This window comes from Macrosteles quadrilineatus, unplaced genomic scaffold (assembly GCF_028750875.1).
Source record: "Macrosteles quadrilineatus isolate MER2022 unplaced genomic scaffold, UCM_ALF_1.0 Scaffold_2__2_contigs__length_208266976, whole genome shotgun sequence".
Classification (NCBI taxonomy): Eukaryota; Metazoa; Arthropoda; class Insecta; order Hemiptera; family Cicadellidae; genus Macrosteles; species Macrosteles quadrilineatus.
In genome coordinates this window covers 191,354,396-191,426,484 of record NW_026542595.1, presented here as the reverse complement: position 1 = coordinate 191,426,484, position 72,089 = coordinate 191,354,396, and the positions used below count along the sequence as shown (strand labels likewise).

Below are 72,089 nucleotides of genomic sequence, written 5' to 3'. Positions count from 1 at the left end.
CCAAAAAATCGGTCACTTTGCCAAACATTGCAGAAGCAGATTATTAGAGACTAAAACAACGGACAACACGAAGAGACTCAACGAAATAGGACGTTTGGACAAGCCTGACAACACTGAAGCTTCAGTAGCATATTTAGGACCTGTGAATGCTTCATGCTATGACTCCAGTTCTTGGTATGTAGAAATATTTATCAATAACCAGTTAGTTAAAGCGAAACTTGATTCAGGCGCAGAAGTTACAGCCATTCCTTCAAATGTAATTCATGCAAAACTTATGAAATCTGACCGTATACTTAGGAATGCTGATCAGAGGGAACTAGATGTAAGAGGTATGTTTATAGCAGACATAGCTTACGATGGGAAAATGGTAAAAGAAAAGGTGTATGTTGTTGCAGGATTAAATGAACCTTTACTTTGAATTCCTGCGATTAAATCTTTAAATCTCATAACCCTCAGAAAAGCTGATACTGCAGGACTTAACTCAATTACCTTAGACTCTGTATTAACGAGCCACCCTGAGCTTTTCATTGGTCTGGGTAGCATTCCAGGAGAATATAAGATTGAATTGAACAAAAACGCTCAACCGCACTCGGTTCGAGCTTCAAGAAACATATCAATTCCTTTACGTTCAAAAGTGGAGACAGAATTGAACAGAATGTTGGACTTAGGAGTGATAGAAAAAGTAGAGTCTCCAACTGACTGGTGTGCACCAATAGTACCAGTACTCAAGCCCAATGGTAGTCTACGTTTGTGTGTTGATTACACTGAACTTAATAGGAATGTTAAACGGCCAAAGATAATACTACCAGATGTAGAAGAAACACTAGGGCAAATTGGGCGCTCTAAAATATTTTCAAAACTAGATGCCCAGTCAGGGTTTTGGCAGATAAAAATATCACCTGACACAGCTAAACTAACTTCTTTTATTACTCCATTCGGAAGATTTTATTTCAAGAGATTACCCTTTGGCATTACAAGCGCACCAGAGTTTTTCACTACACAGATGTTTAAACTTTTAAATGGTATCGATGGGGTATTATGTCACATGGATGACATACTTATACATGGCCGAACACAAGAGGAGCATGATTACCGGCTCACTCAAGTATTAGATCGCTTAAAAAAAGCAAAGGTTGTACTGAACAAAGAAAAATGTTCTATTTCCCAAACATCTGTGAAGTTTCTTGGAAACCTGATCGACTGTGATGGTATCAAGGTCGATCCTGATCGTATACGAGCACTCGAGGAACTTCCCCCTCCCAAAGATATTGCGGGAGTTCGACGATTAAATGGTATGTTGAATCAACTGAACAAGTTCATTCCAAACTTAGCTGATAAAACTGAATCATTCCGTGAGCTTACTAGAAAGAATAGACAATTTTGTTGGACAAGTCAACATCAAGAAGCCCTTTCAGACATTATACAGACCGTCAATGAATCAATATCTTTAACTAAGTATGATGTAAATGCTGAATCTATTGTTATAGCCGATTCATCAGCATATGGATTGGGTGCAATGTTACTTCAGGTTGAAGATAAATCTCCCAAAGTAGTGATGTTTGCTTCAAGGACCTTACAGGACTGTGAAAGACGATATGCCCAGATAGAAAAGGAAGCTCTTGCATGTGCATGGGCCGCAGAAAAGTTTTCTAAGTTTTTAGTTGGAAAAAAATTTAGAATCCTAACAGACCACAAACCATTAGTTTCACTCCTTGGAAGCAAAGACCTAGACACAATACCAGCTAGGATTCAGAGATTCAAAATGCGATTGATGAAATTTTACTACTCCATCGAACACATTCCCGGAAAAGAAATGTTTACAGCAGACACATTAAGCCGAGCGCCGATCCCAGATTCTACAGATGAGTTCACAAAAGAGGTAGAGGCACACATTAAGGTAATATCTTTAAACTTTCCAGCAACACAGTCAAGATTGGAACAAATAAAGAATGCCCAGATCCTGTGTGAAGAATGTCAGATGTTGGTGAAATACACAGAAAATGGATGGCCTAAATATAAGAAGGATGTGCCAGAGAGTATGAGAAAGTGGTATACCTTTAAAGACGACCTATCTATAATAGAAGACTTGATATGTTATAAAGAAAGAATTATTATCCCATTTGAACTTAGAAAAGATATCATTAATAAACTGCACGATGGTCATTTCGGGTCTACACGCACAGTCCTCCGAGCGAAACAATCTGTGTTTTGGCCAGGAATTACAACAGAGATAAATAGCTTGATTGAAAATTGTGACACTTGTGCTAAACACCAAAACCAAAAGTCAGAAAAAATGATTCAATCAGACACTCCTGACTATCCATGGCAAAGAATAGCAGTTGATTACTTTGACTTTGTGAAAGGCAAATACTTGGCTGTTGTGGACTATTATTCACGGTACTTGGAAATGATAAATGTGTCCACAATGACTGTAGATGAACTAATCAAGAAGATGAAAGCCTGTTTTGCTCGACATGGGATCCCTGAAATCGTAATTTCTGATTCTGGCTCACAGTTTACAAGCTCAGAATGGAGAGCCTTTGCAGCCGATTTTGGGTTTAAAACTATTTGTTGTAGTCCCTTACACCATCAGGCAAACGGTGAAGCTGAAAGAGCAGTCCAAACGCTTAAAAAGATGCTTACAAAGAACAAAGACCCCACTCTTGCATTACTGGAGTACAGGTCAACACCAGGTCCATCAGGGTACAGCCCTTCGGAATTGTTGATGGGAAGAAGACTAAGAACCCGACTACCGTCATTGACGAAAGATCTCAAGCCTAAAATGGTAGATCACAAGACATTTAGAGAATTGGACAAACTATATAGAGCAACTCAAGCAGATTACTTCAATAAACGGCATGGAGTGAGAGATGAAAAGCAATTCACTATTGGATGCAATGTGTATATTCCTGATAGGAGAGAAGATGGGAAGATTATAATAAAGTAGCTCCAAGATCATACACAGTTAAGACAAACGAAGGCATGTTACGTCGCAACGGGGTAATGCTAAGACAACTACAACCCAAAACATCTGATGACCCTGGAACTGAGCCTAATTGTTTTTCCTCATTTGGTAGACAAATAAATCCACCAAGAAGAACGTGTCTTTAAAAAAAGGGAAGAGAAGATGTCATATGTTTGTTGTTCTTTTATATTTATTTAGTTGAGCGTAGCTCTTTGGGATCAACTTCAATGCAACAAATAAAGCAACATCACTCAATAACGGCAGAACACATTTCAGCTAAACTTAACAAGATTACTTAGACTAATAGTGAGATGGTTAGTAAACAAACAAATTTCAATTAGATAATGCTAATGCAATTTAAAACGAACTTAAAATTTCCAAATTTTAACATTAGGCTTATGGGACTAAAGTAGCCATATGACAGTTTTTTGTTTACAAGAAAAATGTAAACAAGAGAACCAGTGACTACTTTCTTGGGAACCTATTTGTGTTGCCAGCTGATCAGAAACAGCCAATGTTAGAAATCAGGATTTAATAAGGGATATATTGAACCGAATTGAAATCGATATTTAATCCGATAATACATCACAGGTTATATTATGTTGAATTACATCGACGGTGCAGTAAGTTATTACACTTATTAATAAAACGCAGATTGAACACTGGTCTAATTTAGGCATGTGGGGAAGGTAGGTCGGGGTTTATAAGTATTCGTGACTACATGTTTTGAAATAAGGTTAGATTTGGGAGGTAAAGTGTAGGTTATAGCGAGTATGTTTTATCTATGGTTATAGGTAGGTGATCGAGTTGTTTATTTGTGTTGCACCAAATAAACTGATAATATTTTCCTGGTCAAAACTACTATAATGCACTTTTGGAAGAGGTATCTGAATAACAAGATGTAGTAAAAACAAGTCTGAATTATTATAATTTTAATCAATAAAACCAGCATCTATTGATTTTTTACATTTAGTTACTTTTATACAAATATCAAATCACGTTTGTTCCGCTCAACTGGCTTTCACCTCTCTGAAAGCAACCCTAGTTATTATTAAGATCATCTGGAGATTGTTGTTGTTTTGTATTTACAAATAATTCAGTTGGTAACATTTTATTCCTAAGATAAAAATTGTTAATCAATATAAAACTTCTTTATTTGACACATAGATCTATAGGAATGAAGCCTAACCAAGTGAATGTTAAGAATAGTAAATATGTGCATGAGAGGTTGACTTCTAAAGTAGTGCAAGTTAAAAAGCCAAGATATAAGGTAGGTGATAGCGTAAGGATTTCCAAGTATAAACATGTTTTTAGTAAAGGTTATACTCCAAATTGGACAGGGGAACTATTTACAATAGCAGAAGAAGAATACAAAGCCTGTGACTTATATCTTGAAAGATGAAAATGGCAATATAATCAGGGGAGGCTTTTATACAGAGGAGTTGTTAAAGACCAAGTATAAGGACATGTATTTGGTAGAGAAGGTAATTAGGAGAAAGGGTGATTCGTTGTATGTCAAATGGCTTGGGTTCCCAAGTAGCCAGAACTCATGGATTTCCACTAAGGATGTCCAAGGGAGCACATCATAAGCTGGGAGCGCGCCCGAGTTCGCGTGCAAATCTCACATGATTTTGAGAATATACATGTGAATAGATGTGGATTTGAAATGTTAATAGAGTTTGAACATTTATATAGGGGTGTATTGGACGAAAGCTGGATTTTTTAAAAAGTGGTCAAAAAAATGAGCCATATTCCAGACGTGTTTTTCAGTATTAAAAAAGTAGAAAATTTATATAGAGGTGTATAGGTCGAGAGCTGGGTCTTTAAAAAAGTGGCCAAAAAAATGAGCCACTAATTTTTCTCATTTTTCCCCTATAAAAAGTGCCCTAAAAGTGCCTCCAAAACGCCGAAAGTGGGGTATCTTTCTGGGTTCACCACTACTATTATATTTCATATTATTTATTAGTATTTCATATTTGTTAAAATATTTAATTATTGATCGCACTAACTATCAATCTCAACTCAACTCTCCTGTAAAATGGCGTTTGCCGTGTGTGTAATAAATAAATAAATAAATATCAAAGCTTGTGTTAGCTTAGCTGTACCAGTAGATGCCAATGACAGGCCTGTGGGCCTAAACTATTTGGCCTACCTAAGTTAGGCATAATACTCTAAAGTTTCAAAAGTGATTTATAATTACCATATCCCCTAACATTAGCTCTAACTTAAATCAGCTTGGGAGACTGAGATAAAATTTTTGTTTGATCATCCTTGTAACTTACCTAGTCCAACCAAAGTAAAGCCATTAGAAAAAGAAATAGGCCTAATGAGTTTTTAGATTAGAGGTTTTTCTTTCAACGGTTAGGGTGAAACTGTAGCTTCACAAGAATTTTAAACACATTGCTAATCAAGGCTTGTGTAGTTGTGTACCAACAAAAATAAAGGAAAACATCTGAATTTTCGTTATTGAACACAAAGACGTTTGTCATTAACTCTTATTAGTTTGATTTGTAAAGTGTACAAACTAAGTTACTGGCTCGGTGTCAACTCAACTAAGTAAGCTACTGGTACTGGTATAACTTATCAGAATATTTGTTTACTAGGCTACTAAGTTAGTGAGCTTTCTGGACGGCCCTGCTTTCTGTCAAGTAAATCTTGCATTTTCCTTTAAACCAAGTAGCCTACTAACCAACAGAACAGTCAGAGTTGCGAGAAGATAAATTATTTTGAACTACAAGACTAAAACCGGGCTTAACTTACCTAGTTTTGAAATGAGAATTTTTTTAGAATAGGATAGGCTAGGAGTAGGACATTGGACGGATTGGTCACTGGGCTAGTGGGTTAGGGCTATAAAAAACGACTCCTGTTTGAATGTAGAAATAGATTTTCAATTAAAATTGTTTTGGTTTAGAACACTATATGTTTTATATTAAATATTTTAATGGATTTATAATCATTAATCATACATTTAAATTTAAATAAATAATCCGTAAATTACTGAGCTGGTGTCACTTGCTTTCCATGTTATCTTATGGGACTTCCGGGGCTGGACAGCACCACTTGCAACGTTGCCAATTCTACAAGGCCGCGGCCTGTAGTTAAAGGCGGCCGTGTGTCATCTGTCTGCCATGTTATTTTATGGGACGTCTGTCACTAAACAACACCACTTGCGACGTTGCCAATTCTACCAGGCCGCGGCCTGTAGTCAGAGGTGGCCGTGGTGTCGGCCATGAGATGTTGCACAGCCACATTTAACTACATGCCGCGGCCTGGTATAATTGGCGGATGGTCTTCAAAAGTTCCAAAATCGGAAGATCCAAAGAATATATTGCCGATCGGAAGTTCCAAAATCGTAAGATCCAACGTTTATATTGCCGATCGGATCTTCCAAAATCGGAATTTCCAAAGGTTATTTAGCGGGTCGGAAGATCCAAAATCAAAAGATCCAAAGAAAATATTGCCGATCGGAAGTTCCAAAATCGTAAGATCCAAAAGTACAGTCATAACTAGAAGTACAAATTTATTTCTTAAAGTAAACTTATTAAATAGGCTGTCCTTTTCACTTTGGATCTTGCGATCGTATGTCGGTTCGGAATTTCCAAAACGCTACTAGTCAGATCGGAACATCCAAAATGCTAGAACTGTTGCGTCTCTCAGATTGAAGGCGATGAACGCCGTAACCAGCCGCGTTGCTAATGTCAGGGGGGAAGTTTAGACACTCTAGTTTAGATCTGTATAGAAAAGTAGCCAAACTACTTATTTGGTGTGTGTATTTTTTGTCCAAAAACCATTTCAACATCATATTTAAGACGTATATTCAGACAATGTTTAAAAACAACATTTTAATTCGCTCTATGTTAGATAAATATTGTCACATAAATTAGCCATTAAGTATAACGGAGTTTTTAATTAATTTTAGTTTTGTTCTAATTTATATCACGTAAAGGCAATTACTAAAATTCTGTTTGTATTTTATCAATGGAGTATCAAAATGCCCTTTGAAGCACTCTTTGTATAGTTTTACAATTCTCTTAGCGTATGTATTGGCCTTAAATATATGCTATGATAATTTTTTTTACATCTCCTTTTTTAAATTTAACCATCATGACAACAATATTATCAAACATAGATGGAATGAAATACTCCTAATAGAAGAGTTAATCTTCTGAGAATTCTCTCAGTAGGCTAACATTTTATTTTTTGCTATTAGAACATAGAATTAAGTATTATGGAACAAATAGGTAGTTTACTTTGTGGTTTATACTGTATTTATCTGAAGTAACTTAGGCCTATCTTTTTATAAAGTAAAATATGTATCTAGATAACAGCCCAATTTGTTTAGGAAATCTTAATTTTCCTCATACAGTTTCTAACTCCCGTATTTGTCAAATACTGCTTGCCTCACTGTGGTATATATAGATTGCCTTCTAACAAGGCACCATAATTGCAGACGGCGTATATCGGTTGATGCCATGTTGATGTATGTAACTAAATCATAATCCCTGAATTTAAAATCTTAGATCGAAAGACTTAATGCTAGACTTTAAAGACTTTATGATTGAAAGATACCAATTCAATAATACAAGTCTTGAATTAACTTAATAATTCACTAACTCTTGACTCTAACTCTTGTTTGTGTCTGATACTAAATACATTAAAAAGTAGTATGCAAATTATTTGATTTGCATTTTATATTTATATGAAATTTTTTATATACTCAACAAATTTTTACCCTTCGTTCATTTGGGGTCTGAGGCATATCCCTAATCATTTCATGGCTTTTGTTTGATCAATGTCAATGTAAGGGTTATTAATTACTTAGCAAGTACCTTCGGCTTCACCTGCGATGGTATAACCATAAATATCATATAGCATAAGAAATGCTTTATGATATATACTCATTTTTACGTAATTAAGTAAATTTGTTTGTGTAATCTTTTTGGATTTAGTTACTTCTTTAATTATGTTACGGTAATAATAATAATTATCCGTAATGGTTGTGCCAATGATGATGAGTAAGATATCATTATTGTGTACTGCCTCCCGTAAAATTAAAATACTCCCGCGTCAGTGAACCTGCAGAGAAACCAATTTTCTATTTACCTTGCTGTAATTCTACTAAATTCTTCCCTAGTAATTGTAAGAAATATTTCCTATATGAATATTATTAATTTCAATGAGTACCTAGGTTTGCTGTTACAGGGGGGAGATAATTTGGTGTGTATGTTATTGATAGCTTGGTATGAAGTAAACCAATTTGCCCAATCTGTTTCTCTAAGGTGTAGTTATTTCATAGGCTGTATCGTATATTTCAAATTAGTAAATCCTGTGTTGAATTATAATACAGATGTAGAAGAAACTTATGATATAAAGAAGAAGTGCTCAAATGTAATCATAGGTTGATATAGACCTTAATTGTCTTTGTTTGTAAAATACAATGTTGCAAATCCAAACTCTAACGGACAATCGAGTCGGGCGGAGCACGAAATGAGTTTTGAGAAAAAAATATGCCTATATTTTAATCGGGAAAGTGAGCTATCAGCATGCCAAATTTCAACCTAATCCGACCAGTGACTGATTGAACCCCAATAAGAAAAACAAACACACAAACTTTCACAATGTATTATGTTGTTAGTATGGTAACACTTTCTTAATGTATTTTTGTCTATGTTTTGATAACTAGCTGTTGTACCCGTGCTTTTTAACGGCAATAGCACGGGAAATGAATACCTTTTGATCTATAAATGCATTTTATTAAATGTTAACACATCAGCCAATGTTTTGGCCTATTGATTCGTCGGAAAAGAACATACCATATTGCTGATGGATGTCAGGTGCTCAATAACTCTTTGTTGAACAGACATTGGTCTTATAAATATCACCATTTATAAGATGGTGATTAGTTGCACGTTAGATGCATACTAGCTACCTGTAGGTATATATAGTCAATGATATCACGCATTTTAAGTTTTTAGTACCGGGGGACTGAGCCTTGCTAGGTTGTGGTTTAAAGTACGTATAATCGTTAAAACCATTTGATAAAAAATATTTTAAATATGATTTTCGAGAAATGATTTCATTACAATCCAAGACATTTGATTGATAAAAAAATAACGACTCTGTAATACAAGCAATGTAGGCCTATAAGGTATGTAATAAGCAATCAGAATAATCATGTGTTGATGTGTTATTTTACTTAATTTTTACATTTATTTATTTATGACAAAAATACTGTTATTTATGTAGGTTGGTGCGTGAATAATTTCTTGGCACTTAACGAAATGTTTCTTTATGTTCAAGTAAGCAACATGTGGCGCAGCTAGTGGAGCCGCCGGTGTCGGACGTGTAGAGGGCATGGAGTCTTAAGAGTCTTCCGTAGTGGAAGCCATGTTGGATTTCTTCCCCATAAGAACAATGTTAACTTTGGGTCCAAATATCTCATCAGCAAATTGTCATATAATTATGGATAAGGAGTTAAATTTGAGGAATTGCGGTCCTCTAGAGATTGACGTTTTTTATTTCACAATTTTTAATTTTTATAATGAATAATTGATTATTAATTAGCTTAAAATTAAGCTAATTATTGAAAGGAAATGAAAATGGATTTTCGAAATTCAAAAACCTCAGTCACGAGTCTATTATGTTAAAAATACAAATTATAAATTTCAAAGCTATATCTTAACAAATAAGGCCGTTACGTGTCCACAAATGATGTAATGTTTAACATTGTTCTTATGGGGAAGAAATCCAACATGGCTTCCACTAAGGAAGACTCTTAAGGGTGCCTATTAGCCGCGGGGCGTGTAGTAGCAGTTGCGCCGAGTAGCATTTGCGCCGCGGATTAAATCGTGCTTCCAGCGCCGCGGAGTTTGATTAGTTTAATGATGCAGAAGTGACGAGGGTCATAATTACTTACACATTACTTGACTGAGTTGCTTGTAAATAGTGTCGTTTTCCATACTCCTAATTAACCTTTACTAGTACTGCACTGTTACACAAAAAAAAATGATGAAACACTATACCACCACATGCAGTATTGAGTTAGTATAGATATTTTTCCTGAGCTATAATTATTATAACCAGTAGATATTTTCTACTTATCACATTACTAATTTAGGAGAAAGGGGGACTTTTGTTTTCCTATGAAATTTTTAGAAAATAGTTGCACCAGGATAGTCTGCGGTGCTATGTGGAATGCAAACAGCTCGTCATATTGGTATTAGGGGGATTTGCTAGGGGTATATATCCCCATACCTTTCGTAGTAACCCACTCCCTTATGTTACCTTTGGTCACTCAATGGTGTTGTCATTGTCAGTTTTGAGTAGAATTTAGCAGAATGAACATCGTAGAATCCACAAAGAAGGGCTCAATTTTCAATAATTTCGTCTACTACAATTCTGTAGCCTACATTATATCATCGATATGTCGCACAATTGATACGAATGCAACAATAAGCTACAATAAAACCTTTCTGAAACCTCTAACTGAATAAATGAATCGATAAATAATTTCGAACCATGCAATTGCATACAATCGACATTTACAACTGTTCACAACAGTTGACTTGTACTCCCTAGGGACTAAAAAGGCTTTTTACTATTGGTGATTAAAAACGTTATATAGTTCAGACCCATATGGTTTCGTCTTTTGTTTGCTATCAGGTTATACATCGAAGTGAAGGATCACGGGTTCATACATAAAACCCAATTATTAAAAGGTTTGTCATAATTACAGGTTCTAAAAAAGTTAACCATGTAAATAAATCAATAACTTGAGGGGGGGGGCAAGCCCAAAATGACACTTTTAGCTACCATTCGTCCCTCTGCTATATCATAAGATGTACAAGGACACCTACATCGAAAACATTGGTTAATCAAAACGGGTTAAAAGTTATTTCACAAAAAACCTTATGGTATCAGGTACACAGTTTCATTGTGTGATAACACTTAACTAAACAGACAATACCCCCGCCGCAGCAAACCTGCCAACTAAGTGAATTTCCATTTGTCTGAATTGATTTTCAATTGAATGTATGTAAATAAAATTAGGTTTAACGAGTACCTAGGTTAGCTGCTACAAGGAAACTATTAAAGTGGAGTTTTAGTAAAATATAAATAGCTTATTATAAAATAATAAATTTGCAAAGTTTGATCAAAAATATATCCATAAACAAGCAAACTAAAATTATTCAAGTTATCGCGTTCACGGACGTATATAAATCTATACAAAATGAAAAAGTAAATTGGAGTAGTGGCGAACCCAGAATATGACCTCACTTGGGGCACATTTTTCCCATGTTATTCTTATGGGGATCATTTTTTGGCCACCAATTCTAAAAATCCTGATCTCGACCTATATCCCCTATATTAATGTTCAATACCAATGTACAACTTCATTACTATTTCAAATCCACATCCATTCACATGTATATTCTCAAAATCATCAACTTGACAGTGCGAGATTTGTACGCGAACTCGGACGCGCTCGTGCTCTCTTGCTTACTATCATGCTTCTCTTCCCCATTGGCAGCTCATGTGGTGCAAAAATTGGGTATATGTATCTAGAAATATAAAAAAATTGCTTATATCTTTAAAATAATAAGAGATATATCAAAAATAATGCCTACCCATTTAAGTTTCAGATTTGATTATATAAACCCACATCTGGCCCTATAAACCCAGATCTGGTTATATCAAGCCAGATCTGTCCATATATGATTCCAGATGGCCCTATAAACCCAGATCTGGTTATTATCAAGCCAGATCTATCCATATACAATTCCAGATCTGGTTATATCAAGCCGGATCTGTCCATATATAATTCCAGATCTGGCCCTATATACCCAGATCTGGCTTTATAAACCCAGATCTGGCCATATATAATTCCAGATCTGGCCCTATATACCCAGATCTGGCTTTATTAACCCAGATCTGGCCATATATAATTCCAGATCTGGCCCTATATACCCAGATCTGGCCATATATAATTCCAGATCTGGCCCTATATACCCAGATCTGGCCATATATAATTCCAGATCTGGCCCTATATACCCAGATCTGGCCATATATAATTCCAGATCTGGCCCTATATACCCAGATCTGGCCATATATAATTCCAGATCTGGCCCTATATACCCAGATCTGGCCCTATATACCCAGATCTGGCCATATATAATTCCAGATCTGGCCCTATATACCCAGATCTGGCTTTATAAACCCAGATCTGGCCATATATAATTCCAGATCTGGCCCTATATACCCAGATCTGGCCATATATAATTCCAGATCTGGCCCTATATACCCAGATCTGGCCATATATAATTCCAGATCTGACCCTATATACCCAGATCTGGCTATATCAAGCCAGATATGGCAAAGTCCAGATCTGGCCGTATAAACCCAGATCTAGCCAATTTTACAAATTAGACGCTGTGTATAAGTATAAAAGGAGCGAGTGGAGTGGTTCCTTTCTTCAGTCATCGTCGCGCGGCCCACCCACCATGACCATCTCTTGGTAAGTTTAGCATGTAAACAATAGTTTAATTTGTATTACAATTTTTAATATTTTATTTAAAATTATTAATTTTCTAAATTAAAATTAAATTTTATAAATTAAAATTTTTACAATTAAATTTTATAAATTAAAATTTGTTAAATTAAATATTATAAATTCAAATTTGTGAAATTAAATTTTATAAATTAAAATTTATAAAATTAAATTTTATAAATTAAAATTTCAAAATAACATTTTCTAAATTAAACAGGAATAGACAGGAATAAAATTACAATTATTCAAAGATATTGACATGCATTTGTTCATAGAAAGTGCAATCAGAGGAGGAGTCAGTATGATTTCAACACGTTATGCTAAAGCAAACAATAAATATATGGGCGAACACTATGAGCCCAATCAAGAGAGTGTCTATTTAATATATTTAGATTGTAACTCGCTATACTCAACAGCGATGTGCGAGCCGCTACCCATGGATAGATTTTGTTGGACGAATGAGGTAGACTACAAAAATAATCAAAATGATGAGTTTGGATACATTTTAGAAGTTGATTTAAAATATGATAAAAGCTTACATGATTTACATAATGACTATCCATTAGCACCAGAGAAAATGAATGGCAAATTAATACCAAATTTAAATGACAAAACTAAATATATTTTACATTATAAAGCATTACAAAAATATGAGGAATTAGGTTTGGTTGTTACAAAATACCATAGAATTTTAAAATTTAGACAATCAAAATGGCTTGCACCCTATATTAATTTTAATATTGAAAAACGAAAATGGGCTAAAAATGATTTTGAAAAAGACTTTTACAAATTGCTAAATAATAGTCTCTTTGGTCGAACAATCATGAATCAACGCAAGTTTCGTGATATATATCTCAAGGATGAGTCACTATTAACAAAATATGTCACTAATCCAAGGTTTGATTGTAGCAAAAAGTTTGATAACAATTTACATGCTATACATTTAAATAAATTAGTTGTAAAGTTTAATAAACCGATATATTTGGGAATGACCATTTTAGATATTAGTAAAGTAATAATGTATGATTTCCACTATAATTATATGTCAAAATTTAAGAATAAAAGATTTCTAATGACAGATACAGATTCATTAATGTATGCTATAGTTACAGAGGACTTTTACAAGGAAATAGAATGTGACTTACACTATTTTGATACCTCTGGTATAGTAAAGACCATTTCTTATACTCTGATAAAAATAAAAAAGTCACTGGAAAGTTTAAAGACGAATTAGATGGTCATATTATGTATGAATATTGTGGTTTAAGACCAAAGTTATACTCTTATATTCCTCTAAAATGGTTATATGAAGAAGACAAGCAAGCTTTAGAGGTCAAAAAAGCTAAAGGAGCCGATGGTGCTACAGTTAAACATCTCCTTAGACATCAACATTATTTGAACTGTCTTGCAACTGGGCAAGATTACTATGAGAATGTGACAAGAATCAAATCTACAAATCATCACCTTCAAACCTTGACCATGAATAAGAAAGTACTATCCTTTGACGATGACAAGAGGTTTATTCTAGAAGATGGCATCAACACCCTTGCTCTTGGTCATTATAAAATTGATCAAACATAAATCTATATTTGCCATTATTCTTTGACCTTTCTTTGTCTATTACAAAAAAGCCATATTTAGTTTTATCCCAACATTGATGGCAGAGATTTCTAAATTGGTTAAATGAAAAATCATTACCAACATGATTGTTATATACATGTTTTAAATTTAAATCATCTTGTTTAAATAATATTATGAAATTTACATTATCACGTAAATGTTTATGTACTTTGCTGTAAGATTGACACAAGTAAAAACAGTTAATATTTTTATGTCGACCCATTGAGAAAAATTGTGTAATATTTGGACTATTTATGTCATCAAATACAACAACTGACTGTGATTTTACATCATTTGGTGTGATTTCACAGTCAGTAAACGTGTGTAATTTCACTTCATCACACAAACTAAATATTTCAATTATTTTTTTATATTTTTCTTGTTCTAAAGATTTAGATATTAAATATAAGTTTGTAAATTTTAATCCTTCCTTTCTTACAATTAAGTTATAAATTACAACCGTCTTCCCACTTCCACTTGGACCACAAATAACACATCGAATATTGGTAGGAAATAGACCCAACTTCTTTGGTATATTTTCCTTAGTATGTACTATTTTAAATTTATGTTTTTGTTGAATAAAAGACATTTTTTATATAATAAAAATGGTAAAAAATGATAATAAGAAAAAATGTAAAAAGGGCAAAGGTTTATTCCTAAAACCTTACAGGGGTCGAGGGTTATTGAATACTCTTATAAATAACCTTCCATTCCCACTTCACATACCATCATATCAGTACTGTGGACCTGGAACGAATATACGTGAGAATCTAGTTAAAAATGTACCTCCAAAAAATAAACTAGACTCTTATTGTAAAGAGCATGACATATTCTACATGAATAATCCCGATACCACTGCTCGGAACAAAGCAGACATGAGATTAGCAGACTTAGCTTGGACTAGAGTAACGGCCAAGGACGCAAGTCTTGCTGAAAGAGCTGCTGCTTATGCCGTGACAAATTTGATGAAGGCAAAAGCAAAAATGGGAATGGGATTAAAATTTAATAAAAAAGATGGACAACTACCAGCTGTTAGAGGCCGCAAAAGACGTGCCTCACTTCAGGGGGGTGTACCTAAAAACGAGCTAAAAAATCTAACACCAAGAGTAAAAGAGTGCGGAATAGTTAATTTAGATAACTCATCTGGTACACATTGGACATACACAAGATTTAAATAGTTCCATTTGTGGAATTTTATGTTTATCATTCATAAAAAATATTTCTTTATAAAAATGGATTCATTCACTATAACATTTTCGGGTACAGAGCCAGAGCTAAAGTCAGTGTTCTTTCCTCCCATAGAATTAAATGATGATTATGTAATTGGATTAGTAGATTTTCAAAGTTATAATTCTATATTTAATGTTAAAAAACCTCTAAATACTTTAACATATTACAAAGTAGAGAAAATGACATTACCAAAAGGAGAGATCTCTGTCGATGATTTAAACCAGTTATTAAATGGCAAACTTAAAGTTATAATAGATAAAAATGGAGAAGCATTAATTAATACTAAATCCAAACTTTTATTCAAAGGGCTTATTCCAAAATTAAATCAACTTAAAGGCAACAAATTAACCATTAGAGAAGGTGATGATGTTTTCTATTATGACCACAATGCTCCAGTTACAATAGAAATTTCTGAAGGAACATATGAGGTGGTTGAGCTTGCAAAGGAAATTCAAAAGCAAATCCCAGACTTTTTCCTTACAGCTAATAATAAAACTATGAAAGCGACATTACTTTCTAGCCATGTGTTTGATTTTACAAAACCATGTTTAGGGTCTATTTTATTGGGATTTAAAGGTGTTTCTACTCCTGGTGTTCAGTTTGAATCTACAAATAAAATAAACATTAATAATGTAAATGTGATTAGAGTAAAATGTAATATTGCAAACGGGTCCTATTTAAATGGCAACAAATCACACACCATACATAGTTTTTATCCAGAAGCTCCTCCTGGCTACAAAATTATTGAAGTTCCAAGAAATATTATATATTTTCCTGTAAATAAGAGAAGTTTAGATGTTGTCTGTATTACATTTGCCGATCAGCACGACAAGGCAATTGACTTTAACGGAGAAGAAACTACAATTACTTGTCATATAAAAAAGATATGAGAATTTATAACAATTTATCTATAAGTGTACAAAATGCTAGGTTCCTAAAATCAATAGGACTAAAGTTAAAATTTTCTATTAATAAAAATGGAAGATTTTCTAGACGTTACAGGGAAATCCCAATTCGACGATAGTGTGGTTAAAATTACAAATCACTCCTATGTTCCCCACAACACTTTGGCAATAAATAATTCTGATGAAATTCGAATATGTATTAATAATCAAGATTTGCTAACTCTCCCATGTAGGAGTTATCTGTATATTAAGGGAGAAATTGAAAATCATGATAAAGGTCATTTTATAAATAATGCATTTGCATTCTTATTTGATGAAATTAGATATGAAGTCGCAGGTAAAGAAATAGACATTGTAAGAAACCCAGGAATTTCTAGTCTTATGAAAATATTGAGCTCTTACAATAAAACAACTAAATTGTCAAATGTGGCATTTGATTCTGACACGAATTTAAAAGAGTTCCATAAAGGTGGCAAGTTTAGTACTTGTTTGCCATTAGAACTGTTAATGGGCGTATTTGAGGATTTTAATAAGGTATTAGTAAATGTCAAACAAGAATTGGTGTTAAAAAGATCCAAAAATGATTTGAATTGTATATTAACAACCGCTTAGAGAGACTTACTATAATACTATCCCAGATCCTATGATTAGTAGGGCTGAGTTTATGAAGAAATATCCACTAATTGTAATAGATTGTTCTAGACAGAACGAAACAGTGAAGGAAGGAATTGTTGATATTAAATTAGAGATTGAAACTGCAGAAAATATACCAGCAAATACATCTGCATATTGTTTGATAATACATGATAAAGTGTTTGAGTACAATCCTTTGTCAAATGAGATAAATAAAATGTAAATAAAAGATGAAAAACATTCAACAAGAATTGGTCGACTCTGCAAATCAAATACGAGAGAAATATAGAGCTTTAAAACGTGGCAAATTTCTAGAGGCTGAAGAGAGGTTCCAAACATTCCAACCTTTAATAGAGCCATTACAAGAATTAAAGAAAATCACATCTATTGGCAAAACAGAGAGTCCTCGAATGGAGATACTCCCAATGACTCCATCTAGAATATCAATGATACCAAGATTACAACCATTACAGCAATCCACTCCACAGAAATTAGATTTTGGTCTTTTAGCATCAGACTATTTAGGAAATTACCTCAGTAAAAGTAGTATGACAGACACTACATATGGTATTAGACGAGAAGCAAATAAATTTTTTATTGGAAATAAGGAAGTTGATATTGCCAATGATGATGTTACAGTTGCAAATAAAACCTACAAGGGGACAAAAGGCTTGTGGCAGTTGTTAACTTTAAAAGAACCTGAGGATTATACTCAGGCTGATTTGCAAAATTATAAAGACATTTTGGAAGCTACAAATGGACATTTAAAGAGTTACAAAGATGGTGCACCAATTTCAAGTAATAGACATACTAAATATCTTAATATAATTAAACCTCTTTTTAAATCTGTTGGTGAAGGTTTGAGACAAGTGAGTGGTAATAAAATAGACTATATTTATTGGGATGATCCTAATGAGCTTGTAGATAGGTTAAGACTTCTTTGGCTAAGTCGCCAAGCCGGTAACTCAGGAGTAGATAATGAAATAGATTCCATTATTGAGGAATTGAGAGAAAGTGGAATTATTTATTAAATAAAAATATGTTTATAGATAAATTTTATCGTTTATATAATCCATATAATAAGCCTGCAGAACCCAGGGCTAGTAATGAACCTACTTTAAATTTACAAGACGATAGTTGGAATTGTTTAACCGTAAAATTGGTAATGTTAAAGATGGGGAGTTTGTAGATGATGTATCAACTTTGGGTCAGACATTAACTAGAAAAGGTGATGTATTTTTACAAGGTAAAACTAAATATGAGTTTTTAGAATCTAAGAATAAAAATTGGAATGCTAAAAAACAGAAAATTACTAATGTGGAAAAGGGTGAAAGTTTAGATGATGTGCCCACTTTACAACAGACTTTAATACGTAAAGATGGTGGTACATTTGTACAAGACAATAATAATTTTGAATTTTTAGAATCAGAAAATGGTGTTTGGAATGCTAAGAAACGGAAAATTACTAATGTGGAAAAGGGTGAAAGTTTAGATGATGTGCCCACTTTACAACAGACTTTAATACGAAAAGAAGATGGTAAATTTGTACAGGACGATATTAATTATGAATTTTTAGAATCAGAGAATGGTGTTTGGAATGCTAAGAAACAGAAACTTAGCAATTTGATAGAAGGTACAGATAGTAAGGATGCTGTGAATGTTTCACAAGTTCCAAAAATGGAAGCAGGCTATTGGAGTTTTTATAATAAAAGGTTAGTACGTGTTAAGCCTGCCATTGATGAAACTGACTGTGTTATAAAAGAACAGACTATAACTTTTGATAAAAAAGAAAAATGTTGGGATGCTAAAAAACAATTTATAAGAAATCTACCAGAGGGGGAACATTTGGATGATATTTGTCTAATGTCACAATCTATGCATTACGATGGATCAAAATTTGTATATGGAGAAAAAAATTTTAATTTGATGGAATATAATCCTGATTTATTAGTTGCTGACCCCACATCTTTGAGTGGATTTAAGTATATAGATAATAGACCATATATACCAGAAAACTATGTATTTAAAAGAATGGAAGATAATCTATTGATTGGGGCTAATGGTGATGTATTTAGAGTTACAGGAAAGGATGATGTTATAAAAAATGAATGAAATTGCATACGAACTTCATAAGCCTGCAAGAAAGAATTTCATTAGAAGGTCTTTTAAAGTATTGGGTATAAACGAAACCATACAAATAGATTTAATTGATATGCAAAACTATGCTAGAGAAAATTCTGGCAATAAATATATTTTAACTTTAATAGATACATTTTCTAAAAAAGCTTATGCTGCTCCACTAAAGAATAAGACAGGGTTAGTAGTTACAGAAGCCATTAAAACCATTCTACCAAAGGGGGTTAAAAACATTCAATCTGACAATGGAAAAGAATTTTTTAATCAATATTTTAGCAAACTAATGAAAAACTTAAATATTAATCACTATCACACTTTTTCTACAACTAAGGCTGCAATTGTGGAGAGGTTTCAGAGAACTTTAAAGAATTGGTTATATAGGGAATTTAGTGCTCAGGGGAGTTATAAATGGTTGGATTTACTTCCAAAGTTAATTCGAAAATATAATAATAAGGTGCATAGATCTATAGGAATGAAGCCTAACCAAGTGAGTATTAAGAATAGTAAATATGTGCATGAGAGGTTGACTTCTAAAGTAGTGCAAGTTAAAAAGCCAAGATATAAGGTAGGTGATAGCGTAAGGATTTCCAAGTATAAACATGTTTTTAGTAAAGGTTATACTCCAAATTGGACAGGCGAACTATTTACAATAGCAGAGGTAAAGAATACAAAGCCTGTGACTTATATCTTGAAAGATGAAAATGGTAATATAATCAGGGGAGGATTCTATACAGAGGAGTTGTTAAAGACCAAGTATAAGGACATGTATTTGGTAGAAAAGGTAATTAGGAGAAAGGGTGATTTATTGTATGTCAAATGGCTTGGGTTCCCAAGTAGTCAGAATTCATGGATTTCCACTAAGGATGTCCAAGGGAGCGCGCCATGAGTTGGGAGCACGCCCGAGTTCGCGTACAAACCTCGCACTGTCAAGTTGATGATTTTGAGAATATACATGTGAATGGATGTGGATTTGAAATAGTAATGAAGTTGTACATTGGTATTGAACATTAATATAGGGGATATAGGTCGAGATCAGGATTTTTAGAATTGGTGGCCAAAAAATGATCCCCATAAGAATAACATGGGAAAAATGTGCCCCAAGTGAGGTCATATTCTGGGTTCGCCACTACTAATTGGTCATGGGCCTAGGTCTTACGGTGCCACCTACGGTAATAGCTACTTTCCTATAGGGAATTCGCTAAAAACATCCATTTTTTGCGAATTTAACATTATGGTACAGAAGACGTTAGTATCGTTAATTTATTTATATTATACCTATATGTGTAGGTAAATAACAACAAACGGGTTTCATTCCGATATCGGTGGTTCGTAAACTTAATCCAGGTGATTCAACCTTAAACATTCATGCCAAATTTAATCAAAATCGTACGAGAAGCGATAAGCATAGGCCGGGAGCGCGCCCGAGTTCACGTGCAAACCTCGCACTGTCAAGTTGATGATTTTTAAAATATTCGTGGGAATGGATGGGGATTTGTAATGTTTATTGAGTTGAATAATAGTATTGAACATTTGCATGGGCTTGTATAGGCCGAAAGCAGGGTCATTAGAAAATGGCTAAAAAACTCACCCATGTTATTCTTATGGAGAAAAAGTGCCTAAAGTGAGGTCATATTACTATATTATACCTACTGTACTTTACATTTAATGGGTCAGTAAATGAAAGAATTAGCTTTTTCGCTTGAATCCGAATATAGTATATGAGGATTATATGTAGGGATATGTAGGAAAATATCATTGGAATTAGTGGCTAAAAAATTATCTCCATGTTATTCTTATGGGAAAAAACGCCTAAAGTGAGGTATCTTTTGTGGTAATTGCCACTACATGTTTTAGAGAGTTATTTTGTAAACGTAATATGTACTTGTCTGTCTCAACTCCCAGGCTTCACGAACCGCGATGTATACAGTACTGCCAAACCTGGTACAGAAACAAACAAATTTTTTTCGTGATTTCCTCTCTTTTGAGTTATTGGTAATTAATTGGTTTTATGTAGCCTTTATACTCAAACGGCGGAGTGTACTGTGTATTGTTGTCAACCAGTGAACAATATTTGCAGATATTTTTGGTGGCATCAATTTTGCAGTTATTAGATTTAAAGTTATGTATGTGTAACCATTAGCACGGGTCACGAGGTGACTGCATGCAACCACTTTACGCTGAATGTAAAATGTGGTAGTTCCTACGTCCTCAATAATCATATTAGTGCAGTTGATTGGTTCCGCCTTTGTTAACCTGTCAAAACTGCTAACCCTCATTTAATTAGCTGGCGCGGCGCTGGTGCTACGCGGCGCAAATACTACTCGGCGCAAATACTACTCAACCGCTAGGAGACCGGTGGCGCCGCCGAAAAAGCTGCCCGAGGTGTTGCCGGGAGTGAAACTAACACTTGAATACTATAAACAAAATTGAACAAAAGACGACATCGACAGTGTACCGGACAGAACTAGACACGAAAACACAGCTTCAAAATTTACAATGTGATGGGAGGTATACTTGGTGTTGGTTAGTCAATGCCACAACCGAGCAAGGCTCGGTCCCCCAGTACTATTGTATGAAGAGGCCTTCACACTGATTCTTGTTTTCGAGTCGAACAGATAGACAGGCAGACAGTGGTCGCCTTTGTTTTCAACTAGATATAGAAAATAGTGTGGCAGAGCACAGCTGGAGCTGACGTGTCCGCCACCCATCCTCCAACACCCCCCCCCCCCCAACCAATCGACGACTCCGCAACCCTCATCACGTAATTACACTTTTCTACTACTACTCATCACGTAATTTCCATTTTTTTTTGTATATGTTCGAGTGTTTAGTGTTGAGCGTCCGAGACTACGAGTGTGTTTGTTTTAATAAAACCGGGATGTTTTATTCACTCCACGGTCGTTCAGTCCACCAGCTAATTTTTACAAATTAACGCAAGTTGTATAATTTTTAGCTCCTGGTAACAGCGCTATGATGTTTTCTGTCTACGACTATTTCGTTTCGTTAAAAAAAACCGGTTCCCTGACTGCATTAACTTAACATGCTTGGATACGATAAATAGCCGAAAACGCACGATAATTTTTTGCCGGCATGGACTACGCCGGTTGTACAATGATGATACGAACAACAAAACGTTGACCTTGGCAACTTTCGTCCTAAAAATATGGGTTACTGTCCAGCGTATTGTTTCAATATTGACAGTCAAAATAGGTATTCTTCAATTATTATTTGCAAATGCTGTCTATGTAGGTTATGTTATGCAAATATTTTTATAAATTTTCATTTGAATATATTAGACTATTTTTAGTATTTAATTTTTTTCTTTCTTTTAGAATTTGGAATCGGTATCTAGAAACGTAATATTTCAGAACCTGTATAGAGAATTCTGTTATCGGCCAATTCCTATTTTAATGTTAATGTAATTCGGCTAGGACGTAATTCAAGCCATGACCCTGAGTTTTGGCTTTGTTCTATGTAATAAGTGCTATAGTCAATCGAATAAGTGCTAACATGGAATAACCATTGAAAGGCCTCTAAAATTGTTGGTTTTTTTACTGTAGTTTGGTTGTTTGCCATCTCCATTAGATATACTTTCTTCCCTCAAAGTATTCTGCACTGCGATGCATAGCTAAATAGGTGTTTCCTCTGTAAGATACTGAGAATTAAGTATTTTTTGTCATTAGCCAGGTTCCAAGGTACATTAGAATTATATTTCACCATTTATATTTCACCTTTTTCTAATTTACTTTTTGATCTTCGTTGGAAAACCTGAGCTGGCAAAATTATTAGAACACAACTGTGTTGACTTTTTTTATAGTACCGTATTGAAATTACTTATTGTGTACTTTGTGTTCTTTCGATGATTTGAAAAGAAAACATGTATTTATGTTTAACCGTTGTTAATGTTGTTTTGTTTTTACACCAGTATTCGTGTTCATCGATGCATTTAATTAAACATCATATTGAAGCTATATTGTAGCTTATATCATCGACTACATCATAGACAAGTTACGTCATTAGCTTACTAGCGTGTTTAATTTTGTTTAATTCCATCCACAGGTTATAAGTTCCCTTTTCAAATTAATGTTATTTCAACAAAACATCTGTTGAAAGATATAAGATCTAAAATGCATTCATTTCGTATATGCATATTAATCGGATGAAAAAAATAGGTAGTCGTGTCGTGGTGTTACTGTTGGTTATTGAAGTTGGAACCAGTGAATTGAATTTTGTTGAAACAGGGTATTTTTTTCTTTTCATACGCAACTATCTAAAAAACATAATAGGCCTAATGTAAAAAATCTAACAAATGTTGACATTCATTTCAGGGGGGATATGGAGCAAATAATACAAATTGTTTTGACAAACAACCACATTGTTTGTTGAAATAGTGTTTAATGTATACACAACTAGTAAGTATATAAAATTAAAAAATATTTACAGGAAATCCACATATAAAACAAACTTAACTGAATACAATAAGATAAATCAATTTCCAACTAAATCCGAACTTTGTCATGTGAAAATAACTAATTGTACAATATAAAAGTAAAATAATACTTGTACACTTATGAAATATATACAGTATATATAAATATATTTGTTGTCAACATGATAAAAAGCAGCACGGTTTCCAAAAAAACATATTTCTGTTTCAAAAGTGTAAAAATGTTTTAAGATGGTGGTTTATGCAATTACTATTTCAGTTTTACATTTTGCGACGATGTATTTTCAGTAAAACGCAAAAACAAAGCATAATTATAATTTAACGCTATCACTGAAACACTCTGCGGTAGTTGGTGACAGTCGTGCGACATATTAGGCATCTTATAGCCCGCCTGTCACCATCTACAACTGTTACAGTTGTGCGATGTATCGCAACACATCGCCCACACAAGGCGAAGTGGTCGCATGGCTCGACCATGTAGGTCCTGATGTTCACTGCACATGCGACGCACGGCCTCTCGTTTTCTGCCGCCTCAACGTCGTTCAAATCTAGCTGGATACCGCCCAACATTTGTAATTGGCGGTCGATGGCATGATCCTGCAAAAATCGAAACTCAAGTAGTGCATCCATCATAGAACTTAATTTAAAGAGGGAAATTGTGTCTACTGCGAGAGGTGATTGTAATAGTCTAATTAACCTGGTAGTCAAACATTTTAATTTATTTCAATCGTAGATATTTCGTATGTTGTAAATTAATAAAACAAGTAAAAAATAAGTAAATGATTTATTGCTTGGTACTCTACTAAATTGTTATTGAAGTAAAAGAAAATATTTTATTGAAAGAATATTTATTTTATTATTATTTATTATTTATTATTTTATTATTTTATTTGAAGAAAATATTATTTTTATAGGTAAGGGGCATAATTTATCTCTCGGTACCGGTACCACACTAGACTTTTCGTTGATTAGTTGAAGCCGAAAACTGGTAAGTCCTATTGGAGCATAAATCTTTTACTGGAAAGATTATTATAATGAAATAATTAATTTAAATAATTATGTAACTAATTAGACCTGTCCATATTTTGTTTCAACTATAAAAAATAGTGTTTACAATTTGTACAATCTACCATTAAATACGGGTGAAACATTGAGTTGACGCCTGTGCACTCAAACGACACCAACTGGAAACACATTTATTGAAAATAATTGTTGTGCATTTGATAACAACATATCACTATTATTTAAACAAATTAAATGCTAAATTGATTCGTTTACGATAGCATACTTTTAATAAGCGGATTTAAAACAATTGTTTTTCTTTACACAATATTCGTCAATTAATAATCTGAGCCCTATCTATAATTACAGTGCCTTGTAATTCAGAACGCAACCCATATACATCACAGTTACGCAAACAGTATTTGAATAGTAAAGGGAGTTAATGTACAAATGTTGGTCAGTCGAACGCACGGGAATCGAGTAGTCAATTTTTTAAACAGTTTAATTCAGAACAGCTATTTACACATATAAAGACCAAAAAACTATGTCGTATAAGTCAATTCTCATATCTTCAACGATTAAGCGATAGTTTGCAGAACAATAAGTATTTTCAAACATGACTTAAAATTGTTACAACAAAACCTTTTACTTAGGTACACAAATTGAATCTCCAACAAAACTTGATTAGACGCAAATGTTTGATATACAGTTGAACATTTTACATTTTTTAATAAAACACATTCTTTGTAAGGAAAAAATTAAATTTCACTTGAATTAGGTTACAGCAGACATTCGCTAGTTGTGGGGAAAACTAAATATAATTTAACGTTACAATTTCAATTTAATTAAATTTGAAACTACCTGTTTGTTACAACAACCGGAAACAACTTCAAATATTTAGCGTTGGTTACTAGTACACTATTACAACTTAATAGTTCAGCTCAAATAAACCACGACAAATTCATTATCTTTTCATTTTTCAAATGATTTATTCTGGATTCTCTTACGGAGTAAACGAAAATTGTCATAAGCTATAAAAATAAGTTATTATTTGTTTAAGACGTTTGCCAGATAATTTAGTATTGTTATTGTCAAGGTTAATACTTAAACCATCTTTTAAGAATAAAAATATTTGGATGTTCCGATCTGACTAGTAGCGTTTTGGAAATTCCGACCCGGCATATGATCACAAGTTCCAAAGTGAAAAGGACAGTCTATTTCATAAGTTTACTTTAAGAAATAAATTTGTACTTCTAGTTATGACTGTACTTTTGGATCTTACGATTTTGGAACTTCCGATCGGCAATATTTTCTTTGGATCTTTTGATTTTGGATCTTCCGACCCGCTAAATAACCTTTGGAAATTCCGATTTTGGAAGATCCGATCGGCAATATAAACGTTGGATCTTACGATTTTGGAACTTCCGATCGGCAATATATTCTTTGGATCTTCCGATTTTGGAACTTTTGAAATACTCCCTAATTGGCAACGCCGCAAGTGGTGTTGTTTAGTGATAGACATGGCATAAGATAACATGGCAGACAGGTGACATCAGCTCATTAATTCGCGCTTTATTGATTTAAATTTAAACTTATGAACATACATTTATTAAAATATTGAAAATAAAACATACAGAATTGACAACCGAAACAATTAAGAATTAAAAATCTCTGTACATTTTAAGCGGAGTCAATATTGTCAATTGTCATAGTCCAAACCAAGCAGTAGTAACCAATAGTTGTCAACTAAACTAACTGTCAAAGCTCCATGTGTACACTTGATTCGCCATGCTTCAATAACAACTGGTTCAAATCAGACAGTGGAGTGAGACAGTAAAAAAAAAACAAACGTCAAAGTGGTGTTTGTTTGGTTAGGTTGACGATTAATTATTTACAATTACAACAACTATTGAATGGGAATATCAACTGTAAAAGAAGATATTAATCAGATTTTTATTATTAGTGTTAGTTTACATACAATACATCCAATATGAATGTAGTGCAAGCTGTTAAAATGTATATAACAAAGATGACTGAAGAAAGTGGCCCAGGGATGAAATTACTACTAATGGATAAACATACGGTACAGATTTTAAAGTTTGTTTGGAGTTTACTTGCTCAGAGTTGTTCCAACTCTCTAAGCCTGTTTGTAATTTATAAAATAGGCCTAGTGGCAGTAGTCCCACAGATCCTACAAGTGGGCTAGATAGGACTACATGTTTAAAAAATTTTCAATTTTTCTTCAATGTTTACAAAATTGGGTTTATTTTGGCTACCACGCCAGTGGCAACTAAAACTTGTATGAAATAATCACTTTCAAGAGAAAAGCATTCCAAATCAGATCTCTAAAATAGCCTAATATTTTTTTATGAAAATGCCAGAGGACAACCGGTTATTCTCGCGCGAGACACTAATCTTTCAAGGGTTAACGTTATATTTGGCTCAGTTTAGCTTATGATGATAACGAAAAATAACACAGAGGCTACGCGTCTGGTTACCAGACATGGATTAGGTGTCCGGCAGTGACGTCACCGGGTTGTGTGGGCCCGGAACGCCATAACCACAACGATACGATTTACAGTTATCGGTGTTATTAATTCATTCAGGTATGTTTTTTTCGTGATGGCATTATTAATGTTATTCTTAGGTTGTCGGATACTCATCACCAAAATAAATCAATCACAATTTACTAAAAAATGTGGAAGTAGTTATGTTTCAAGTTTACATCAAAACTCATCTTCAGCCTCTGGTAACAACATATGAATTATCAACTATCAATCATTAAGATGGGGACGCCACTTAGGTGCGTATTTTAACCCAAATATGAGTGAAGGATGAGTGTAGGATTGAGTGAGATGATCTGTGTAGCTTTGTTACTGACTAAGATCAGCTGTTTCATTAGCCAGGATCATTTATTTAAAGCCCAATGATCAGGAACAGCTGGGTCCAGTTTCGAACCATCAAAAAGCTACTGACTTTTCTCAGGATCGAACCGGCGACCTTTTGATTAGTAGGCGAGCACTATAATCACTCAGCTACCCAGCCAGTTCAAGTAAATAAACTATGATTTATAATGTTTGTTTATAAATTAATTAACATATGTTTGAATTATTTTAAAATTAAGTTAGGCCTAGTAAGAAAAAAAAATATATGTATGTAGATGTCACAGTTAATTTATTATTGTTTTTCCAATTTTAATTTTGTTCTCAACCTCTTCTCGAATTAAACGTATAAACATGGGGCTGATTGTAACTTCCTACTAACTTAATTTTAAAATAATTCAAACATATCTTAATTAATTTATAAACAAACTTTATAAATCATAGTTTTGATATGTTGTTACCAGAGGCTGAAGATGAGTTTTGATGTAAACTTGAAATATACCTCCACATTTTTTAGTAAATTGTGATTAATTTATTTTAGTGATGAGTATCTGACAACCTAAGAATAACAGTTATCAGTGTTTGTGGTGTAGTGGATAGAGTGCTAGGCTGATAAGCAAGAGGTCCCTGGTTCGAATCCCATCGGTATCTTTAACTTTTTGTCAAAGATTTGCTTAGAATGCCATTTTTTCTTAACTGTAGCCTACATCTTTTGTTAGAATTTTTGGCATTTATAATTTTATTTTATGAACAGAATTTAGCCTTCATTTGATTTTTTAATTATCAGCAAGTTTGGTTGGTTAGGTTACTATCCTGATAATTAGACCAATTACTATATACCAAGGAAAAGTGTGGATCAAATTCCACTATAGACTGTAGGCCCCTTAGTTGCCATTAGCTGTATGGGCTGTTAATTAACAGCTGTGTCTAAGGAATGTCGGCCTTAGTCACTAACAAGACTACAAGATCGCGCCACTCATCCTACACTCATCTCTCCATTCATACTTGGCTTAGCCATTTCATTGAACAGTATCTAACAGTAAGCTTATGACAGTAACTTTCAGACGCCTAATCCACGTTCGGTACCAGACGCATATCCACTGCGAAAAAATAAACAAGGTAAAACTTTTAAAACACGAAAGTTGATAGGGATTGTCTTTTGAAGAGATCAATTTACAAAGAAGTTTATTTGTATTTGTATCCTCTTTTTCATGAGTTTTGAAAGGTAGGCCTACTTAAGTTATTTAGTATAGGTGCCTTCAAACAAATTTTCAATTTAGATGTCTAACTGTGCAGTTTTTTACCTCCTGAATCCAAATTTACCATTATTTCACCGCTGATGAATATTTTCCAAGATATCGCCATAAAAATATACAACATTACAATAAACAATGTAGGACTGATGACATTTACAAGTGGAATGAACTGTGGGTGAAGTAGGACAACAGCTGATTGTTTTCAATCACAGTCAAGCAAATGGAAGTGACAACTTTATTACAGTAGCTAACTCTGATTCGGCAATTTAAAAATCCCCTGAATACACTCTTCACTTTCTAAGACCAATAAGTTAACACATTTATTGCAATTTGTTATTGTTACCAGTATTAAATTCGTATTAATGATTTATATTTCGCCGTTTAGAAATCTATATACAGTATATAAAAGGCAAAGCCCTCACTGACTGACTGACTGACTCACTCATCACTAATTCTCCCACTTCCCACTTACCTAGGAGGCTGAAATTTGGTACACTGATTCTTTAGGTATTAAATTGGAAAACTAAGTGGTTTTTATTCTGATCGGACTCTCGGGCTCCGCCCCAGTGGCTCTGGAGTTTCCCATATAACCTAATGAGTACTCATATTTAAATGGAATTAATGAATCATAACAGCTGTTTCAATTAAACGAGTTAGTTCTGTTCTGTGACGTTCAATAGCATTAAAGTTACAAGGATTACCAACAGAGTGCAGCAGTATTATTTTTGTAATTTATGACAACAGCTAATTTGCAACCAAATGGTGAGTGAGCGTAGCGAACGAACTTCAACCCGGAGGCGAGTTAGCGTAGCGAACGAGCTAACCTGAAGGCAAGTGAGCGCAGCGAACGAGCTCCAACCGTAAAGGTGAGCGAGCGTAGCGAACAAACTTCAAGCAGGACGTGTGAGCGCAGCGAACGAGCTCCAACCTAAAGGTGAGTGAGCGTAGCGAACGAACTTCAACAAGGACGTGATTGAGCCATGCGAACGAGCTCACATATGAAGCTAAACGGGGCAAAGCCCGCGGGTACAGCTAGTTACATAATAAAATGGTGCTGTTCTAACATAACCTAACCAAACCAAACCTCTAGAATGTTAGTAAACTCCTTTTTATGTCAGAAAAGGCATGTCAGAGTGGTTGGCCGTGCTTTATGCGAATTCGTGACTGCATTAAGTCCTCTGAGGTTAGATTGGGTAAGTTAAAGTTTAGGTTATAATCAATTGAGTCGTTAGTTTATGTCGACTGCAGACTGTCATTTTTGTTTTTTTTTTATCCTGGGAAAAACACATCAAATTACTATTTAAAAAATTCAAGCAGTTAACCTCAGTTAACCCACAGTTCATTCCACTTATAAATGTCATCAGTCCTGCCTTGTTTATTGTAATGTTGCCTATATTTGTACACGGCGATTTCTTAGGAAATTATTCACCAGTGGTGAAAAATAATGGTATATTTGGATTCAGGAGGTAAAAAACAATACAGTTAGACATAAAAATTAAAAATTTGTTTGGAGGCACCTATAGTGAATAAATACGGTACCTTTAGAAGAAGGTAAATTTTGTAAATGGTGGGCCTAGTTTGTTTTACCATTTTTATCAAACTAAACTAACCTAATTTGAATGCAACAGTATTGTAAATGAGTGGTATGCATCCCTCTTCTTGAAAAGATAACCTTCACAGGAAATCAAGATTGATATCAAATTAACAATTCATCCAAAGATAACGAATAGGCTACTGTAGGTTTTCCGCAAACCTGTATCCATCAACCATCTAAATTGAATGTGATCGTTATTACAGACCAGTATTGTGAGTATGGTGTACAGTCAGTCGGAAATCCTGCAAAAAGAAGTTTATTTGTTTCAAAGACTCGACTCTGGAGGAATATTGGAACCTATGAAGCACCTGAAGTGTATTGCGTTTCTGAGACCTACCAAAGAAAATGTGTCTTTGTTGTGTCGAGAGCTGAAGTATCCTAAATATGGAGTCTATTATATATGTGAGTTAAATTATATACGCTTGTTTATTGTCATAGCTCTTTCCATAGCTATAATACCAAAATTGTGGGTGAGTCGGTGGCTCAGACAGTAGCACTACAAACTAAAAATTCATGGCATTAGTAAATTCTTGTAAGTTTTTGTGCCAAGGACGTCAAAGTATGTAACAGTACATTCTAGTAGTTTATCGGCTCACCCATTGGTTTGCTTGATTCTTTCCACACATAGCCCTGAGGCCCATGTGGACGAGAAAGCGCAAGGTAAAAAAAGCTGCCAATCTCATTTTGTTAACAAACTAATACTATTAATGAGAAGTTGAATTATTTAACTAGACTGACTCTCAGCTATTAACTTCACTTAGTGCCATTTTTAATAAAAAAGCAACCAGTAACTTATTAAGTTTAGACTAAACTAAAACATACCTCGCTTTGCAGTTCAAATAGTGTGTTTTTAATCCATTACATATGTTTTGTCATATTTGGCATTTTCAAGTGGCTTACAGAAACACTAGGAACATTATAATATCCGAATTGGACTCGTCAATTCGTTGAATTTTACATGCTCGCTGCTATGGTGCCACGGGGCCAGGAGCTAGGAACGTTCCGGAACGTCACTGTTTATTGTTGTTTAATGTTTCAATGGATCAGCCAGCTCGTCAGGAGTGTCCTAATTTCTTTGCAGCTCGTGGGGACGTACTTTTCTGACAGTAAAAAATATAGTCTCCCAAAATCACCACGAGGGTCGTTTGGAACAGGGCTTTGTCTTTCCTGCTAGATAGCGCCACTAATTTACCGACTGCAACCTGGGTAGTGCTGCTATATATCAGAACTCTTTAGTACTATGTCCAAAGCCAGTTTTATTGCAGAGCATTGCTATCCAGTATAACTACTATTGTTTTTACTGTAATTCAGAGTATCAGCGGCAATATTACACAGCGGCGAGCACTAGTTCAGCTCCTGGCGCCGTCCCGGCATCTAGCGGTCAGCAGCGAACGTGTTAAAACATAAAAATTTACACATTTTGACACGCACAAACTAAAACATTTACATGTAGACCTACAACACTTACTGTAACCCGATCACGGCACTGACAGAGACAGAACTGGCATAAAAACTATTAGCACTTAAAAACTAAGGCAGGAAAACTAAAGCACTTAGTTTTCATGGCAGTTCTGTCTCTGTCAGTGCCGTGATCGGGTTACAGTAAGTGTTGTATGCATATATGTAAATGTTTTTGTTAGTGCGTGTCAAAATGTGTACATTTTTATGTTTTAATGTAAAATTTTATGACTTCGGATATTATAATGTTCCTAATGTTTCTGTATACCACTTGAAAATGCCAAATATGGTGAAACATATGTTGTGGATTAAAACACAATATTTGAACTGCAAGATGAGGTATGTTTTAGTTTAGTCTATACTCAGTTCAGGGGCTACACAATGGAATTTAATTTCATTACTTAAGATTATAAAATTTCCAATATAATTTATTAGATTCCTGTGACGCCCACCCATCAAGGAGTGTATTTTATTTAATATAGCTAGTAATAATAATATACAGAATGGTTAAATCTTTGTGTTAAAAGTCTTTCAGATTTCAGCAATATAATCGCTAAAGCTGATGTCAAGATGCTGGCAGAGTCGGATGAGCACGAGGTGGTCCGAGAAGTTCAGGAGTTTTACGGAGATTATCTGGCAATTAGTCCTCACCTGTTCTCTTTAAACATTCCGTCCTGTGCTCAAGGTTTGTAAATACCGTGGGATACTATCAGTACAACCATCTTTAATATGGTGTAGACATTTAGAAAAAAACTTACCTATTATAACAGTGGTTACCAATCAATAGTAATAACTAGTGGTACTAGTTTCGGGGTTTTAACCTCATTTTCAAATCCTTTTGAATTTCTTCTCGTCAAAATTCTTCGTCTTGACAAGAAGAAATTCAAAAGGATTTGAAAATGGGGTTAAAACCCCAAAACTAGTAATGCTCTAGAATAGGAATGATTGACGACAGGTCAGTAACCTTATTTATGTTGTTAACACGTTCGCTACGGCAGTAGTACAAAATTGTTCAATCACATTGACCAGCAACGCACATATGCGACGGCTGGTTTCCACCCATAGACTAGTCACATTAAAATAGACTGCCGTCGCATATTTGCGTCAGGGTTCCAATGTTATAAAATGCTTATATCTTTGTAACGGTCTATTTGAAGGCACTGAATTCCCTGCAGTGGTCTATAGGGATGTCTGACGCCCAACTGCGTCGCTTGGTCCGTGATATGATGATTGGTGACGTGATATGATAGTTGGAAAAACTGGTCTTTACTTTTCTGCGTCACTGTATGTATGTATGCAGTATGTATGCTGAATTATCCTATGTAGCTTTTATATTTGTTTAGTTATAAACTGTTCTTGAATAATGTGTTTTTAGCGAATTTCCCATATAGGGAATAAGCTATTACCGTAGTACTCATCGTAAGACCTGGACGCGGGACCGATTTTTTTTTTTCGTTTTGAGGTCCCTAGAGGCCAAAAACACCATCCGTTCAAATTCATATATATATATATATATTTATATATTTATATATTTATATTTATATATATATATATGTGTCCGTCAGCACGATAACTCAAGCAAAAATGATCCGATTTTGATGAAATTTGGTACAAACGTGTAAACGTACATTAATTCAAACGAGTTCGCGATCCAGCATGATCGGACCATGGGAACTGGGGTTTACGGGGGGTTTTATGGGGTAAAAATAGGTTTTTACCATTTTTGACCCAAAAAACATAAAATTTTGCAATTTCTTTCCAAACCATTTTGTAGAGCTTAAAAAAACAAATAATTTGGTATATTGAAGCGTTATTATGCGCCTAATAGTTACGGAGAAAATTCCGAAAAATTGTAAATTTAAAATTCCCATGTTATTCTTATGGAGAAAAAGTAAACTGTTGTAGTTTGCTTGTTTGTGAACATATTTTGATCAAATTTGGAAAATGTTTTTATTTCTTACTAACTATTCACATTTTACAAAAAAAAAAACAAAAACAGTTTTATCCTCCCTGATGCAGCAAACCTAAGTACTTGTTAAACTAATTTTATTTAAATCAAGAATAAATGTTATATTTTTAAGTAGACATTTCAGTGTAAATCCAATCAGTCAAATGGAAATTCGCTTAGTATGCAGGTTTGCTGCGGCGGGGGTATTTTTTACTTACTTTTACCTCAAAACACAAACAAAAATAAACTGTCGCATATATGCGACGTTTGGTCTATCTCAAGAAAACTATGATAGTTTTCACTATTGTCTTAGCCCTAGACCGGGCGTCGCAATTATGCAGCATTAAAAAAGGTTATACAAAATACAAAATACCCCCGCCGCAGCAAACCTGCAGACTAAGCGAATTTCCATTAACCTGATTAGATTTACATTAAAATGCCTCCATAAAAATAGCACATTTATTTCCTATTTAAATAGAATAAGTTTAACGAGTACTTAGGTTTGCTGCAACAGGGAGGGTAAAAAAGTTTTTTTTTATAAATTGATAATAGTTTAGTAAGAAATAAAAGTATTTTCCAAAATCGATCAAAATATGTTCATAAACAAGCAAACTACAACAGTTGACTTATTCTCCATAAGAATAACATGGGAATTTCAAAATTACATTTTTTTTTAATTTTCTCCGTAGCAAATAGGCGCATAATAACGCTTCAATATACTAAATTATTTGTTTTCTTAAGCTCTACAAAATGGTTTGAAAAGAAATTGTGAAATTTCATGTTTTTAGGGTAAAAAATGGGAAAAACCTATTTTTACCCCATAAAACCCCCCATAAACCCCCGTTCCCATAGTCCGATCATGCTGGTTCGCGAACTCATTCAAGTTTATCCTGCCTTACACCTTCAAACCAAATTTTATCAAAATCGGACAAACATTACTCAAGTTATCGTGCGGATGGACACATATATATATATAAAAATTTGAACGAATGGTGTTTTTGGCCTCTGGGGACATCAAAATGAAAAAGTAAATCGGTCCCGGGCTTAAGTCTTACCATGAGACCTACGGTAATAGCTACTTCCCTATAGGGAAATTCGCTAAAAACAAGAATAAATTATTTACAAACACGACTGTAGCGTATTACGATGTAAATGATCACTGTTTTACAGGTTTTCGCCTGTGGTCTGTGTGTACTGTTATCCAAGTGACAGCCAGTCTATGTGTAAGATTCAAATGTATACCTCGGTCTGTGGCAATGACCGTGGCGTCGCATTTATGCGAAGCTCAGTAGCGAACGTGTTAATTAATCAATCCTGTGGGCACATTATGAGAATAAACCTTAAAAAAAACCCTCATGGCTCAAAGACCAGGGACTTCACCTTGAAAGATTTATGGAACTTCACCTCCCAACTAGACAAAACTAAGTTACGAGGTCAAAGATTGTCTTTTAAACATTTCCCACTTTGTTGAAGTTTTGACCCAGAAATGTTAAATTTTTACCTGGAACTGCCCTTATGTTTTATTTTCATGGACACCCTAATTGTAGATGTTTATGATTGGCAGGGCTGGCGTGGGACCCAATACAGCTGGCTAGATGTACCCAGGGAATATCAGCTGTTTTGTTGTCACTTAAGAAGTGTCCTTTCATACGCTACCAGCAATCTTCAGATATGGCCAAGCGACTCGCTGAAAAGATAAGGGTAACTAGCTTTGCTAAACAAAATTTTTAATCTATCCATTTGTTTATGCTGACAGAAAACACTATTTACAATAATTAATTATTGTTTTATAACCCAATAAACAATTTACCAGTAAAGACATTTATTGGATGAATAAAAGTACTATTATACTAAACAAAGGATTGATCAATGCAAACAACTAGCAAATGTAAAGAGTAATAAATACCACCATCGGATGGAATAAGCTTGATATTATTGTTGTTTTTCTTCTGACAACCGATTTATTTTCTCCTCCTCTTTAAATCAACATAACTTAACCACACTACCTTTAGCACACTAACTTTTAACATAACTTAGTTAATTTCATCTTTAAATTCCAAATTCAATTTTTGTATATGTGTGTTCAGCAAGCCATACTATAATAGGTGTTTTACCCTTATGTTTTTGATACCTTGTTACGCTTAATTTTATGGCAGGAGGTGATATCCAAAGAGGAGAAGCTGTTTGATTATCGACCATCTGACCCAGCCCCTCTCTTGCTGATCTTGGACAGAAGAGACGACCCTATCACTCCTCTATTGAGTCAGGTATCTATAATATGAGTACTAAACTAGAACTAGACATCTCTATATTCTCCTCTACCTCCCTCCATAGTTCCACTTCCTCCTTGGTTTCCCCTTCCTGTGTTGTTCATCTTCCTCAATAGTTCCTCCTCTTCTTTACTTTAGTTCCTCTCCTGCGCAGTTAATCTTCCTCAACAGTTCCTCCTCTTCTGTACATTAGTTCCTCTCCTGTGTAGTTCATCTTCCTCAATAGTTCTTCTCTTCTGTACTTTAGTTCCTCTCCTGCGCAGTTAATCCTCCTCAATAGTTCTTCTCTTCTGTACTTTAGTTCCTCTCCTGCGCAGTTAATCCTCCTCAATAGTTCCTCCTCTTCTGTACTTTAGTTCCTCTCCTGCGTAGTTAATCCTCCTCAATAGTTCCTCCTCTTCTGTACTTTAGTTCCTCTCCTGCGCAGTTAATCCTCCTCAATAGTTCCTCCTCTTCTGTACTTTAGTTCCTCTCCTGCGTAGTTAATCTTCCTCAATAGTTCCTCCTCTTCTGTACTTTAGTTCCTCTCCTGCGTAGTTAATCTTCCTCAATAGTTCCTCCTCTTCTGTACTTTAGTTCCTCTTCCTCCGTGGTTCCTTTTCCTGTGTAGTTTATCTTCCTCCATAGTTCCTCTTCCTCTCTAGTCCCTTTTACTTCATACTTTCTCTTCCATCTCCAGTCTCATAATCTTCATCTATTCTCTACAGTCTTCACCTAATTAAACACTCTTTTTTAGGTTTGCATTCTTGTCCAATAAAAAATAATATACTACATCACACTTAAAACAGACAGTTTTGAGCTGGTGGTTTAATGTTTATTTGTTTGTACAAAAAAGCAACAGTTACAGCTTTGACATATTTGAATCATATAGCTGCATGTTGAAAGATTGGATTTCTGCTTGATTCTAGTGGACCTACCAAGCAATGGTGCACGAACTGCTTACTATCAGCAACAACCGAGTCAACCTGAGCCATGTCCCCGGCATCTCTAAGGAACTGAAGGAAGTTGTACTGTCTGCCGAACATGACGACTTCTATGCTAACGTAGGTGGAATTATGGTTTACAATGTAAATTGTTTTTGCTGACGTTCTTGTTTGTGTCTGAGTACCTAAAAGACATATTTGGACATTCTCAACTTTTTTTGTAAATAGGTTTAATGATTTTTATTCCTAATAAAAATTTTTCCTCTTTTTTTACTTGCAGAACTTGTATTTGAACTATGGTGAGATCGGCCAAACTGTGAAACAGCTGATGGACGAATTTACGAGGAAAGCCAAAAGTCATCAAAAGGTTGAGAGCATCGCAGACATGAAGGCTTTTGTAGAGAATTACCCTCAGTTTAAGGTAGATATAATGAAAAATCATACTAGGCCTAGTTATAATATTTAAGCTTGTGGTTTGGATGTTTAATATTTTTATTTTTTAGTTTACCTTTATCTAATTAATAGCATCATCACTTTACTAGGACTAAAACTGATGTTTTTCAACCAGCTAAATAAGGAAAGGCCAAAATAAAGAAAAACCAGTTTTGGACCGAGTAATAAAAACACTCACTATTCTAGTATTCTGTCAGTATAGCTTAGTTTCTGTCAAATTAGTGTATGTTTTGATAATGTCAATCGTCAAGCCATCATCACTAGTTCCTGCTTATAATGACGTTTTTAAAACACTTAGACATATAAAAATTGAGTGAAATTGAGCTTTCTGGCAGAATAATTAGTAAGGGATATAGTCTTAGATTTAAATCATTCAAACAGCTCAGGAAACTATAAAACATGAATTTACATTGCGTGATGAATATTTTGCATCGCACAAACTTAATGTTTATGGTTAGTTTATTGTCAAAAGCTTTGACTTACCTTGTAATAGAATGCCTGTCAAATTCGTGGTTGTGTAAAAAGTAAATCCTTTGGTGCAAGAATTTGTAGTTTTTATTGTTTTGTTTTACTTATTTTTATGAATCCTAATAATCTTCTGCTTCTATAGACAATTGACAAAATCTTTATTGAAATATTCCTAGAGAACATTCATGTGTCTATTATACCACTTATTTATGATGTTGCATAGAAAATGTCGGGGACTGTATCCAAACATGTGGCAGTGATCAGTGAACTGTCATCTTTGGTCGCCAAACGCAACCTGCTCGAGGTGTCGGAGATGGAACAAGAGCTGGCTTGTCAAAACCAGCATTCTCAGCAACTTCAGGCAAGTTTAAAATCTATGGAAATGTTAATGATTCCTCATCTTTTAAGATAGCTGAATCTCAAATGCACTGAATACTTACTTGGAACGTGTATTGATACTGCAGAAAAAAGCTCTAAAAATCATGTATGATGCCGACTGGCTGGAAGGTTATAGAGGTTTCCAATGATAATGAGCTACTTACTGAAATCAGTCTCTACATAATAGAAACCATTGCTTTGGCCTCAACCAGGAATCTCTAGCGGCATGAAGAAGTACATAGCTATGCAACGAGAAATAGAATTACAGTAACTACAACCTCCCTGGCCATTGCCTTGGACTCTTCGAACGTAAACCTACCTATGCCGGATCAAGATTCTTCAACATGCTGCCAGAAGAGCTGAAAGATGACAACCCTAAAACCTTGAAAGCTCACCTCGCCCGTTGGTTCTGCAAGATGCTATTCTACAGCATAAAAGAATTTATGGACTGGCAGAATTTCCATCGCATTAGAAAATTCATCTCATTTTATTAAGATTGTATTGACGCCTTTCAAATCTCTTAAGATTTTGATTTTGAATAAAGATTTTCTGTCTGTCTGTCTGTCATCTCAAGGCAATATTTTTAAATCAAGATGCTTATGGGAGATTGCTGAAAATCTGTCAAAAGCTCAAAAAATGAAGTCTTAGAAATATTGATTCCAACCAAAGTGAATAATTGGATAACAGGCTTACCTGAATGATAAAAAGTCCACACTGGCACTATAAACACAAAACTTGTAACTATGTACGGGCTCTCCAACTCATACCATCCTTAGTTGAAAATGCTGTCAGTGATAATGAAATAGGTATTCAAATCTGTTGTGTTTCTTGTACCAGATAGTGTCACTTTCCCATTCAGGTAAGCCTTTAATCCTAAAGCCCCTAGGCCCATGTGCTCTATCCAATAAACAATAGAGAGATTTTAATTTTTACATTAGACTAGCAGAGTACCCGTCCTTTGTACAGGGTTGGCATATAAGTATAAATTGCTTATTGCAGTTATACTCAAGCTTTGCGTTTGCAATGGGGGAGGACAAAGTTTGATAAAATTTGCTTCTTTAAATTGACGGTATACTATGGTATTGCACATCTACCATAGCCATAATGTTCTACCTCTTCACCTAAACAATAAAGAAAAATAATGTATTACAAATTTAAAAAATCACAAATTATTCATGACATTAAAAACATAAACATAACTGTAAACAATCCTACTTTGACAGTTCTCATTGCGTGTCACAGTTGTTTGTTGCTGCTTAGTTCAAATTAGCTGTTTACATAAATGCAAAAAAAATATAGTGCTGCACCCTGTTGGTAAATCTTATAACTTTTTAATGCTTTTGTATATCATAGAACCAACTTTTTTAGTTGAAACAGCTGACTAAATTCTTCCCTTTAAATATGAATACTCATAAGGTTAACATGGGGAACTACAGAGCCACTGGGGCGGAGCCCGGAGGGATTTTTGAGATAAGAATATGCCCATATGTTAATCGGGAATGTGAGCTATCATCATGCCAAATTTCAGCCCAATCCATCCAGTGGTTTATGCGTGATTGACCTTCAAACACACAAACAAACAAGCAAACAAACAAACAAACAAACAAACAAACACACAAACTTTCACATTTATAATATTAGTAAGATTCTACATTGTAAAAACAAACTCTGTTTCAAAATGTAGGTTTTTAGGACTCGAACTTAAGATTTAAAATTCCTTGGTTTGCCCTCACGAATGATTGTGTTTGGTGTTTGATGTGTAGAAGTTGAGGTCGTTGCTGGGCAGCAGCAAGGTTAGAGATGAAGAGGCCCTCAGACTGGTGATGTTGTACGCTCTGAGATACAAGAAACATTCCAACAATGACATCACTGGCCTGGTGGACGCTCTAAAGAGGAGAGGACTCAGCGAAGACATGATAAAGGTGTGTAAATTGTTTGGAGTAAAGAAGAAAAAGTTTCATTTGTAAAGTAAAAAGTTTTTCCCTTAAATTTTATATTAAAACCCTTTACCCTTTTTAAATCCAAATTCTTTACACATCTGATGGTTGCCCCTGTGTTGGAAGAATCATGAGAAAAACAATTATAGACAGACCGATGACAGTGGAAGCTAGATGTTATAAAAAATTAAAAGTGGGCACTCTGGAATAAAAGTTTTAGGTACCCAAAGATCCTTATGGGACGGCCTGATATTGTTTGTTTCTTCCAATAGGTTTTTTGACAATTCTTAAAACTACACTGAATTTAATGTTGCGCTACTAACACTAAATTAATGTGTTGTACTCAAAGGTATATCTTTTGTAGCGCAACTTTTACCAATTACTCGTATATGATCTATTGTAATAATATAATACTAATTCTGAACTGAAATGTAGTAATACAAGGATGAATAATGCAACGAAATGGAAAATAACAATGTATTATGGCCCTTTGATCTACAATTTACAATGTGCAGGTTGATTAATAGCTTCTGAATATAAACAAAACCCTTTTATTTCCGACCAAAATTGAATCTCGATATTTTGAAAAATGAATTGCTGTACTTCGATTGCGGTCATGCAACCCACAGAAATATCAAAAGTGTGATTATTTAACGGTTTGAGGCTCTCCACGCCACAAACCCTTTTATGTTGACTGGCCAGAACTGAACTCTATTGAAGATCTCGTAGGACGCTGTCTGTACCAGTTAAGCTAGACACAATCCTTGATACAGCTTTTTTATTTCCAAGTTTGATTATTTAACAGTTACAGGCGTTTTTGGCGGAGAAGTCTATGAACAATTTTCGCACTTCACCCTTCGATACAACTGCTGGAGGTTGACCAACAACCTTCACCTTAATACCGTTTTAATTTGTAGCTCAATTCAATTTTAGTGGCAATATCTATAAGCTACTTATATTTTAGTTAGGGGGCACACGCAAAAATTATTAAATTTTTTTAATTTTTTTTCTAATTAAAGACTGTTACTTCCTGAACAAAATTACACCTTACTAACCAGATCGTTTCTGGTTTAAATCCGTCTGTGTTCATTGCATAGAGCAGCTAGTTACATGGTTACATATGGTTATTTTGCATTTTTAGTACTACCCACTTGAACTGTAGTAATATTCTGTGGAATTGGACCTCTTTGGCTACTTGGAGACCAAATAGCTTATCAGACCTAAAAAAACCGTTCTCTAATTGTCATTAATCTACTTTCTTAAGAAATAAGAAGTCTTTTACTAGGATGAAATATCAGTTTTATCATACAAAGTATGGCAACAAGGGGCTACCCCTCTTTATAGCTCCAAATTATTGTCCTCAAATTAATTTTGTTTAAATAATTGACAATTGTGTAAGCTAAGGATGTATAATTAATTTTTGTACAAAGCTATATATGTTTTTTGTCAGATGGTGTTTAATATTATTGAATACGGAAGCTCGCAAGATTCTGCAGCAGAGAATATAATGTCTCAAGAGTCTGTTGTGAAAATCACCAAGAGACTGTTTAAGGTAATTAATTAGATTAGATTTCTAAGGCACCGACATATGAGGGTGCATATTTTAATGCGAAGATGAGTGTAGAATGCGTGTTGAATGGATGAGATGATAGCTCCCCAGATTCGCTGTTACTTTGTTTTTAAAACAGTATGTATGCAAAATCATCTAAATTGTGGCGCTATATGGCCAGGATTACATCTAATAGTTGCAACTTATTTTGCAGGACCTGAAAGGTGTAGAGAATGTTTACACCCAACATGTTCCTCTAGTCAGGGAAACCCTGGAGGATCTCATCAGAGGGAGACTCAAAGAGTCTTCGTATCCGTTCCTGGGGAACTCCGCTCCTGGCCGCAGGTAAACTAGAGTCAAGAGAATTTGAATAGCACTGTTAGCTGTAGACCCATAAAGGCTTTTTAAACCCGGAGCTGTATATAAATGACAATATTAATATGTCCATTGGGGAGCGAGCTGGTCTAGTGGTTAGAGCGCCGGACTACGGTTCCAGAGGTCCCGGGTTCAAATCCCACCAATCACCAATGGATTTTATCTATGTGATAATGCCGCAACCCCTAGCTCTAGGGAGTAATGTGTCACGCTGTGAAGTAATGTGAAAAACAATTCCGGGCTCGTGCCTAGCGTCCTAGGACAAAAAAAATATATATATATCCATTGGGTAACAAAGAAAAGGAATATATTTGTTTTTACTGCTAATCAAAGATTTAAAGAAAGTTTTTCTTCACTTTTTCAATACATTAAAATTATTTGATTGTCTGTTGATCTAAACTTACTAATTCATTCACTTGCTGCTGTAGACGTACTGAAAATAAATCTAAAACATCACCAGTTTTACATGTCCAGCCTAAGGATTTAATTATTGTCAGTTTCGACACCTTGTGTTTTACTCGAGTAAATGTTTAAATATTATCAATGTGTAAGGTTGTATCATAGCCAAAGTACCAGCAATGTAGAAACGATGTTTCTTTGCCTTTAAGTGTTGATACAATATTCAGCCATTCTAAAAGAGTGTTGACATTTTCTGAGAAAGCAAATTTTAAGAAACAATTGTGCAAAATTATATCTTATCCTGTCTAAAATAGATAGATTACACACAGTTTAAATGCATCGAGTATAATTTCCAACTATTTTACCTGTCAAACCTTCAATTTGCTTTCATTTAACAATGATATTAATTGATAAATATTGAGTTTTTTTGCCTCTTGAAGCAATGACGTCTCTGCTGTTGTCCATGACGATAATAAATGCCGATTATCTGAATGGCTGTTATGTAATTATAATCTCAACAATGTCCCATTGTCTCAAGTGGCAATGTGTCTAATGATTACTATTTTGACCTAAGAAATTGATAACAAAGTGGAACCTAACCCAAGACAAAAATTATCCATGCACTTCCATTATACCTTCAATCGTGCCTAAAGAGCTTAAGGACGATCGATGCATGTTGGTTAGATCTACTGCACGACTGCCCAGGGCATTAGAGAGTTACCCATGACCTAGGTCTACTGCATGTTGTTATTGGTTAATAAAACTAGACAGTGGTGTATTTGTCCTTTTAACACGTTCGTAGGGACTTACTTTCTCCACATTATTGTGGTCGTAATTTTTTATTTTGTAATTAGGTTACGGTGCAAAGTAGGGGATGCATGGCAGTTCCTCTCCACATATTTTAAGAATAGCTTCTTTCATCAACCTATCATGTGCGATCTATACAGTTACGTTGGGTTATGTAACACAGTATGGCGCTTTCGATCTTCACATCCATTGAATCGGAATGGCTTAGAGAGAGAGGAAAAATCATAAATGTGAAATGGGAATCAGAAATGTGACAGTCTTTTCACACGGAAGGAACAATTCACCTAGAACCTAAAAACAAATTTAAAAAATTAACTGTTAACAATTTAACTAAACCTATCCATTTAGTAAACTTCTAAACCACTAGTTTGAACTATGTTGAGTTTTAAAGCATGTGTGATATTGTTATATATAGAAAGAGAAACTCTATATTATACTTAGTAATAAATAAATCTGGAGTATTAATCACAATATCATCATGACCTGAACTTCTGTTAACATCTGTGATCGGAGGACAATAGTGATTATTCCCCACGGTAGCGTGATTTGTGATCACAGCAGGCCAAATTTTCAACACCATCATCAAATGCGATTGCAGTGACATCGCAAAGAAGAATTTTCGATCACACACTCTTTGCAGATGCTTTGTGCGATCACAGCATATCACAAGGTCAACTTTATGGCTTTGTGCTCAATCGCTCCAGCTTTTGAGCTTGGCTTGGCTCAAAAATCAAGTCACTTATATCCACACCTTTTGCCGTAAGTATTGTGAATATGCAACTATAAAAAAGTAAATAGTATACTGTATGTCCATAGAGTGCAGGACGTGATAGTGTTTGTGGTGGGAGGTGTGACCTACGAGGAGTCCCTGGCGGTTTGTCAACTCAACCGCAGCACTACGATGGGGGGGGCTCGTGTAGTCCTGGGAGGTTCCACCATTCACAACACGGAGAGTTTCCTAGCGGAGGTACGAGCTGCTACCCTGGGTCTACCAGCCACGTCTCGCAGTCACCGCTACTCTCGCAACTAAAGTGGTCAGTGTCCTTATTCTTATAACTCATCAACGTTGTTACAACTAAGGTTAGATATATGATTTACTTCCGGGTACTGAAGTAGACATGGCTTTTACAAGAACCAGATACAGCAATTTTTTTATAATAAAGGAGTTAGTGTAATGAGCTATTTACTGGGTGTTCTCAGGGACTTCCCTAGGATTGGCGGCGCCCGGTGTTGCCCCCCCCCCCCCCTTCGGATGGCCCTTTGTGTGCTTCGGTTTAAAATTACAGTATATTTTTTCTTAAGTTTTGGTAACATGATACCAGGGGCCCATTTCATAATAAACTACAAGTTACAAGTTACAACTTCTAACTTGTAATTTTTGCATTGAGCGATCAGCCGATTTACTAATAATATTAGTTTGTACTTTATTATGAAATGGGCCCCTGGTAGGGCCTAAAATATGATATTGGTTAAATATGTTGCTCTCTTAGTTTGGCCTGCTTAAACAGTTTATGTAATCACCAGAAATCAGTAATTTAAGCACACTCCGTTTGTAGCTCAACTGACTTACTTTCATTTTAAATCTGAAACTAGCTATAAGTTTAGCATGGGAAATAATTTATACTTCTATGAAAAGTCAAAGGTTCTTATCACATTATTATATACTGATGATCAACTCATGTTGTTACCTAGATGTTCGTCAATAATATACAAACTATCTTTTTATGTGGCTTTTGAAATCGCTGTTCATGCTACTCATATTTCTTTTATAATGATAATACTTAACGTAATTTTATATGTGCTAATTTCCACATAAACAATACCAAAGCGATGTACTAGGCATCACAGATTCAGACATGACTTCTATTCTGCAATATCTTCGTTAAACATTTTTCTTCTTTTCAATAGGCTATTACTAAGTTGTTTTCATCAAAATCCATTACATTTTAGTGGGTCATTACTTTTAACAAATTTTATTATACTAAATTATTCATCAGAACAGATTAGATTCAATAATTCTATGCTACGTTCACATCCTATGAAACTTTTGTAAACAAATTTAGAATATCTAATTTTCAAGATATTCCATAAAGATCTGTAGGATTTGTTTGCCATACCAATCATTCCAATTACCTATGTAATGGTGATAAATACCTCAACTCAAAGCATTTGACGTTTCATAACGAGAGATGAAGTGATGGTTAACCAACATTTTTGTTTTGCAGGTAGAATATCCGATACTTCTACCTAGCTACTTTAATAGTATTAAGTTATATTTATGTGCAATTATGTCTGGTATTAACTGTAAATAAAATCTGCATCCTATTTATGTATTATGTATGTTTATTGATGTTTTGTATAATTTTGTAATTATCTGTTATAAATGTTTATCTAATAAAGTAATTACTGTTTTAGTGTTTGTAGTTTTCTAAATCTTCCTGTTTGCCTCAACATTATAAAAATGAGTTTACACCTTAATTTTGAAAATATTATTGTGATCAACATTCACTCACTACACAACGTTTGGTAAACATGACATATGTTGATCAAAACTAGTGTTTACGTACTACACAACAATTTGCAAGATAATAGAAACCCTGTATAAATTGATCAAAATAAATCAAAATACCTCTTAAACACTAATGAATGATGAAGGTTACAACAATCATGAAAACAATATCTTGAAATGCACAAGATAGGCTACATAAGTGAACATGTGTTAATGGATGATAACGTCATAATTCAATTGTTTACTAATGGAACATGTGTTTAAGTGAAGAGATACATGAGGTACTTATACATAAGGAAGTAACCTTCTGTAAAATACTACAAATCTGAATTTTGCACACAGCCTTGAATGTAAGCAAAGTATATGTTGACGCTTTGAGCCCCAAGAATTTTTCATTTGTTTAATTATGCGTTTTAGCGAATTTCCCATACAGACAATAGGCTATTAATGGGACCAATTTTATTTTTTATTTTGATGACTCGAGAGGCCAAAACACCATCTCTTCGAATTCATGTAGGCCTATGTATAATAATTTTGTCCTTTTTCTGCTAGCAAGAAAACTCAAGCAAAAATTATCAGATTTTGATGAAATTTGGTACAAACGTGTAAATCTACGTTTATTGGAACAAGTTTGCAAACCAGGGTAAAAATTGGTTTTTCTCATTTTTGACCATAAAAACATATAATTTCCCTCTAAACCATTTTGTAGCACTTAAAAAACAAATAGTTATTTTGTTAGAGGATAAGTAAGCTGCTGTAGCCGGAGAAACAACACCTTAGACTGCTTGACCATAAGACCCAAAGGTTTACCGCTCCAACAACTTTGGTCAACTTAAGCTAAAGTTACTTTCAAGCATAGTACTTCTAAATTTTACTCCAAGATTGCAGCTCATGTCAAGTATATCTTGCAGTTATAATTTAAAATAAAAACATCTCCAATATTTCATGAATTTTTAATTTTTATGAGGCCTTTTGCCATATTTATATCAATAAGCTATGCTGGCATCACCAGACCCATAACAAAGGTTTTGTGATGTGTCTGATGATGCCAGCATAGCTGGCAAATGGCCTCATAAAATTTTAAATTCATGATATATTGGGTATGTTTTAATTTTAAATTGTATTCATTCCAATATTGCCAGTTCTTCTTGAAGATATCTTTCAGTTGTTTTTGTTGATTCAATATTTGATCCTTTAGAGCTAATAGAGTTCAAAAACGTTCTTGGTATTTTGGAATATTGCGATCAAGTTTGGCCTTATGAGTAGGAACTTAAAAAGACTCTGAAACTGTATATTTTATCTTCTGCTAAACCTAAACTACATATAAAATACAATCTTTTTAAAAATATTGATATTTTACCAGAGAAAAAACTGTTGGTATATTTTGTTGAGCATTTATGCTTTTGGAAAATATTCTCCGTAATAGCAGTGATTTTCATAAGAAAAATACTTAAAATGGTTGGATTGAACTACAAAAACAGTTGGTGATACTTGCAACCAGTACTCTTACTTACAAATGCATTAAAGTTATATTAGAAAAATAATCTTACCCATGGTATGCCACCATAACTTTACGTCCTTGCCATTTTGTCCTCAGTAGATAATCGAGGAAGTAGAATAGAAGTCACACTCACATCAAGTTATCTCTAAGATAATAAACATGTCTTTGATCTGACTAAATATTCTTCAATCTTCTCAGGAACAACTGATAATGATGGAATCAACAATGGATTATACTTTGAATAGATTAAAGTTTATCCGTTTAAGCTTAATTTTTAGTTACTGTGTCAAGGTTGATGTTTTATTTGATAGAAAGCTTACTGGTAATATTTCTTGAGCACTATACAAGTTTATGGTTCTCTTTTCCTGATATGCTGAATAAAATTGAAAATTTCGGAATATCTTTTATCTTATTATGACGTTGCATGTAATTTTTATGAAAGGTAAAATAAATGCTGTTTTTGTAAAAAGATTTGATCATTCAATTTCCAAAAGTCTTAATAATGAATTGACTCCCTCAGTAAATTTTGTAAAAGTAAAAATCCCTTTGTATTTATTATCTAAATAGTTCATTATTTTAAATTTTATATTTTGACTTAAATACCTCATACATAAGAGCTTTGATTATCGAATTCCGTCTTTGTTCTATTTGTTGTTATTGGTGTCTTACAGCATACAACTGTAGACTTGCCTTTTTACAAAGATGTCAAATAAATAATTCAGGCCTATATCTATATCTGTTTTGTAAATGATTTACATTATTCATATCTTACTCCTATTGTTATGTTATTCAGTAAGACTGTTTTTATTTTATTTTAAATTTAAACACTATATTCTGTACCAAATCTAGAGAAAACATTTTTGATCTGGACGATTTATTTGTAAAGACATCAAACTCTTAAAATAAGATTTTGTTGTTTGGCTCTTTTTCATTCAACATTTTATAAATATTACTTACATTTCGAGTGTACAAACTTTTGTCTTGATTTTAATAAAATCACAACTAAAAAGTATGTTCAGCTAATCCATTTTGCAACAAATAAATCAATATTTTACTCCAGTCATGATTTTGGTGTAGTGAACACAACACAAGAATAAAGTGTGTATGGCTTTCAAAACCAGCCACTATTGTTTAAACTGAATATTTGAGGTAAAGTGTACCAGCGTCAATTGAAAACACTATCAATAAATTGCATTAATGTATGTAATGTGGAAAAATCTCTTTTTACAAGAAACTGAATCCAAGTTGGTTTACATTAAAGCTCTCTGATGTCAGTGATATCAGAATTTGACTATGGATATAAGTAGTACCAAAACCGTTTTTGCAAACTCAAATAACACAGAAAACTCATTAATAATCCCTATACAGAATTGTTGACAGTCTGTTTTCTTAGAAACACTGATTCACTGGGTCTTAAATGTCTGGTATAACACTGGGTTCATGATTTATTGTGTTGAGACATTGTATTTTCCAATTTACCTTCAAGACGTGATCTTGACTTGTTAACAACTGACAAGTTTTGATTGATGGGTGATAAGATGCACTGTGGCCTGACTGAGATTTCCGACGTTCATTCAGGTCGTAGTAGCGCACTCTCAATGTCTCTCGGGGTTCCGAGTCTCGCCGCAGTAAGTAAACGTTTTGAAAATTTAGCTTAGAATGTTGTTGAGGAGTTTCAAAAATGTTTTGTAAAATAGCTGTGACTTACATTTGACAGCTTGAAAAAACCAATAATTTTATCTTAATATAATTGTTTTAATGAAAAGCTAATTGTGAATGTGATATCTATAATGTAGTGTGTTAAGCAAAACTAAAGAGATTGTATAGCAAATAATAATTTACAAACTTTTCAGGTTGATTTGGGTCCCTGAAAGGATTTTAAAATATGTATTTGGGTGATTACTTCAAACGAAAGTATGAAACATTAAACTCCTATAAAATTCATTATCTTAGATTAAATTACCCTTGGATTAAATGACTCTTTAGTCCATGAATCAACAGATACTTTACTGAGTTAACATAATAATTTATAGAGATTTTATCACTTGCTATGCAACCTAAAATGTAAAAAAAAAACTGTTGATAACAGTACTGAGAAAGTCGAGTTTTCTACATTTATTTTAAATATGCATGCATACTCTTTTAACAAAAAACTTAAAAAATTCAATAATACCAAAATAAAATAGTGGTACAAGGTTAGTAGTAGTAGTACGCTTGAGACCAGGATGATGATTGAACGCAGTAAAATCTCGTAAGATCAACTTTAAGAACTTAATTCCACAATACAATCAAAGAAAACCTTGTCACAATCACTCATGACTATGATCAATAAAACATGGAATATCTTAACAACACTTGAATTTAGTTCAAGTTATACTATCAGACGTAGATTTCCCTTTTCTTGTTCTGTCTGAGAACGAATGTTAGGTTTTATTTTAATTTTATAGCATCCTTGAATACAATTTTTGATTTTGAAAGTTAAGTGTGATTAAGGCTTAGAAGAATGTTAAGAGCTCTGTCTATAACCGTAAGTATAATATAAAACAAAATGTTTACAGTTCATTTTCGTCTAAAGCAAACTCTCAAAAAATTAAACATCCTAACTCTCTCTTTATGACCTTAAGAACCATTTTTCATGTAGGAAAAATTGAATTGTAGCTTGCAACATAAAGTTTTGTTTTCCAACATAAAATTTCTTTACTGTAAAAAAACAAACAGTGATTTGGCAAGAAATTGACCTGTTTCATCATTTCTATTCATTTATAAAATTATTTCCAAACTTTTACTGTAGCATGTGATGTCTATCCTATCAGGCCCGTTCAAACGGGGCGAGTTTACAAGCTACACGCCAGCGTGTAAGAAGCCGGCGAGTTGGCGAGTGTGCTTGTATTCGTTCACACGGAGATTGTCCACTAGCCAACTCGCCGGCGTGTAGAAAGACGCCGGCAAGTTGGCGAGTGCGCTTGTAGCCGTTCACACGATGCTTTTTCCACTCGCTCAGTAGCTGGCTTGAACCAAATCCTCCAACATCTTTGAGTAACAAGCGCACAAGCACAAGCAACTGTGTTCACACTGGGCTACTTTACACGCCTACTCGCTCAAAAGCTGGCGAGTTGGCGTGTAAAGTAGCGACAGCGTCAACTTTTTCCAGAGCTTTTTTACAAGCAGCTTTTGAGCGAGTACGTCGTTCACACTGAGCTATTTTACTAGCTGCGTGTAAAAAAGCCGGCGTGTAGCTTGTAAACTCGCCCCGTGTGAACGGGGCTATAGTCCGTTCACAAAATTTAGGTGGTTTGAGGGGAAGTTCCCCTACTACTTTTTGCTAATTTGCAGCTGATTGTCATTTTGACAAACCCCAGCTGTTGAGCCATTGTCTTAAAGGTACCATCAAGTGGAGAGGATAGATTTCTTCCCCTAAAACTGCCTAAATTTTGTGAATGGAGTATAATATCCTACAAATAATGACATCAATAAATAATCTGGATTTGGGTCATTTATTTACTTCATAAGTGTTTTACCTTTTTTCACAATTTTTTCAAGAAACTGGTCCAAACTCGGATCTCTTTCTAGAGATCTTGGTGAATAGGATAGTTTACTTTAGCAAATTTTAACTTTGTATGTTTTAATGATGTGGCCAAAATCAAACAATAATAATTTTCTAACATTGGTATTAGTAGTCAAATGTTTTGAACTACTTGGTTTTACAACTATTTTGCAAAGGGTTTTATGCATGTTAAATTGTGTTTTAAAATATTTTACTATAATTAATCAATTTATTGACGCTTATGATTCTTTTACTGTAGGAACGCAATCAGTCCATAGTAGTGGAAGTGATTGAGTTCAAAGATGAGAAGATACCAATCGGAACACCCAACATTCTAAAGCGGAGTTATGAGGTTAGTAAGCTACCTAATATTGTTACAACTACACTACAATTGTATAGTGTATAGTGTAGCAAACTTTTATGTAGATTTAGATTTAGACTCCATTTAAGTATCTTAAGATACAAAACAGACTAAATCTAGAGTGATGTTTCATGGTCAGAGAGACAACTGCTTAGACCGCTATTGGAGCTGAGTGACTGGAGCAGATATAGTCCTCACTTTTTGCTTTGTAATCAAAAGGTTGTCAGATCAGTAGTCCTTGATTATTGGACTTGTAATAATTGTCCTAACCAAAGAACCAGCTTATCTTAGTAACAAAGTTACAGAGGCCATAAAACTCCACTCTACTCTCATCCTTCACTTATATTTGGGTTTAAAAAAACTCAATTTTGAAGCGTTCCATCAAAAAAATAAATGGTTTGTATGTTTTGTTGGCGTAAATGGTCAGACCGAGGGTCTACTGCTCTAACACTGTTAAACACCGATCAGTGTTCATTAACTAACCAAATGCTATATAGTGCAGTAAAAATAAGAGAAAAATTCCATAAACCTAAAAAAAATTAGCACAACCGGGGAATTTGGTACAGATGTTGGGTGTACCTTCCTTTTGAACATACTAAAAGTCCCCTAAAATTGAAGCTGTGCTACGGCCGCCATATTGGAAAATGGCGGCATATTTCTGTATTTTTCGCTATAGTGACTTTATTATTAGAGATACAGGAAAAAGCTAAATGTACAAAATGTAGATCATCTAAAAATACACATTTTTTGTATTTACCATCTTTCTCTAAACCCAACGGTTTTTGAGTTATTTGTTATTAAGTATATTTATTGTTTTCTATTTATCAAAAATAGGTGAATCAAGTGGAAATTTAAAGGATTATGATAATTTATCCCATTTAGTTAAATAGTGTGATACTATAAAATCTTTTAAGCTTATTTTATGAGTAAACCCATGTAGCACAGATGGTTGGGCCAACGTTGGTAAATTGTGGAGGCACACAGTTGGCCAACGGTAGAAATGTCACCTCTTTAAACTGTTTTCCAGCCAACCATTGTCCAACAATGGCCCAACCATCCAAAAATACTGATGGCCAACTAACCATAACACAACTGATATCCAACCAACCGTTTTATTTCACACAAAATAATAAAGATTTAGTACGAAAAGCATAATTATTAGTTGAGTAAATTGATTAAATAGTTCATAAAAACAAATTTTGAAAAAAAGCTAGAACAAAATTTTTTGGCCCAGACGGGTCTCGAACCCGGGACCTTCGACTTATGAGCCTCTGACCTTACCACTGAGCTATCTGTGGTTGGTGATATAGAGAGTTTTCAAGTGGTGAAAGAGTAGCCGACAGTTGCAATGGTCGCAATACTTCAAACATTTTTGATACTACACAGTATAATATGATTCTGTTAATCTGTTAAGGCATGATAAGTAGTTTTTTTTTTTTTTTTGAGTTTTAGAGAGGATACTGGTATTTGAATATTGATTAATTAATTACCGTTAGATTCCCTTAAATTGTTGCAAATAAGTTAAAGAATATTAATTTAAAAAATATTTGCATTATTATAATTATTAAAATTTATTGTTGTAGCCCCGGAACTGTAATATATAAAATATCTGGTTTTACAATACCTTTATCAGTTCCAAAAACTTTTGGAAACTTTTGGAACTGATAAAGGTATTGTAAAACCAGATATTTTATTATAATTATGTTGTGAAAGCTAGACCCAGAGAATGAAAGTCGTGTAAACTCAATTATGGACCATCATTGTTCCAACAAAAGTATCTTTTGTTGGTCCAACGGAGTGAAAAACGGTTGGACAACGGTTGGCTTGATGTATGATACCCAGCAATGCATATTAATGTATTTCATTAACAATGAACCAATGTTGGTCCACAGTTGTAAATATTGGTTGGCCCAACTACGAGATATACAGTTGGACAACGGTTGGTTGGTTGTGGAAGCTCCAACCAACCATCGACCAACTGTCCCACAGTTGGCCAACGTTGGCCCAACCATCTGTGCTACATGGGAAACAACTCCGCCACAGCAAACCTGCTGACTCAGCAAATTTCCATTTGATTGGATGTTTTATTAATTGTATATAAATAAAATTAGATTCAACAGGTACCTAGATTTGCTGCTACAGGTAGGTTAGTAAAATATCAATAACTTAGTATAAAATAATTAAATTTTCAAGTTTGATCATAATAAATCTATAAACAAACAAACTGCAACAGTTAAATAATTCATAATAATAGCATGGTAGCTTAAGATTTACAATTTACAAATCTATATAAATAAAATTAGAGTTTTGTCTGTACATTGCTTAGAATAATGAACTTTTTGGTTATTTTTACATTTCATAGGTCAGAGAAACCGAATCAAACCTTATCTCAATTTCTGTCTGTCTGTCTGTCTGTCTGTCTGTCTGTCTATCTGTCATTCTCTTGGTAACGCTAAAATACGCACTTTATTACAACTACTCCTCAATAACTATAGCACTGTCCCGCCTGAAACTTATTTTCCAAATACTATACATATATGAGATGGTTTTAGACGTATTTCATCGAATATGAGACAGTTAGATATTTAACAGTAAACCCTTGAAAATCAAGTTTTTGTCGATTTTTGACGTGGAATTTCTGGAAGCCCATGTTAACCTTATGAGAAATGAAATTATTGAATCTTAACAGCTGTTTCAATTAAACAAGTTGGTTCTGTTCTGTGATGTTCAATAGCATTAAAGTTACAAGGATTACCAACAGGGTGCAGCACTAGCACTATTATTTCTTTTACATTTATGACAACAGCTAATTTGCAACCTGGAGGCGAGTGAGCGTAGCGAACGAGCTAACCTGAAGGCAAGTGAGCGTAGCGAACGAGCTAACCTGAAGGAAAGTGAGCGCAGCGAACGAGCTCCAACATACAGGTGAGTGAGCGTAGCGAACGAACTTCAACCAGGACGTGATTGAGCCATGCAAACGAGATCAGATAGTAAAAATAAAAGTAAGCCTACCGTTATAGGATCGACCGGCAGACACAGAGGTAATTTAACCTTTTATTGATTGTCATACCGATCCGGAACAACAAAAAACAACATAAAATGAAGCTATGTATAATAGTTTGGCCAGCATATCTTAAAATATGCAAACCAACTGCTGTTCGTTATATAAGAAGGTTTCAACTGAATATTATAAGATCCCCGTGCGTAGAACGGGTACACAGCTAGTTTAAATATACAAATTTTGGTTGTGTTTACTAAAAATATGGCGATTATTAGTCACGATTCGAATACTAACCGAAGGGGTTTTCAAAAGGAGATGAAGCAAGTAATTTAAGTACTGTAATATTAACTCGTACCAAGTATCGGAAATATTGTATGCAGTGAGGAAATCAACCATATTTTGTAAACTACGCAATAGTCATATTAATATTTTATACTCATTTTTACCCATTTAATAAATTAACATTTTCATATTTTGATGGCACCACCACTATCACTCTGATATCAACTAAGTGGGATGAATAATTGTCGTAAACCTTGAAGGTAACCGTCGATTGCGATGGGTTTCACCGATGTTTGATAATTAAAACTAACTATACTATACCATACTTAATTAGTCACCAACATGAACCAGACACGAAAAACGCCCTTCCAAATTTACAATGGGATGTCAAGTATAGTTAGTTAGTGTGGTGGTGCCATCAAAATATTAAAATATTAACTACTGTATTAAATGGATAAAAAATGAAGATAAAATATTAATATGACTATTGCGTACTTTACAAAATATGGTAGATTACCTTACTGCATACAATATTTTCGGTGCTTGGTACGAATTAATATTATACTTAAATAACAGGCTCCATCTCTTTTTGAAAACCCATTCGGTTAATATTCTAATCGTGACGAATAATCGCCATCTTTTTAGTAAACACAAACAAAATTTGTATATTCAAATTTGTTTATTGTAAATTTAAAACTCCCATGCTATTCTTATGAATTAGTTAACTGTTGCAGTTTGCTTGTTTATAGGTATATTTTGATCAAACTTGGAAAATGTGTTATTTTATAGTAAGGTATTGATATTTTACTTTTAAAAAAAACACACTATAATAACCTACCTGTAACAGCAAACCTAGGTACCTGTTGAACCTAATTTTATTTATATACATTTTTTTAATAAAACATCCAATCAAATGGAAATTTGCTGAGTCTGCAGGTTTGCTGTGGCGGAGTTGTTTTACTCATAAAATAAGCTTAAAAGATTTTATAGTACAGTCCAACCTCAATATAACGAATCTGAAGGGACCGAACTGAATATTCGTTATATCAAGGATTTCGTTAAAAAGAGGTTCGTTATATAGAGGTTATGTTTGCAGGAATTTCGCTAAGTCGAGGTTCAGAACCATCAGCGTCGGTCAATATAGGTCGGGATTAGACATCATTAAAACACAATTAAAGTAGCATAGAGGCTACAATACTTTACAGTACAGTGTTTACATTGTACAGTTGAACCTCTATAAGACGAATTTCAAGGGGTACGGGAAAAATTCGTATTATAGAGGTATTCTTAATAAAGAGGGTCGTTTTATCGAGGTTTAATGCTGTTGTTATTCTTCTTATAGAGGTTTCTCCTCGCTCCAAGGTTTTTCCAAACAATGACTGAGGAAGGAGGAGGAATGGGTGGGGGTTTCATGTTGAGACATGCTTCTGTTTGTTTTGAAAACTACGTACTATGGAGGTTAAGATTTTGATAAATTCGTCTTATAGAGGTCACGTTCGTCTTGTAGAGGTTTTGTGCTAAGAATATTCGTTGTATAGAGGTTAATCAGTCCTAGCCCATGTCACAAACAAATTCGTATTATGGAGGTTTTTAACTTAATTACTACGTTGTATAGAGGTGTTTTTAGCATTGACCTATATGAAAGTGTCAAGGGGATTAAAAAAAAATCGTCTTATCGAGGAATTCGTTTTATCGAGGTTCGTACAAACGAGGTTCAACTGTACAGTAGAACCTAAATTATCCGGCATAATAAAGGGGAGGGATCTTGAATATTGCGCAATCATGACAATGGCATTGACCTTGGTACAGGTTAAAAGCTGTAAGTTTAAAATCACAGCTTGTTCTAACCCTCCTAAAACCTAGCCAAACTCTGTATTGCGTAGTCATAAACCATGTAAAGAAAAAAACAAAACAGTAGTAGAAAGTTTTGTAAGCTACTGCTCGTGATAGGCCGGTAGGCTACTTACAGTAAGGTACTGATTCATCACAACAGAGGAATGTCAATAATAATCATTAACTATAGCATTGGTGTTGCTAGTTGAAACAAATCGTATTACATTTACAAACCATAAATTATTAGATAAGTCATTATAAAAGTGTATAATCATAGCCAGCCAACTTAAAGAGAATAAAAACACTCGAAAAAGGAATGTTAAAATAACGATGTTGCTATTCTTTATCTTTGGTTTTGTTTTTATATTCTTTCTTAGGTTTCTCTTTATCCAAAAATTTTACAATTTACCATAGTTACTTATCGCCCAATCACAGCTTACTAAACATTACGTCGTCATCAGTCCTCAGTGAATGAAATCAGTTCTCAGTTGCAACATAGCGCGCAGCGACAGCAGACAGAGATGGGTAAAACGGAGCAGACGAATGTTAGCGCAAAAGATGACGTCACCTTTCTATTTCATTTGATAAAGAAACAGATTTTTCACAAACAATAATGGGGTGGGAGATTTGTTATATCGAGGGAACGACGTAGACAATTCGTTATGCAGAGGTTAAATTCGCAATGTAGAGGTTCTGACAATGATAAATTCGCTATATTGAGGTGTCTTATTTTAGCCGAAATCATGAAAAATTCGTTAAATCAAGGTCGTTGTTATGGTTTGTTCGTTATGTAGAGGTAAAATATTCATTGTGTCTTATGGAGAGTTCTAGGGGATTAAAAAAAATTCGTTATATCAAGGAATTCGTTGTATCGAGGTTCGTTATATCAAGGTTAGACTGTATCACAATATTTAACTAAATGGGATAAATTATCATAATCCTTTAAAGTAACGGTCAATTTCCATGTGTTTCACCTATTTTTGATAAATAGAAAAAACTAAATATACTTAATAACAAATAACTCTAAAACCGTTGGTTTTAGAGAAAGATGGTAAATACAAAAAATGTGTATTTTTAGATGACCTACATTTTGTACATTTAGCTTTTTCCTGTATCTCTAATAATAAAGTCACTATAGCGAAAAATACAGAAATATGCCGCCATTTTCCAATATGGCGGCCGTAGCACAGCTTCAATTTTAGGGGACTTTTAGTATGTTCAAAAGGAAGGTACACCCAACATCTGTACCAAATTCCCCGGTTGTGCTAATTTTTTTTGGGTCAAAACATATTTTTACTGTACTAATAGTGAAGTAGTTCTTAAGAATGTCTTTCAAATTGAGTATGTCAAGTTAAGTGTAAGTGTAAGGTTAAGTTTTCAGCCATTTTGTTGAGTTAACATAATAAATAGCTGTAACTAACAGCTTTTGTGGTTTGCTATGTCACTCATGATGGCCAAAATACCAGCCTTAGGGGCGTAGAGGTTTGAATAATGTTTGCTATATTTATCAATTATCATAATAACTGAATTTGACAACAAAATAGCAATATTTTTAAGCCTACTCAATATGTTTTACAATATTTTACTAAACATGATCTTGATTGTTTCCAGAGTCTGGACTATGACGAGTGTGAGAATGATTTGTTGGTGAACGAGGCACAGCGGAAAGGTTACCCGTGGGAGATCAGGAAGAAAATCTCACGATGGTTCATCTGCCTGATAGTCGGTCTGCTCACAGCTCTCATTGGAGTAGGGATAGACATCTCCATACAATATCTGGCAAAGATCAAATACACCAAGCTGAAAGAATGTATCCTTTACAACATGACATTAAAGATGCTACAAAGTTTATTTAAAATATAACCCTACAAAAGGCTTTACTCGCTAACTTTTCACTAATAACTTCACAACTTCAATGATATTATTTATTAGTGATTTTTCATTAGATTTTTCTGATCTAAGGTATTTACTAAGTTTTTACAAAAAATATTTAACCATTTATTTATTGGTTAACCAACATCACTGATATACATCTCTTTACTCACTGATTTGTTTTTCTGTTCACTAATCTTGGGTACCTGCTTAGCGTAATTTTTTTTCATCATAAAAAATGTTGATCTTATATTTGAGTTAACAAATGCCCAGTTTGGCCCCATCCGAAAACAGTAATTATCAGACAGGGTCTACCAAAACTACTAAATAGCTAACAAAACTGAGCTCACGATTTACCTATTTTGTTTATTTTGTTTTCATGCTGATGTCACTGCTATGATTTTGCAAACAACTTGCCTGGTTTATCAGCCAATTAATTTGTTCACAAACTACTTCACTACTATGTGGACTCAATGATCTGTAAATAAACAGCTCCACTGGTTTATCAACACATGGATTTGTTCACTAATTTGTTTTTGTTTACTAAAATCATTGACTACCGTATTGGATGGTGAAATATCAATAGTCAAAGCAGTAGTGTCCATACTCATTGAACTTTCCATGAAAAATCTCATTGTTCTTACCAAAATACCTTCTCTGATCAATCAAACAGTCAATGTTTATAATAACAAATTCACTTTAATAGATTCTTTCACTTGCCCAATGTGAGTTGCTCAGTCCATAAGCAGTATACATTATACAAATCTTCAATAAACTGTTAAAACAATATCTTTAGAAGTAATTGCATTTTGTAGTAGATTGATTATATAAGTATTGAACAAACCAGGCTATGTTGAATAGCACATCAATTAGATTAAGTTTTTTACACTGATTTCACTCCATATTTCCTTAACCATGTACAGACCTAGACGCCTGCTCAGATGTGGATTGCATGTACACTCCGTACTTGTTCTGGCTCGCTTCAAACCTAGTAGCTGTGCTGCCCGGAGCTGTCCTCGTTGCTTACGTGGAGGTAACATAGATCAGTAGAATTATTTACTGTAGGTAAACTACATTTAAGTTCACATTCTGTTCCCTCAAAAAATAATTAAGTTTGTTAGAAATATTACCAGAATACTGCATGTATACAATTAAATTATCCCTTGGCCACAGAACAGGCGCACTATGGTTAGTTCCAAAAACAACAGTGTTTCCTCATTAGACCACTCTATACTTTGTACAATTTATCTCTAATTTAGATCTAATTGTAAACATTAAATAGCACCAATTAAAAGTAAATTTAACTACACAACCACGGCAGTAATTACTGTAGACAGAGAGCGTCCACTACGAATGATAGCGAGTGTATACTGGCTATGTTTGTACCCGTCATTCGTCCTAGTTCGTCTCCTTTGATCCGTGACGGGAGACCACCAAAAAAGCAAGTACACCCGAACACAAATGTTGGCAATGCGAACTACCCCAAATGTACACGATCACACTATTGGGCTCGTCTTCGTTCGCCTACATACAACAAGAGTGTACTACAGGCATAACAAGTCCTACACAGATCATCTCAATTGTATCTACACTGATCCTTCACTAATGTTTTGGTTGAAATATGCACCTAGGTGCTGTCCCCATCTCAATCGATAAATATAATAATAAAGCACGTATTAAGTTAATAAAAATGATTTCTTGATTGTTGAAACTCTAGTAATTACATTTTCTATGAAATAACTAATTTTAATCTCAATTACTCATAGTTTGAGTTTTACTCTCAGTAAACTTCACTAATTAGAATGTGACATTTGCAAATATTAGATAATAATCGGGTTTGGATTGATTTATTCAAGCCTGTTTTCAACAAAACACAAACTGAAAGGTGATTGATTGGTGAATGATTAACATCGATTGATGTAGGCTAAAATTTTTAATGCTAAAATGGCACCAAGCTTGAAGGACAAGTTGCCTTGAATGAAACATGATTGACAAAATGTTGTTATTTTTATAGATTTCATCTGTCATAATTTAAGTGGCATGCACTTGAAATCTGAATGGCAGGAAAATACAGTTTAATGTAAAGTGGTTTAAACCAGTTAAAACTGACTCTGTACCACAATGTATGATGAATTTAAAAACCTCACCAACTTTTTTGTGAACTTTGACAAAAAATTACCTAGGCCTACATTAGATTGTTTTTGTATTAGCAAATTTCCCATATAGGGAATAAGCTATTACCATAGGTCTCTTAGTAAGACCTGGACCCGGGACCAATTTACTTTTTCACTGGGATGTCTCCAGAGGCCAAAAACACCATCCGCTCAAATTCATATATATATACATTATATTCTACTAATACGTATTATAAGTGAGAAAGTGGATGTATGGATGGATGGATGTTTGTCAAGTAAACGCCAAAAATACTTGTCGGATTGGGCTGAAATTTAGAGTGATGATAGCTCACATTCGCGATTTAACATATAGACGCATTCTTATTTAAAAAATCCTTTCAGGCTCCGCTCCAGTGGCTCTGGAGTTTCCTATGAGTATTCATATTTAAAAGGAACTATCCGCTATACCCGTGCCTTGCAACGGGGTCAAGATTCAGAAGAGACAATTTTGGTTCCTTGAAAATAATGGCAAGCAGCTTGAGAACGCTAAAGAGAACAATTGTTGTTCCCTAGGTCTGCTGTATGTAGAAAGACTTTTATTAGATGGTAAGTGGTGATCGATTTCGATTGGACACTCCAATCATCATCAGACCCAATAGGCGAATGACTCGTATATGTCTTGTACAGTAAGTTACGTGGCTATTTTCCTCAAGGCACCACATCTTCACAGTAGGGTCTCCTTCTCCAGTAAAGCCTTGATTTTGTTTTGGCTCAATATTTGTCATTAAAATTATAATTGTTCATATTCAAACACTTTTAAATTGTGAACAGGGATATTTCAAAACAAAATCTCTCAATTAACTGTTTTTATATACTTCTGTTTGACAGCCGATAGCAATGGGCAGTGGTATTCCTCACGTCAAGTGCTATCTCAATGGTATTAAGATGCCTCACATTGTCCGTCTACGAACACTTGTTGTCAAAGTGGTGGGGGTTGTGTCAGCCGTTGTCGGAGGCTTGGCTTGTGGAAAGGTAATGTATTCTGAGAGAAAAATCATGTTTGCATAGGGGTTGGATGTAAGTAATTTAATATTTTTAATGGTTTGAGGAATTTTTTGAATTTAAATTGTACTATTTTTAAGTAGTAATATTTGAATCTTTAAGCAAGCAAATTGAATGTTTATTCCCTGTGCTAGTGAACAAGCAAGGCCTCACTAGAAAAACAGGTCATGCTGCAGGATCGATGACGTCACACTTGTGGATAGAATAACTGCCATATACCATGTTTTAGATAATAAGCTGGCTGTTTGTCAGATTTTAAAGGTAAGATTTTAATACAACTATCCACCACTGTGACCTAGTGTTGCGCTGCAGCCTGTTTTTCTAGTGGGGCCTCAGAACAAGCCTGTGAAGTTGCAGTGAGATGGTTTGTTTTTTTAAGAGGTTGGCGGCCTCTTTTAACCTTGCATTTGCCCGTCCACATAGACTTAGCCGCCGGGCATGGATCGTTTACAGCAAAGCAAGGAGTGAGCCGGTACAGTACAAAGGTGAACTGTACTGATAAAATGTTATCGGCAGTGACCAGGATCCGAACCCACGACATCGCTGCCTTGGGCCCGAAGTCCACAACGCTACCGTCTGAGCCACCGACTCACTAAAGTTGTAGTTATAAGTAAAAACCCAGTTGTGTAGTTCCTTGAGGTCGAGGTTGTCCTTATGGTTTGTATAAGACACAGAATAAATAAACTCACTAAAAAACATTTTTGCACTTCAAACAATTAATTTGGCCAAGTACGAATGACACCGATGGTCGAACCAGCAGCAGTTGGGTAACTTGGTATAGCCAAACTCTTATGACGACACCAATTTGAAGAAACAACACAATTGAGGATTTTCTAACCTAATTATGTAAACACAAGGGGACCCAAGCCAAAATTGCGCATTTTATAGGGTAAAAATAAAATTGTTTTCAAGGCTAAACGAATAATGCATTACCCTTTTAGCTATCAGTGTTTAAATAACTAAAAAGTCCCATATACACAAATTAAAAATCTATATTCACCTAAATAAAAAACATCAATAGTTTACTTATATTCATTATTATATTGCATAGCATATTATAGTACTAAATTAGTTATACACGTTCCCTACTTTATCAATTTTAACATTCCATGGATGTTGCAGGAAGGCCCAATGATCCACTCAGGCGCTGTGGTGGCTGCTGGGATTTCTCAAGGGAAAAGTTACTTTTTGAAGTTCCTCAACATGCATTCCTTCGCCAAGTTCCGCGATGACAGGGAGAAGAGAGACTTTGTGTCAGGAGGAGCTGCGGCTGGGGTGGCAGCGGCTTTTGGGGCTCCAGTTGGTGAGGGCGTGTGATATTTTAAACTTTATAGCACTAGGTCTACACAATGCCACATATTTTCCACAGAATATGAACTAAGAAAATTGTTATTGAACAGCAACTGGAATTGTAAAAAGTCTTTAATAGCTGTTACAAAATACAGGTGAAATAGCCGTTTTATATTTTATTTCATTGTTTTATTTTAGCCTGTTTGACTTAAAATATTCAATTAAAAATTATTGCTGGAATTATTGATTTCCCATCTCTTATGTTTTTTTTTTATTTATCTTTTTTGTGCTCTTAAAATGGAGTTGTCCTGATTTTAAAAGTATTTTGAGCTAGATTCAGTTTGTATTTTCCAACTTTCAAATAGAAAACTCAAGACCCTATCCTCATTAACCTGCTTACATAGCTGTGAGAGGTTTTAGTGTTAGCATTGACTTTATATCTACACTTGGAGATATAAAGTCTTTAGGCTTTTTTAAGCTAAGACACCTTCATCCTCCATCCTCACTAATCTTTTATTCGCTCAGGTGCATCTCCACCCTAATTGGTAATAATAATAACAATTAGTTTTTATTAAAATATTCATTCACTAAACGATTTAACCTTCCTGTTACAGGAGGTGTCTTGTTTGCTCTGGAGGAAGGAGCCAGTTTCTGGAACCAAGGTCTAACCTGGAGAATCTTCTTTGCGTCCAGTGTCTCGGCGTTTACTCTAAATGCTTGCATGAGCTGGTACGAAGACCATCCTGGTTAGTTGGGGTTGAAATCGTTGATTCTCTTTTCAAAATAGAATTAACAGATTTTTATGATAAATAAGTTATTCAATTTTAGATGAACATCTAGGACAAGTGTGTCTTTGAGGAATACAAATGTAGAGAAATAGCAGAAGAGTATGTTGAACATTTTCAACGTATCTGTCGGGTGAAAGGGTTGGGGGGTTCAGATGACCTTAAGGAAGCAAGAAAATACCTACTACTGGCTTATGTGGGAAGTGAACGACTCCAGAAGATGCAAAATTATTTCCGAAGACCCTTGATTCTGCATTATGAAGAAATTTAGACAGTATTCAGAATATTTAAAATTCATCCCTAAAGAGACCAGATTGTCACATGATACAATCAAATAAACGTCAAATTTAATTAACAGTTAAATTTTCATGTGATAAAAGTATTGTTAAAAACTGTAAACGCGATTCTAGAATTTCAAATTTGAATATTAATCTTGTTTTACAGGCAACATGTCATATGACGGTCTGTTAAACTTTGGCAGTTTCGATGACCTCAACTATCACATGCCAGAGCTGATTATATTTGTTGTGATGGGAGCGATCGGTGGACTTCTAGGAGCTTTCTACAACTTTGCTAACCACAAACTGACAGTTTTTAGGATGAGGTGAGTTTTTTAATTTTCCCTTCTAGTACAGTAAGTTACAACATGAAACGTTATTGATTTTATAAAACCTATTTATACATCAAACCTTAAGCCTTTAAGCTTTCAGGCTTAAGTATCAAGAGTAACATAAACACCCTTATATACAACACTTCCCTTACACACTTATCGATCTGACTCGTGCAGCGTTGAAAGAGTTATTAAGTTTCAAACTTCCGTACTCAATTTAAGTTAAGGTTTACCAGTAATGGAAGTGTGATAGACTGCTAGATTTAATCAATGGTTGCCATCCATAGCTTAGAGACAACAAAATAGATCGTGGGTTTTTAATTATATATCGGTCAAGTCTGGTGTAAAAGAAAACGCTATTTATGGGGATTTCACAGTCTGAGCTTTGTGAGAGAGACCGACCTAAAATAAGTAAACAGCTTGAGTGGAAGAGGACAAAATTAATGAATTATTTGAGAGTTTAATTTTAAATCATGACCTTGGCTAGTTTTTACCCATCCTCACATCACTTTTTGATAGGTACATCAGAAGCAGATGGTTAAAGGTATTGGAGGTGCTTTTGGTGTCTGGAGTCAGTTGCACTTTGGCAATATTCATGGTGTATGGAATGGAACAATGTGTCGATATCGGGGACAACCCCACACCATACCCTATACAGGTTAGTTTCACAAATAAAAGCAATTGTTGCCTCGAAGTCTTAAGCCACAAGTAAAACTCGACCTCAAAATCTTTAGATGGTGTGGTTGGTTATATATATATATATATATATATATATTATTTACAAGATCAGTATTGAAAATCTGCTATTAAAGAAAAGTGGTTTTGTGTTATTTGAGTTAATTCTGTTGATTTTACCTCCTAAGTAAAGATTCAAAATCTATAGTTAAATGTATGCAAAGGCTTTTGAAGAATTTCTTGATTTATAGATCTGGATTCTTTATCATGGGAAAAACACTTTTTTTCGGCATCACCAATCTGGTTTAGCTAAAAAGTTTAAGTGCATATTTTTACCCAAAAATGAGTAAAGGATGAATGTAGAATGTTTGTGAAATGCACTGACTAAGATCAGCTAAGCCAGTGGCATTTATTAACTTTTTTGTAAGGGTACGGTCGAAACCATGGTGTTGTTACTATCTGACATCCATCATTAATTGACGGCCCAATGACAACTGGCATCTGGGCCTGGTAACGATCTTGCTTACCCAGATAATTGTTTCATTCGTCTTCCCTGTGTAACAAATCAAAAAGTTATCACAGCTTTGTTTGGTTCCTTTACTCTGATGATTATTGTTTTTACAGATGCATTGTGATGATGGTGAATACAATTCACTTGCATCATTGTGGATTCAACTTCCAGAAACTACAGTGCGATCTTTCTTCCATGACAGCAGTGGTAAGTTGTACTATTTGATAGCTTCAAATCCATTGATGATACTAGTAACATAGGAGTGCAGTTGTTTCTCAGTTTATGTGTTTAGTTACTCAATCAGCGATGAATTTGAAATAGGATTTTAACGAGTTTCATTACTGTAATAAATGCACTGAAATAAAACCTGTAATCCAAAAGAGCTTTACAAGCAATAGATCTTGTAGACTGCAGACCATTTCTTTCCTTGTGCTGATATCAGTATTGCATTATAATAATTTGCAGCTAAAAGACAGCAAAAACACTTATGTTTTCTTCCCTGTCCTGTACAAAAACCTTTTTATAGACATGGCATTCTGATCTCAACAATTCCCAATCCTAACTGAATTCAATGTGTCTCAGGTACCCATGCTATCGGCACACTGTTGCCGTTTGTCATTGTGTACTACTTTGTCTCCATTTGGACGTACGGCATCAGTGTCTCGGCTGGTCTGTTCATCCCCTGTTTGCTTGTTGGTGGAGCGTGGGGTCGCATGATTGGCATTGGACTCCAAGCTAACTTTCCTTATGCGGTCAGTAATCTGATTTCTTTATTGATTCATTCCAAACAAATTATTACATTCCATACATATTTGTAAAGTGGTTAACCTCTTATCTTTTTGGATAGGCCTTTACATATCTATTCTTTCCACCATCTCCAATAGCATTCTCTCATCCCCATTTTCCCTTTCTCCTCATTTTTCTACTTTACAGTGTGTCTTCCCCTTGAACAATCTCATTTCTCAGGAACAGTGCAAATCCTAGGCTTGTTACAATCACTATGATCACTTTGTTGTTACAGCCTATACTAGCCAATCCTGGCAAGTACGCTCTGATAGGCGCCGCAGCACAGCTGGGTGGTGTGGTGCGTATGACTATCAGTCTCACAGTCATCCTGATAGAAGCTACTGGCAGCATCATCTTTGGTCTGCCTCTTATGATCACATTGCTCACGGCTAAGTGGGTCGGTGATTTCTTCAATGAGGTAAAAATAATTTCTCGTACATATCCTTTTAGTATTTCCCAAGTCTAAACGTCCTGGGTGTTTTCTATGTATGTGATGCAAATATCATGCTCCTGTCTCTGATTGTGGGAAAACTAAAGTCAAAAAGTAATTTGTGCACCATTGTATTCATATAAAATTGGAATCTCCCTGGATATTCTGGCCAAAAGAGTGTAACAATCATGAGACACTTCATATGGTGACTCATTCCACAAGTGACATACTAGTGGTGGCTAAACAACTCATTTGGCAAAATTTCTAATTTCATGATGCAACTAGATCATATAATATACCATTAGTTTGTACAAGATCATTTCAATTGCCGCAGGGTCTCTACGATCTACACATCCAACTGTCCGGAGTTCCTCTCCTGGCTTGGGACCCACCTCCACTCTCCTTCATCTTGAATGCTCGAGAATTCATGAGCAGTCCTGTGACGACTTTACAGCCGGTCGAGTCTGTGCGCAGGATCGTTCACATCCTTCGCACTAAGACCTACAACGGATTCCCAGTTGTTGATCCGTGTGTATCTTCTGCAGTGAGTATAAAAAATTGTACCATTGATTATGAATATTGTTAGGAGTTCTTCCTAAAGGAAAATCTGAATCCTGTTTTTATGAGTGTTTTATGTTTCCTGTTAGTGATGTTTGTGCTTTGCTTTTTGGCTATACCACCAGAAGATGTATAGTAGGTTTTAATGCTGGTTAATGAAACAATGATACACCTACATATATCAGGCAGAACTAAACTTAAAATTGTCTTCAGTTAATCAGTATATAACATCGATCTCTATTATTACTACAGCTGGATCGTGTGCTGTGTGCTGGGTTTTTGGTCCGACCGCTCGCCACTCCCCCACCTACCCTCCTTAGCTATGTTTGCATCGTATGGATGGGGGCTTGTTACACATCCCATTTATATCTTTTTCTCTTTTTCTCTCTGTCTTTGTATCTATTTATCTGTCTACTTTGTATTCCCTCCTTCTCCTGTCACAGTGTTTATCTCCTGTACACATACACTCTGTCTGTTTCCATCATGCTTTGTTAGACTTACCCCATATTGTCGGTCAGTTGTCCCGGATCCGACCACTTTCTAATGTAGCCTAGTTTTTATCTTTACATTGCAGCATCACGGGCCCAAGTGTTCACTCAGCTCTTTCCTCTTTATATTATCTAGCCTACTAATTGATCTCACTATTTTCTGACCGTTTGTTGCCCTTTACTCTTAAAGGTGATAGGAGGTGAATTGCAAGAACGTTTGATTCCGGTTCCGTACAGCAAGAGCTCCACTGACCAAGCTGTAAGCGCTTTCCTACCATCTCTCTTTTCTTGTCCGCTCGCTCGATTGCTCGTTTTTATTTTTTTTAAGGCTGTTCTTACTGTAATAAGAATTCCTTTGTTAAATTCTTTGCAATATTATACAATGTCAATTTTCTCTTTGCTTTATTTTCTTCTTTCCCCTTGTAATGTTTTGGTTATACTTTCATATGTTTCTCAAAAGATATTACGGAAAGTGGTTAAATATTCCTTAACCATAAGTTTATTTGCGATCTTGCTACGTGAGGGAACAGCCTTAATGTTATCGATTGGCCAAGCCTGTGTCTCTCTGAGGGACCGGGCTTGCCCAGTTTCCTTAGATCTTTTCAGCTTTTTAGGCTTATCTAACTGCGAATCACGTGATTTCAATGCAAGTGTAAGAACAAAGAGACACGTTGAAGTTACTATGATCCCGTATTGGAATAGGGAAGGAGCAACGCCATAAGACGTAATGAGTAAGAGAGAGACAGTATATACCTTACGTGGTGGGGGGAGCGGCGGACCGATACGTGTGTATCTCTGAGCAGTACAGCATGCGATCCAGTTGTAATAATAGAGATCGATGGTATATAAGGATGATAAATCTGTAAGTAAGTTTGTTTAATTCATGGTTGTAATGTGTACTTTACCAACCATTGTTGTGTTGCCACTGTACTTATTAATCCTCACTTTTTTTAGAAAGAGAGGTTATTTAGATAAAGCAATGTTTTAGGTCAGTCTGTTTTGTAACCACCAATCAAACAAGACTTACTCCTAAAACCTCTTTTTTACAACCTCGCTGCAGCCGGTCAATTAGATGGTGTGTCAACTACGGTACCCAAAAGTCAATGATGATTACTAGCAGTTCAAAAATGTTTACAGGACTCTGTGAGGTCGTTTGGACGTCTGAAAGGGTTGATCTTGCGGTCCCAGCTGATCGTAATGCTGCAAAACAAGATCTTCAATGTCAACACTGACGGATGGGACAACAGCAGAATCAATATGAGCATGTTCCGCAAACTCTATCCAAGGTTTCCCACCATTGAGGTAAGTCTCCTTATATGTAATATGTTAAGCAATAACATAAGTGTTTAGAGCGCAGGGCTTCAGTCCCCGAGGTTTGTTCCGGGTTCAAATCCCGCCAAATCACCAATGGATTTTATCTAAGTGATTTTGCCGCAACCCCTATGTCTAGCCTGAAGAAATGTGAAAAAAACAATCCCGGGCTAGTGCCTAACGTCCTACCTAGGACAACTACAACAAAATAAATGTGTTAGCAATAAACTACAACGCATTGCATTTAATTTTCAACTAGGGAATGATATGGAGTTTCTTTTAATCTACTTCCTTTTTTAAGAAACCTTGGATATCAAACTTAAACCTGAATAGAAAAAGAGCCTGGCACAAGAAACACAAATAAAAGGTTGACGCCAAACAGAATAGTTGCATTTCACTGTCACTAACAGCGTCCAAAAGTTAAGTTTTGTAAGAAAGATTTTACATGCTATCTTCCTTCACAGATCTGACTTCCTTACCTAACTTTAACCTTTATTAGTTAAAAATCCTCTATATTACAGAGAAATATTAAATCCACATAACTGCTCTCAGTTAGGACGGTTTTTAATTTTAATTGTCATAATAAACACAATTCTTTTTCAATGACCAATGAATAAGTAGTTAATCCTAACTTAATATAACAAGAATAAATTATAATGTTCTAGGATTAAAATATCAGGAAGTGGAAACACAAAAATATATATTATTGATGTTTTCAGGATATTGCGTTAACTGATGAGGAAATGAACAGAAGTTTAGATCTAAGGCCTTTCATGAATCCATCCCCCTACTGTGTTCAAATGGTGAGTATTATCATTAAATTTGTGATACTGAAGTAGAAATTCTAACATTCCACCAGTATTTTTTGTATTTTTTAATTTTTATTTTAAGAGTTTATGCTATAGTTGAAGGTGTACTCTACTACTGAACATAAGAGTGTACTAACTAATATCAAAGTGTTATTTTCTCAAGATTTTCACACAATGAAAATTGACAGGATTAACAACAACACATTAACAATCTTAGTTGGCGTTTAAGGTTTTAAACAGTATTTTATAGTCCATACAGAAACTGAAGAATTAATGTAAGAATTGAATGTTCACTTCAAGGTACTGTATGTATAGTCAAAGAAATTATCCTACGTGCATTTATCTTCTTTCGTTACATATAATACAAAAAAAGGTACGGTAACATTTGTATACTTGAAACAACAGGGCCAAAACTAAGAAATCATATCTGTGTTTAGAGTGGAAGTTTAGTTTCATTAATCTAGTGTCCACTTTAGAGCTTGAAGAGGTAATTAACTGTAACGTTTTTTATTTATAAAAGCTGTATGCCTGTATTTTTCTCCAGATCTCATCCATGCAGAGAGTGTTCCGATTGTTCCGAGCTCTTGGACTAAGACATGTTGTCGTTACAAATGAGACCAATGAGGTAAGGAATAACGTATAAACGAATATAATTACTCGGGAGTCGGAAACATATTCGATTGTTTAATTTTAAATCCTAGGGAACTATAGTACAAGCATTGACTATATAACACTACTATAGTCAATGGTACAAGACTGTTAATAAACAGGGGTAGTTAATTAAGCAGATTTGTTCAATAGTAAATTTTTCTGAGGTAGTGGCTGTCACCAACCACGTCTTTAGGGTTATAAGTCCCTAATTCCAAAAGTTAGTCAAAATCCTTCAGCTGTTTTTCGAGATATATATTACAGACAGACAGACATAGCTTGTATTAAACTATAGGATTTGTCAAGATGATTAATCACAATTTGTTTTCAGGTCGTTGGCATTGTTACGAGAAAGGATTTGACCAAGTACAGAGTTTGGAAGCATTTTGGTCAATGTGGTGTCAAAGAATTAAAAATCGTCTGAAAATTAAAACACAAAAAAATAGGTTTAAATGAATCAAAGATGTCTTTGATGTTTACAATAGAAAAATGTAAATAGCATGTACAGTCATAAGGATGTATGTTTTAAAAATGTGTAATATTAAGTACAGTTTTAAATATTGATAAGTGTTGACGTAACTGTTACAATGGGCGAATTCTGGGAACATGTACCGGTGAAGATGAACCGGTGACTTACTCACCGGTACCGACCCGGGGTAAGAGTCTCCCCAAGGCAAGGTCTTATAAATTTACTTTATAATATTTAAATCAAACAAACTAACCCACACAGAATAAATTACTTGAAAATTATTCACTTATTACGTAATTTAACCCCCTCAGAGAATGAATTATTCACTCATTACGTAATAAAACCTATCAAACTGATGGACATTATTCGATGGACCCGCCATCTTGCCATAGCTGCTGGAGTTGTATACTGTTGTCCAAGGAACTGTCCAATCAGAGGCCGCCGGTGTATTATGTATTGGAAATAATTAATCCTTTGTGGAGGAAAAAGAGGAAATAGCTGTCTGCTAGGTTAACTCACTGGTCCCCCAGAACGACACATTTTATGCACCGGTCAGTGTTCCCAGAACGCACTCAATGACTTTGGATTCTGCAATTTAAATTCTCATTCTATTGTGAAATCTGAAGCCTGTTTTGAAGTGTTACATTTTAGTTGTGTTATGCCAGAAAAATGTGTTTGTTTTTTAGGTTTGAATATATTTGTGCTTTACTCTTTGGTAATTCGTAATACCAGAGGGTAGGAGTTTAAACATATTGTTCAACCTGTTTAAAATATTATTGAAGTAAACGAGAAGAAAATAGTAAACAAACAACAAAACGTACTCTTAGAGACATTTTAAATAGTTTTCACCTAATCCAATACTATGAAAAATCTATACTTTTTTTAGTTTCCTAGCATTCAGTGATGAAAATCACGCTTATAACAGGTGGTCCATAATAACCGCTAACATTTTGTTTTGTGGCAGCTCAGCTAATTCATGGGCCAGAGAGATGGTTTTTGTTTGAAAAGTTGAATATTTTGAACAACTTATAATTACAACAAATGCTATTAATTAAGGAATCATGCAACACAAGAATCGTCTCTCTAACCCATGAATTAGCTGAGCTGTCACAAAACAAAATGTTAGCAGTTATTATGGACCATCCGTTATAATGGATAGAGCTTACAACTACAATTGCTGTATAACTAAAACTTATATAAAATAAACTTAATTTTTAAAAAAGTGTGTGATAAGTTTATTTTGAAAATGATTAAGCCGTTTGGCAATATTATGAAGAAACAATGTTAAAAGTTAAAACTTATATAAATTACACTTACTATCTCTTTTCTTCTAGAAAAGAAGATTTGTGCCATTGTAATTTGTTTTAAAATAATAACTAGATTTATAAAAATACTACCTAGATCCTGAGTACAAATAAATTCCGGTCTAAGCTGTTAGAGATAAGTAGCCCATAGTCA

The 72,089-nt window shown here is 34.6% G+C and overlaps 2 protein-coding genes across 2 annotated transcripts; both read left to right on the top strand.

Annotated features, from left to right (window-relative positions):
* Positions 1–26,341: 26,341 nt before the first annotated feature.
* On the top strand, positions 26,342–45,577 carry LOC128986098 (vacuolar protein sorting-associated protein 45). The gene is made up of 13 exons (XM_054406227.1): positions 26,342–26,568; positions 30,421–30,619; positions 32,211–32,360; positions 35,188–35,324; positions 35,780–35,890; positions 36,802–36,936; positions 37,097–37,237; positions 37,961–38,098; positions 39,879–40,037; positions 41,503–41,604; positions 41,816–41,946; positions 43,999–44,216; positions 45,408–45,577. Exons 1-12 carry the CDS (start codon positions 26,476–26,478, stop codon positions 44,210–44,212), a joined length of 1,710 nt encoding a protein of 569 aa, XP_054262202.1. The 5' UTR covers positions 26,342–26,475; the 3' UTR covers positions 44,213–44,216; positions 45,408–45,577.
* A 3,175-nt stretch (positions 45,578–48,752) lies between these two features.
* LOC128987393 (H(+)/Cl(-) exchange transporter 7-like) lies at positions 48,753–71,269 on the top strand. Its single transcript, XM_054408222.1, has 17 exons — positions 48,753–48,820; positions 50,996–51,088; positions 57,825–58,023; positions 59,009–59,118; positions 61,088–61,231; positions 62,384–62,564; positions 63,166–63,297; positions 63,781–63,940; positions 64,466–64,604; positions 65,246–65,339; positions 65,715–65,884; positions 66,154–66,336; positions 66,683–66,892; positions 68,532–68,696; positions 69,425–69,508; positions 70,059–70,139; positions 70,494–71,269. The coding sequence occupies exons 1-17, from the start codon at positions 48,791–48,793 to the stop codon at positions 70,584–70,586; spliced, it is 2,268 nt and encodes a 755-aa protein (XP_054264197.1). The 5' UTR covers positions 48,753–48,790; the 3' UTR covers positions 70,587–71,269.
* Positions 71,270–72,089: the final 820 nt, after the last annotated feature.

What these genes read in the sequence shown, in the direction of transcription:
- LOC128987393 (XM_054408222.1), top strand. Translation starts at nt 48,791, where the DNA reads ATGTCTCTCGGGGTTCCGAGTCTCGCCGCA. An exon ending in GGGTTCCGAGTCTCGCCGCA is followed by an intron (nt 48,821 to 50,995) that starts GTAAGTAAACGT and finishes CTTTTACTGTAG; the next exon opens with GAACGCAATCAGTCCATAGT. An exon ending in CCACACCATACCCTATACAG is followed by an intron (nt 64,605 to 65,245) that starts GTTAGTTTCACA and finishes TTGTTTTTACAG; the next exon opens with ATGCATTGTGATGATGGTGA.
- LOC128986098 (XM_054406227.1), top strand. Translation starts at nt 26,476, where the DNA reads ATGAATGTAGTGCAAGCTGTTAAAATGTATATAACAAAGATGACTGAA. An exon ending in ATATGGAGTCTATTATATAT is followed by an intron (nt 30,620 to 32,210) that starts GTGAGTTAAATT and finishes AAAGTCTTTCAG; the next exon opens with ATTTCAGCAATATAATCGCT. An exon ending in CATTCCGTCCTGTGCTCAAG is followed by an intron (nt 32,361 to 35,187) that starts GTTTGTAAATAC and finishes TATGATTGGCAG; the next exon opens with GGCTGGCGTGGGACCCAATA.